This window comes from Arachis ipaensis, chromosome B9 (genome assembly GCF_059453495.1).
Source record: "Arachis ipaensis isolate K30076 ecotype BB chromosome B9, ASM5945349v1, whole genome shotgun sequence".
In the NCBI taxonomy this organism is placed as follows: domain Eukaryota; kingdom Viridiplantae; phylum Streptophyta; class Magnoliopsida; order Fabales; family Fabaceae; genus Arachis; species Arachis ipaensis.
In genome coordinates, this window is record NC_142444.1 from 28054257 (window position 1) to 28126345 (window position 72089).

General features: G+C 36.4%; 2 protein-coding genes and 1 pseudogene across 4 annotated transcripts; 2 read left to right on the top strand and 1 right to left on the bottom strand.

Annotated features, from left to right (window-relative positions):
* Window positions 1-13018: 13018 nt before the first annotated feature.
* On the bottom strand, window positions 13019-14865 carry LOC148544109 (uncharacterized). Its single transcript, XM_088498431.1, has 2 exons — window positions 14067-14865; window positions 13019-13977 (listed from the first exon to the last, which is right to left on the bottom strand). The coding sequence occupies exons 1-2, from the start codon at window positions 14863-14865 to the stop codon at window positions 13019-13021; spliced, it is 1758 nt and encodes a 585-aa protein (XP_088354557.1).
* A 5053-nt stretch (window positions 14866-19918) lies between these two features.
* Window positions 19919-30215, top strand: LOC107618101 (protein kinase family protein / protein phosphatase 2C (PP2C) family protein). 2 transcript variants are annotated; one of them, XR_001615150.3, is made up of 12 exons: window positions 19919-20321; window positions 20882-20999; window positions 21188-21354; window positions 21689-21756; window positions 21884-22107; window positions 23421-23472; window positions 25295-25835; window positions 26921-26990; window positions 27078-27297; window positions 27397-27510; window positions 29460-29555; window positions 29916-30215. XR_001615150.3 is itself a non-coding variant. In XM_016320037.3 (12 exons), the coding sequence occupies exons 1-12, from the start codon at window positions 20207-20209 to the stop codon at window positions 30108-30110; spliced, it is 1971 nt and encodes a 656-aa protein (XP_016175523.1). In that variant the 5' UTR covers window positions 19919-20206; the 3' UTR covers window positions 30111-30215. The 2 variants fall into 2 exon arrangements, 1 of the variants encoding a protein (XP_016175523.1); XM_016320037.3 differs by having other exon boundaries at window positions 27406-27510.
* Window positions 30216-34391: 4176 nt separating this feature from the next.
* Window positions 34392-35296, top strand: LOC107616604 (OVARIAN TUMOR DOMAIN-containing deubiquitinating enzyme 2 pseudogene; annotated as a pseudogene). Its single transcript, XR_015899982.1, has one exon. The product of XR_015899982.1 is annotated as an OVARIAN TUMOR DOMAIN-containing deubiquitinating enzyme 2 pseudogene (transcript).
* The last annotated feature ends 36793 nt before the right edge of the window (window positions 35297-72089 follow it).

Consider the following 72089-nt stretch of genomic DNA (forward strand, 5'->3'; position numbering starts at 1 on the left):
AAAAATGAAACTCTAATTTAATTTGTACAAAGAGTAAAATTGTAATTAATTAATTAAAATGAAGATATTTTAAGTATAAAATGTTATTAAAGTTTCAGTCTCCATCTCTAAATTTTAATCTCCTGTATCCCTACTTTTTAGAAATACTGAAATAGTGAAATTTTAGGAACAAAAATAAAAATTTTAGTATCAATCTCTGAACAAATAAATATAATACTAAATTTTGATTTTTCAGTCTTTGTCTCAATACTTCAAAACAAACGTTACCTTTTAAAGCACAAAATTTTTTGTACCTCTTTACGAACTTACTTTCTTACGGTAGAGGACATCATATAATTTTTAGCCTTAAACTACTTGACAACTTTTCTTTTCATCCTTAGATAAGAATATAATTACATATTGTTACGTAAGTAAAAGTAATTATTTGGATTAACTACGATTCTGGCCTTTAAAGTTTAGGTCAAAAATTTTATTTGTCTTTAACTTATTTTTTCATTTAAATTCATCTTTAAGGTTTAACTTGATTTTAAGATCGTGTTTCGAACCAAAAGATTATATAAAATTAAAGTTATATAAAACTTTTTACACTATTAAGGGTAAAAAACGGAATTAAGCTAAGGGAGGAAAGAATTTACACAAATCAGCCAAATTGAAAATTGCTTTACGAATGAGCCAAAGCACATTACTATATAATTCGAACTAGCATGGTTCGAACTACAATAACACATAATTCGAACCAGGGTAGCTCGAATTAGGATGTAACACGTGATGAATGTAATTCGAACCAATATGGTTCGAACTAGATTTGAGAGTAATTCGAACTAACATACTTGGACGCTTCACCAAGTAATTCAAACCTACGTGGTTCGAAAGTTTAAGTTTGCCTCGAGTAGTAATTCGAACTGGGCTGGTTCGAATTACACATTTCAGGCTATATAAGGAGTTCGAATCAGCCTCACTCGAATCACTTTTCCATCCTCATACCCCACCAAATCCCAGAGAAAACGACATGGATTCGATCCGACAAAGATTTGAACGGAATACTCAGCCGATGAGGGACGATCCGGCAAGGTTATATCGGTTGGACGGAGTTGCTCATATAGCCGGAGTCATCAACGACGAGGTTAGTAGATAAAAAACTTTGTGCTAGCGGTATATCTAAGTTAGTGATTTTGCATGCGATTTTAGTGGCGGTTTATGTTAGCGGTTAATCGTAGTGGTATTGCAAGTGGTTTACTTGAGAGGTTTTACATGCGGGTTAGTTGGTGGTTTAGTTTGTGGTTTATGTTAGTTGTTTTATGTTAGTAGTTTTGTATGCGATTTCGTTGCTGGATTATGTGGGTGGTTTATTTTGGTGGTATTGGAAGTGGTTTATTATCTGATTATGTGTGTGGTTTATGATAGTTGTTTTGCATGTGGTTTTCTTTAGTGGATTTTTATGCGGTTTATATTAGTGGTTTATGCATGTGCTTTTGTTGGCGGTTTAGGTTAGGTGTTTTTAGTATTGGTTTTGTTAGTACTTTTGTATGCGGTTTTGTTGATGATTTACTTTGGCGGTTTATTTTGGTGGTATTGGAAGTGGTTGACCATGTGCTTTTGTAAGCGGTTCGTGATAGTGGTTTTGCATGTGTTTGACATAAGTGGATTTCTTTGTGGTTTATCTTAGCGGTTTGAGCATCTGGTTTTTCAATTGGTTTGATATATTGGTTTTGCATGTAGATTCTGTTAGCGGTTTTTTTTAGTGGTTTATGGTGTTGGTTATTTTTGTCATTGGTTATCAAGTTGATTCTAATAATGCGGTGCATGTAATGCGCAGCCACAGCGATGCATCAGGAGCATGCGGCGGCAGCAGGGCATGCGACTCGATGAGAGATATGTTCCGTACTTGCAGATGGCCGGATTATACCATCTTGCGAGACTGAACGATAGATGGTTCCGGTTAGATGAGGCCATTGTCAGTGCCTTCGTCGAGCGCTGACGTCCGGAGACGCACACCTTCCATATGCCGTTTGGGGAGTGCACGATCACACTTCAGGACGTGGCGTATCAGTTGGGGTTACCAGTGGACGGGCGTTATGTCAGCGGCTGCTTTACAGATTTCCAGATATACATCCAGGGTGGCCGTCCAGCTTGGGTGTGGTTCCAGGAGTTGCTTGGAGTGATTCCTCCTCCGAGCCAGGTTCAAAAGTACGCAGTAAACTGCAGCTGGTTCCAGGAGACTTTTGGAGAGTGCCCCGAGGGAGCCAATGAGGAGACTGTGCGGCGATTTGCTCGTGCTTACATCATGATGTTGTTGAGCACGCAGCTCTTTACCGACAAGTCTGGCAACCGCATTCACATCAGATAGCTTCCCTACGTAGCTAGGCTTGAGGAGATGGGTACCTACAGCTGGGGGTCTGCAGCACTAGCATGGTTGTACCGGTGCATGTGCCGAGTGGCGAACAGACATGTAGTCAAGTTAGCAGGCCCACTACAGCTACTTCAGTCCTGGATCTTCTGGCGCTTTTCTAGGTTTAGGCCTGCAGGGTATGATACGTTCAGCTGGCCGTTCAGCCGGCGACAATGAAACATGACTTGCAAGTCCTCATCACTCCCGATTGTGAAACAATCATACTTCACGGTTTCCTGGAGCACCGTGATTGGAATGCAATAGAAAAACTTCTTAACCCGCTTCGCACCTTCCAGACCAAGTTTTATTAGTATAGACCTAACAAGGTCATCATAGCTCGTCGTAGGCCTCACGATAATACAGAGAGGATCCTTATCGGTGAACTTCACACCGGAACGAGTTTTCCTCTTAGTCGATCCTCTGTGGTGAACCAACACTACAAAACTCTCCTCACTAGCCATCTTACCCCCTCTAATGAGAGCAACTCACATTTACAACCATATATATATACAGGTTTGGTGCTCACTAATTCGAACCAGCCTAGTTCGAAATATGGTTTGTGTAATTCGAACCAACCTGGTTCGAATTACTTTGGGAAGCTTCTCCGTGTATAATTTGAACTCACCTAGTTCGAATTATGTATGTTTTTTAGTTCGAACCAGCTTGGTTCGAATTAGTGTGAATTTTTCCTAAGCAATTCGAGCTGACTCGGTTCGAATTATGTGCAACTGCAATTCGAACCAAGCTGGTTCGAATTGCATAATAATGTGCTTTGGCTCATTCGTGAAGCATTTTCCAATTTGGATGATTTGTGTAAATTTTTCCCCTTGACTTATTTCTATTTTTTGCCTTTTAAATTATTTGAAACTATAAAATTAGGATTAATTGAATTCTAAAATTTCGTTAATTTAAAAGGATATTTTTGTCTAATCAAATAAAATAATGATGTTTAAGGCTTTTTATAAAATTAAATAAAAATTATTTTTTATTTTTATTTAATTAAATGTGTATATTAGTAAAAGTGGTGATATAATATATATTTAAAAAAAACAAAAATTAAATACTGATGTGGAAAATAAATTTCACGTGACTTGTTATTACTTGTCCATATTTTAAACATATCGGTACGTATGAATTTATCATCGTACTATAGCAAATACCTATTTTTTTTGGCTAGAAAATTAAAGAGAAGAGAGACTGCTATATATATATTAACATATTATCTTTTAGTATGTCGATTCCTTCTATTCTAAATGGTTTTTGGAATCCCCCATCTATTGGTACTTTTAAGATTAATTGTGATGCTAGTTATTTTGGTTCGGGTGATAGTGTTAGTTTTGCTTGTATTATTAGAGATTGTAATGGGAGTTGGCAAATGAGTATTTGGGAATGATTGAGAGTAATAGTATTCTTCAAGGAGAATTGTTTGCTATTTGGAGAGGATATCTCTTAGCTTGGGATGTGGGTCAACGAGATGTTATTTGCGAGACGGATTGTGTGGAAGCATTTAATCTTGTTACTCAATATGATTTTGGGTTTATTGATCCATTGGTGCTCAAAATAAGAGATATCATGCGTTGGAATTGGCATGTTGACTTAAACACGGTGACAGATAGTATGACAAAGATGGCGATAAAGTTACAACTTTTGCATGTGGAGCTTCTTTCACCTTGGGAGGAGTTTAAGAGTAGTCTTAAACGAGACTGTCCCTCTATTTAAACAGTTCCTTGTTTTGTTTGTTTTGTTTTTCTTTATTAATTTATTTCAGTCACCAAAAAAATATTATCTTTTAGTAACATAACGTCATTCTCATCTAGTTATAAATAATATAACTGTTACGATATGCGTGTGTCCATTGTCCTAACACTGGAAGATCACTCTTCTCCTGTTCATGCCAAGTACGAATTCGTATGTGAGAAATGTGGGGACAAATTCGAGTGCGTCTCAGACACAACACAAGTGGGAGGTAACCGTTATCATTTTCTTTTCTTTGGTTCTGGTTTTAGGTCAAGGCGTAGGAATCAGTTTTCATGGTTTGATTATTTCAAATAACTAATAGTTGCATCTACCAGTGCGTTCACTGGGTGGGTTTTCTGCAGGGACCGCAAAGGAAGGCCAAGAAACAGAATGCCAAGAAACAGACGACCAAAAAAGAGAAAGCCAAGAAACAGAAGGCCAAGAAATAGACCCACTCTAGCGGTTAATACTGTTGCTCTTGTGAAAAGAAAGGGGTATCCTCTCTTTCGTTGCTTTCTTTTTTCTCTTCTGTTGTTACCGCCCTGTTTTGAACTAGAAATTTTTGCTCCGAAGTGTCAAATTCTCTTTTATGATTTTAGGGTATTGGCTGCTTCTGCCTTTTTTATTACAGGCTCAATGCAGAATTCACTCATTGATGGTTTTCTGAGTCCCCATCTACCCCACAGCAGCAACAACAGTAGCAGCCGCAGCAACATTATTAAGTGCAAATAGCTTCATGCAACAAAACCTGTCACAGGGATCCCAAGGAAATCAAACTCTACAGCAGATGATCCAGCAACTGCTAACAATGAGAGAGTACAATCACAATCTCTAAGTGGACCCAATGTAAATGGGAGTATAGCAAAGAATGGGTTGGGTTTTGGAGGTCATTCTCCTTCTCCTTCCATAACCGGAGGATCTGTCAATGTTTCAGCATGATTTCTCTCTTGCATAAATTGATCAAGTTGATCTATAGGCAAAGTTTGCATTATTGTATGTTTATCCTGGTTAAAAATAATTCTCCATTTGAAATATTTGATACTATTGAACTAGAAAGCTAGTTGAATGTTGGTATGAAATTTTCTTAGAATTTAAAGTTTTTTTTTGAATTTGAAATTGCCCTGAAAATGGTTTTCTTGTTTTGTAGATATTTATAGTTTTACTTTCGAAAAGTAGCTTATGAAAGCTTGTCTTTTAAAAATAGTTTTTAATAAGTATAAGTACTACAATTATGTTTGGTAAAACAACTTTTAAAAATTAAAAAAATTATAATAAACATATTTATAACGAAGATTAATTTTTTTTTTCAAATTTTAGAGACTAATAATTTAAATATTTATTTGATTTACTCTCTATATTGATATAAATAGAGTTATCATTAGTCAATAATAAAATTTGTATATAATCCAATGTTAGTATTGATACGTCCATTACCTATCTATATGTGGACTTACTTTTACAAATCACAGAAAATGAGACACATCTCAAGTAAAATCATATATATCTATATTTACATATGTATATATATGTTGTTATTATAATTTTGACTAATGTTCATGAAGTTGGTGTATGAAAATTTTATGATTGATTTTCATAAATCTGGTCTCCTTCTTCACGTTTTAAAGAACAGAGAAAAACAAACATCTACAAAAAAATACAAAAACAACGCACAAAAAATAATATAAATAGATAGAAGTTCATACCTAATACGTGATAGAGATGTATTTGTGTTGAAATTGTGAAGATTAGGTTGAAAAATAAAAAATATATGAAGATTGTGTTAGAATTTGTGAAGGTTAGATTGAGAAATTAGAAATATATAAGTATTTCAATGGTAATATAATAGCGGAAAATATGTGTGGAAAAATAAATAAAATTTGGTGTTAATAATTAATAACAGTAATTTTGAATATTTATTATATTATATTTTTTTTATTTTAATAAGCACAAGTCAACTTTGAAAAGCTCTCTCTTAAGGCTTAGTTTGGTAAAGCTTTTACTTTTCAAAAGTAGTTTATAAAAGCTAATTTTTAAAAGATGGCTTTTTAAAAGTTGTAGCATTTATGTTTGGTAAATCAAATTAAAAATTGCTTTTAATAAATATAAGCAACAACAATTGCATTTGGTAAAATAACTTTTAAAATTTAAAAATACTATAATAGACATAAATGCAAGTATTAAATTTGAAAATTAGTTAACATGTGAGGTTATATTAGACTTTTAAATTTTGAAAAGCACAAGCCAATTTTGAAAAGCTCTATCTTAGGTGCTTTCAAAAATACCCGATCTTTTAAAAGCTGCAAGCACAAGCAGATGATCTTTTTTATTTACCAAACAGAAAATAAGGTGCTCGAGCTTTTAAAAAACACAAATACCTCTTCGAAAAATTTTACCAAACCAAGCCTAAGTGTTTTTAAAAGTACCCCCTAACTTTTAAAAACCGCAAGCACAAGCACTTGAATTTTTTAATTTACCAAACGCAAAATGAGATACTTGTGCTTTTAAAAAGCACAAACACCTCTTTAAAAAACTTTACCAAATCCAGCCTAAATGTTATCTATTAAGTGTTAGAATTTTAGGTTTAATTTTGTTACGGCCTGGCCCAAACTCGCGCGGGTCAACCCGACCCGAGTTCCCGCCGGCCCAGTAATGCGCCCTCCACCCGACCCGGACACGCGTCCCGTACGGCTTGCGCACAGCCGAAGGACAGCGCCCTTGAGGGTATGGGCCTGACCATTGAAGGGGCCCACTACTGACATGTATATAAGGGGGAGACTGGCTCTCCCCCCAAGGTACGTCACATTCACACACCATTTCCTCTCCGCCTGCACATATTCTGACAAGGGCGTCGGAGTGTCTTTGCAGGTGGCACCTCCCTCTCCATCCGAAGTGCTCGGGATCTCGCTCACCCGGGACCAGGAAACCACGACCAGACGAGCTTCTCCACCATCCGAAGTGTTGACCTCAGGGTCCTAACCCGAACCGTCCGGTACCCGACCTACCGAACATTGGCGCCGTCTGTGGGAACTGCTCGTCCATGGATTTCGTGCTGGTCCAGACTGGGACAGGTTCCGAGGTAGCGCCTCCCGTGCTCGGGGGAGGCGCCGTCGCGACGGAATCCCGGCAACAGCAACGGTCGCCCCCGAGGGATGCGACGCAGACTCACGAGAGACGCCCCTTCGGGGGGACGGGTGATAACCACGCCAGGATAATGCAAGAACTACGCCACAGAATGCAGGACTTAGAGCGCAGGCTAGCAGAAAGAGAGCGCGACCAACGCTCCCCAGAGCGGAGCCCCACCCGTTCCCGTTCAAGGATCCGCTCGAGGCGCACGCCGAGCCCCCAATACGAGTCGGAGAGCACTGGGGGACGGGTACGCCCCAGAAGAAGAAGTCGCGACCCCATTATCTACGCCCGACACGAAAGGCGGCGCGCGTCGAACAGAGGCGACGAGGAAGCCCACCGCGAGAACAATGAGTCGAGAAGAACTGCCCGAGGACCCGTCATAATAGGAGCGACCCCTTTCCACCGCTCTGTACTCGAGGTCCGACTACCAAAACACTTCGACAAGCCGACAGACATGAAGTATGACGGAACGCAAGACCCCCTGGAACACTTGACGGCCTTTGAGGCCAGGATGAACCTAGAAGGGGTGGGAGACGAGGTCAGATGTCGCGCTTTCCCGGTCACCTTAGCGGGTCCGGCAATACGGTGGTTTAACAACCTCCCGCAAGGCTCGGTGACCCAATTCTCCGACATCAGCCACGCCTTCTTGGCTCAGTTCACAACTAGGATTGTCAAAGCCAAACACCCAATCAATTTGCTGGGGGTGACACAGAGACCCGGAGAGCCGACCAGGAAGTACCTGGACCGTTTTAATGACGAGTGCTTGGAAATTGACGGTCTGACGGACTCAGTGGCAAGTTTGTGCTTAACGAACGGGCTCTCGAATGAGGACTTCAGGAAACACCTCACCACAAAGCCCGTCTGGACAATGCAAGAGATCCAGTGCGTGGCCAAAGAATACATTAATGACGAGGAAGTCAGCCGGGTTGTGGCTGCCAATAAACGGCAGCCCGCCTACAACCAATCCCGGCACTTCGAAGCCAGAGAAAGACCAAAGGAACATGCCAGGGACGGCGGTCCGAGTAAACCACCCAAACCGTTCCCCCGAGTTGGGAAGTTCACCAACTACACCCCCCTCACGGCATCGATCACTGAAGTTTACCAACAGATAGCAGAAAAGGGGATACTGTCGAAGCCCCGACCACTGAAGGACAGGACGGGAGGAAACAAGAACCTCTACTGCGAGTATCACAAGGGTTATGGGCACAAGACCCAAGACTGCTTTGACCTAAAGGATGCCCTCGAGCAAGCTATCAGGGACGGCAAACTCGCCGACTTCTCCCACCTTATAAGGGAACCAAGGAGACGCAACCGGGACAACGACAACGAAGACAGATCCCGACCAACAAGACGACGACAGGAACCAGAGGGTGACGACCACGGTCTCACGGTGGTAAACGTGGTGACGGCCAGGAATACCGCCCCGAGGTCGAAATCGGCGCAGAAGAAAGATGCCAAGGTCCTAGCGGTCTCCACCCCACCTGTTAGAAGTCTTAAGGGTCTCCCACCTATCTCTTTCGGTCCGGAGGACCAATGGTTTGACGAGGTGCCGGAAAGTCCGCCCATGGTCATCACGGCTAGGGTCGGAACTGGCCTCGTCAAACGAATCCTGGTAGACACGGGGGCAGACTCAAACATCATGTTCCGAAACGTTTTCGATGCCCTGGGATTGAGAGATTCCGACCTGACGACCCACCAGCACGGTGTGGTAGGGTTAGGAGACCACTTCATCAAGCCAGACGGAATCATCACACTCCCGACCTCTGTGGGACAAGGGCAAAGACGGAGGACAATCATGGCAGACTTTGTAATATTACGAGATTCGACGGCTTATAACATTATCCTGGGGAGAAAGACCATTAACGACCTGGGGGCAGCTATCAGTACGAAACTACTGGTGATGAAGTTCATCACCGATGACGGATCCGTGGGATCCCTCCGGGGCGACTTGGAAACGGCGGTCGCTTGCGACCATGCCAGCCTTTCTCTCAGAAAAAAATCCAAGGAAGCGTCAGGGGTTTTCCTGGCCGACCTGGACGCTAGGGTAGACGACAAACCCAGACCAGAGCCAGAAGGAGACTTGGAAAAGTTCAGAGTCGGCAAGGAGCACGATAAATTCACATTCATAAACAGAAACCTCCCGCACGAAATAAAGGAGCCTTTGATGGAAATGATCAGGGCTAACGCCGACCTCTTCGCCTGGACACCTGCCGACATGCCAGGGATAGACCCCCAGCTCATGTCGCATCACCTGGCCGTAAAGGCAGGAGCCAAACCAGTGGCCCAGAGAAGGAGGAAAATGTCGTAGGAAAGGGCGGACGAGGTAGCCAAGCAAACGGCCAGCCTCTTAGAAGCGGGATTCATCTGGGAATTGGATTACTCGACTTGGTTGTCGAATGTGGTTCTGGTTAAAAAACACAACGGGAGGTGGAGAATGTGCGTAGACTACTCTGACCTCAACAAGGCTTGTCCCAAGGACTGCTACCCCCTATCTAATATTGATACACTCGTCGACGCAGCGGCAGGGTACAGATATCTGAGTTTCATGGACGCCTACTCAGGGTACAATCAGATACCGATGCACCGGCTCGACGAGGAAAAAACAGCGTTCATAACGCCAGGGGGCATCTATTGTTACAAGGTAATGCCATTTGGTCTAAAAAATGCAGGAGCCACATACCAAAGGTTGATGAATAAGATATTCAGCAAACTCCTGGGCAAAACAGTGGAAGTCTATGTAGATGACATACTCGCAAAGACCGCCCGACCTGACGATCTCCTGAGCGACCTTAACGACGTTTTCTCGTCCCTACGACAACATGGCATGAGGCTTAATCCGCTCAAATGCGCGTTCGCCATGGAGGCCGGAAAGTTCCTGGGCTTCATGATCACTCAAAGAGGAGTGGAAGCCAATCCCGAAAAATGCCAAGCGGTCCTTCAAATTAAGAGTCCGGGTTGCATCAAAGACGTCCAGAGACTTGCTGGGAGATTGACAGCTTTGTCCCGTTTCCCTGGCGCATCGGCAACAAGGGCCATACCTTTCTTCAATTTAATGAGAAAGGGAATGACGTTCGAATGGACACCAGCGTGCGAAGAGGCATTCAACCACTTCAAGCAAATCTTGGCGGCACCACCAGTCCTCGGGAAACCCAGAGCCGAAGAACCGCTCTACCTCTACCTATCAGTAACCGAGGAAGCGCTTGCCGCGGTCCTCGTTACAGAAGAAGCAAGGACACAACAGCCCGTCTACTTCGTGAGCAGGGCACTCCAGGGACCAGAGCTGAGGTACAGCAAACTGGAAAGACTGGCGCTGGCGCTCCTAGTATCCTCCCGAAGGTTAAGACAATACTTCCAGAGTCACCGTATAGTTGTGAGGACAGATCAGGCGATTCGGCAAATACTACAAAAACCTGATTTGGCTGGTAGGATGATGACCTGGGCCATCGAGCTCTCACAATATGACATACAGTATGAGCCTCGACACGCAATCAAGGCCCAAGCAATGGCAGACTTCTTGGTGGAGGTAACGGGCGACCCTCCCGAGGAAACGGGCACACGGTGGAGGCTTCATGTGGACGGAGCCTCCAACCAAACGTCCGGAGGAGCAGGGGTCATCTTGGAAAGCCCAGCAGGGGTCATCTATGAGCAATTGACCAAGTTCGAGTTCCCCGTGTCGAACAACCAAGCAGAATATGAGGCTCTCCTAGGCGGACTAATCCTGGCTCGGGAAGTCGGGGCGACGAGGGTCGAAGTATGCAGCGACTCCCAAGTCGTCACCTCGCAGATAAACAGAAGCTACCAAGCCCGGGACCCCCTCCTCCAAAAGTACTTGGAAAAGGTTAAGCAAATGACAAGCCAGTTCCAGGAGGTCATTATCCAGCACGTTCCAAGAGAAAAGAACACACGAGCAGACCTTTTGTCGAAGCTTGCGAGCACAAAGCCAGGATCGGGTAACCGGTCGCTCATCCAGGGCATGGTGAAGGAACCAACGGTCGCCCTCCACCTGATGGAGTCGAGCCCCTCATGGCTGGACCCCATTACCAACTTCCTGGAACTCGGCAAGTTGCCTGAAGATGAGAAGGCGGCCAAAGCTTTAAGAAGGGAGGCGGCCAGATACGCAATCATACAGGGACAACTATTCAAAAAGGGACTCAGCCAGCCCCTATTGAAGTGTTTGCACCCCGACCAAACGGACTACGTGCTTAGAGAAGTCCACGAAGGGTGTTGCGGACATCACATCGGGGGCAAAGCCCTGGTAAGGAAGCTCATCCGAGCAGGATACTACTGGCCAACAATGATGAAGGACTCGAAGGAATTTGTCAGAAAATGCACGAAGTGTCAACAAAACGCCAACTTCCACAAGGCACCAGCCTCCGAGCTAAGCTCGCTAACGACTACACGTCCTTTTGCACAATGGGGAGTCGACCTCCTGGGACCCTTCCCGGTCGGCCCAGGACAAGTCAAATACCTCATTGTAGCCATTGACTACTATACCAAATGGGTAGAGGCTGAACCACTAGCCACGATATCGTCCTCCAACTGCCGGAAGTTCATGTGGAGGCAGGTGATAACCCGTTTCGGCATCCCATAGGTCGTTATCTCGAACAATGGGACCCAGTTCACCGACAAGAAGTTCATGGAATTCCTCTCTGGCCTGGGGATAAAGCAAAAGTTCTCCTCAATAGAACACCCCCAAACAAACGGGCAGGTAGAGGCCGCAAACAAAGTCATCCTTCTTGGTCTAAAGAAGCGCCTAGACAGTAAGAAGGGAAACTGGGCCGACGAACTCCCCTCCGTCTTATGGTCCTACCGGACAACCGAGCAAAGCGCCACGGGGGAAACCCCCTTTCGCCTAACATACGGGATCGACGCGGTAATACCAGTCGAAATCGGCGAACCAAGCCCCCGACTACTACTCGCGGGCATGAGCGAAGCGGTTGAGAAAGACCTGATCGAGGAAACAAGGGAGATGGCTCACCTAACAGAAACGGCGCTGAAACAAAGAATAGCCCTGCGTTACAACGCAAAAGTCCTCAAACGAGACTTCGAAGAAAGGGACCTCGTCCTGCGACGCAACGACATAGGCGTCCCGACCCCAGGGGAAGGCAAGCTGGCGGTAAATTGGGAAGGTCCCTACAGGGTAAGGGAGGTACTCGGCAAGGGCGCTTACAAACTCGAAAAACTTGACGGCAAGGAAATACCCAGAACATGGAACGCAGGTAACCTAAAGAGGTTCTACTCCTGACCCACCGGCTCACCGACCAGGGAGCCTAGCCAGATAGTTAGTATTTGCCCCATCCACATGTTAATTCATCTTGTTTACTTACTTTGTCAAATACTTACCCAACTGACGAGTAATTTTCACTTGTTCAAATTTTTTACTTGTTAAAACTTTCTTACTTCATATCTGTTCCTCGTGACCAAAACCTAAAACGGCACCCCGGGACTGATCACCCCAGGAGCCAGACGGCTCATAGGCCTCAACCAATTCGACGACTACGCGACCGAATCGGTCCGAACTACTACCAAATGTGAAAACGGCGAGACGAGCACAAGAAATAAGCCCGCCCAGAATAAACGGTAACACGATAACGGCAACACCACAAAATAATGAAACAAGCAAAAATCATAGCAATCAAACGACGATAACTTATAAAGCGTCAAAATACGGAACGGACAAGTAAAATTGTTCAAGGCAAACAAAACGACAAAGTATCAACAGGTTGTTCAACAAAAGCATTACAAAATATCCTAAGTTACGAGACTTCACTTCCTCGGCATATCAACAATTTTCCCGTCCTGGATAGTCTTGAAAACACCAATTGACGACGTCTCGAAATCAGGAGCAGCAATCTTCAGCTGGGCCTTCAGGGCATCTTCGGTCATCAAGATGGCATTCTTCCCTTGCTCCTTGGCCACCTTAAGCTTCTTCTTAAGATCAACGGCCTCTGCCTTAGCGGCCTTCGCCTCCGAGACGGCCTGCTCCCGCTCCTTTTCTAAAGCGACAACCCGACCCTGAGCGGCGTTCAGTTGACCTTCCAATGTCATCTCACGCTCAAGAAGCCGGGCCACGGTCTCATCGGACGCCTTCAGCCTCTCCGCAACAAACGACGACTTCTCCTCAGCAGCATTAAGCTTTCCCCCCATCTCGGATAGCTGACCCTGGAGGAGCTCAACTTGAGCCTTAAAGTCATTATTCGCCTTAACAGAAGACTTAAGCTTCCTCCGAAGCGCCTCCATACCGGATAACTCAAACTCGGCCTTCCGAGCTATCACGGCCCCACGAAGCAAGGTGCGATACATCCACCTCGCCTGCCCGGACAGCTCGGTTGCATGAAAATGCTCTTCTGTCCCGGGTATCAGTTGGGAGTCAATGAACTTGGAAGCATCAAAATTCCTCTCCATTACGGTAAGGGCCCCTTCCGGGCTGGAAGACATCTTTCGCTTCTTAGGAGTGTGGATAAGCTCCACGTCGCTATCCGGATGAGGGGAGAGAGTCGCCTGCCCGTCAGCAGGTCCCTCCTCATGGGTAGGGGAAGCCTGACCCCCTAAGCCCTGCTTTCCCGACGTTTCGGTATCCTGGGCAGGGGAAGCCTGGCCCTCCTTTTCCCCTGAAGGACCCTCCGACTTGCCGACGTCCTTCTCTTCGGCATTCTCATCATCACTAGCCTCAAAAAAGGTCTTCATCAGATTCTCAAGACCGGTCACGGTGGCAGACATTTCCACTGCGACAAACAACAAGAACGTTAGTCGTCAAACCGGAAATAAGAAGAACAACGACAAAGAAACATAGGCAAACAAGAAAACAACTCACGAATATAGCTCCGGGCGGCCTCCCGTTCACCCATGAGAAGGTGGGGGTTCACGGGATTCTTTTCAAAGATAGCAAGGAGAACGTTCGCTATCTGCTTATCTACAGCCGACAATCTTTTGTACGACACTTTCACAAAAGGATTCGACCCCGCGCCAAAGCTCCAGTAAGTCTGGATAAGGCGCTCCCCCTCTAACGACAACCAGAAGGGGTGGCGACCCTTGACGGGACGAACCTTGAAATACTTATCCTTAAAACCATGGTAGGAATCCTCAAAAAGGCTAAAAATCTTCCTACCCTGGGCAGCACGGAAAGAAAGAAACCCTTTTCTTGCTTTCCCCTGTTTGGAAGGGTTGGTAAGATTGAAATAAAAGAGAAAAACGTCCACCGACGCCGGTAGCTCCAAGTACTCGCAGACCATCTCGAAGCAGCGGATCGAAGCCCAGCTGTTCGGATGAAGTTGAGACGGGGGGACGGATATCCGGTTCAGCAGCGCCATTTGAAAATCGGAGAACAGTATCCGTACACCAACTTGTGTGAACATGGACTTATAAAACCAGATCCAATCGGGGACGCGGGGAGAATGAAAATTGAGCTCATAAATACGCTCATGAGGAAGGGGGACAATGGCCTCGTAGTTGGCCTCCTCGTCAGTACCCCCGCACAAGTAGCCGGCTTGCCGGAACTCCGTCAATTCCTCCAAGTCCATCTGGTTGGGTGAACTCCTTATATCGTCAGTCACCCAAGCATACGGGTCGTAAGCCGCAGCAGATCCGGAAGACCGGGAGACAACGCGAGGCATACCTACAGCGGGGTACCACTCCGTTAGTCTATGAGGTCGGGAGCCCGAAAAAACTCAGAAACTACACATTCTCAACTCAATCATGACCAGATACGACTAAAAACTACGCCTACCTCACAAACCACCCAAAAAAGCCTATCCTGGAATGGTACCCCTTCCCTAACTCACCTATCCCAACACTGGAAAAACCTCTCAACAAAAATAGACCAGCCATGCAACAAATGCAAACAGCAATCACACAACAGCAGAACATAACACAGATACCAGAGGAAAGAAACCAGAAAATTACCTGGAACGATGAAGAAAATCTGGACTGAAAGTTGGAGCAAGAGGGAGTTCGCGCAGAAAGCTTTGGATGTTAGGGAGAAAAAGAGTTGGAAATAGTGAGAGTGAGAGGTGGATAGGGAGAAAAACTGTTTAAAAACCACCCCCAAAAGCGCGAAAGGAAGCAGGGGCAAGATAGTCTTTGCGCACGGATTTTTTCAAATCATTATGAGCATTAAATGCCCAGCGCGGAGAACGAAACGGCAAACAGATGCCACAGCAGATCAAGAGACACGCGCGCAAGAGACGCGTCCCTCCCACGATCAGCCGACCCGACGACAACGCACGAGTGTAAACATCACGCACCACCAATGGCCCCCACGGCCATCGCTGACGCGTCGGGGGCACTGTTACGGCCTGGCCCAAACTCGCGCGGGTCAACCCGACCCGAGTTCCCGCCGGCCCAGTAATGCGCCCTCCACCCGACAAAAACTGGTAAGTCGTTATCTATTGTTAGTGCCTTAAATCTGAATTATACAGTGTGTGAAAAATTCAAGTCATTTTCCTGATTGAAAGATGTTGTCTTGTGTTATATATTTTAAAAGACGATTTTTTTAACATAGTCTTCATTTTTTATTCATAAGAACATTATTCTCCAATTGCCATCATATACCGTGAATCTGAAACAAAATTGTTTGTTATATTTTTTCTAAATTCCTTTGTCGGTATAGAATTTAATTTGTCTTTTTCTTTTTTCACTTTGGAGTCAGTTAAGTATTACTGTTCAAGTTAAGTAGTTGATGATTGAGATATGTGATATCTGATAATTTACAGAATTTATTTTTTCTCCTCCAAGCCTTTTGCATTTGAATTGATCTTTGTCTATAAATAGACTTTTAAAAGATTTGTTTAGTGCATCACTTCTATCTCCTCTTCTAACTTGTTTATTGTTAATTATTACTTCTTTTTTGGCACAGGATTCGGTGGTCTAGGAACTTTTGGACCACTTAATGGTCCAAGTAAAAAATATGTTTTTAGAGTTTTTTTTATCAATTACTACGTAGTCCTTGAATTAATTTTAATTACAAATTAATCCCATATATTTTATTTAATTATAAAAATAATTTTTTATTTTATAAATTATTATTTTATCAATTATCTATTATATTTATTAACAATCAAATACAAAAATAACAACCAATTATATCCTCCATTCATCCTAATAAGATAATAAATAAATAATTCTACAGATAAAAAATATAAAATAGTTTATAATGGCACTCTTCGAGTCTTTAGTGACTTGAAATCTTCAATAATTAAATCAAAACTAAACTTTTCAACAATTTCTTTCTCAATGTAAATAACCAAACTATCCGCAAGAAAGTCGTCCTCCATCTTGTTTCTTAACCTTGTCTTCATTATTTTCATTGCTGAAAATGATCGTTCTGTAGTAGTTGTAGAAACTGAAAGAGTTAATATCAGACGAATCAATCTATCAATCAAGTAATATACTTTTGACTTTTTTGTTTCTGCTAAACATCTACACAGTTCATGAATAGTTGACAAATTCTTCATTTCTGGATGCTGACGAGCATCAAGAATAAAATGCTAAAGCTGAAAAGGCAAATTAATCAACAAGAGTAGAAATCTTAGCAATGTCAAACTTTTTATAAGCATCCTTAGGTATGAAAGTAGAGCTTAGACTTAGTAGATCCATTGCTTGATCATTAAATCTGTTATTTAACTCTTGTAATTGCTTATCAATTGTGACTAAAAATATCTCCACTCTAAAATAATGTTCAACTCTAATATGATCTTTTTGGTGACGCGAGCGTCCTTGCCTTGCAACATAAGAAGCAGTTAAATCAGAAATTAGAATATCATGTTGCTCACAAAATGATTTCACATTTTTTAATAATTCCTCCCATCTGTCATCTCTCATGCTTTGGATAAGTGCTTTTATAGAATGAACTAGTTGCACAACATTAACTATGTCTTGAGATTGCTTTTGTAAAGCTTGATAAAGAATATCAATTATTCCCATAAAATCTTTCATCAAATGCAAGATCAATACAAACTCAAATGAGGTCAGGGTATTATAAGCACTATCTGCATCACCACACTGAGAATAAGTTAATCCATCAACAATAATCTTTTGTCAAATAGTCAACGTTGTACCATATATATTTATCAAACTGCAAACAGAAGAGAAATGAGAATTCCATCGAGTATCACCTGCTCGTTTCAAAATACCAATTTGATTTGTCCCTTTGCCAGTTTCAAGTTCATCAATCTCTAATAAAAAGATAATTTTATCTGTCTTGGCAGCATGTAACTCATCATGTCGCTTACTAGAAGAACAAATGATATTGATGATGAAAGTCAATTTTGAAAAAACTGATGCACATAAATAACTTCTCTTAATGCAGCAACTAATGCAAGTTGTAATCGATGAGCAAAACAGTAGATATAGAAAGCATAAGGAAAATCTTTTAAGAATAATATTTGTAACCCATTCCATTCCTCTCTCATGTTGCTAGCGCCATCATATCCTTGACCACGAATATTAGAGACATCAAGACTATGTTGAGAAAAAATACCGCACAATTTTTGTTTCAGAGTTAATGATGTAGCATCTTTGATATGTACAAGATCAAGAAAACGGTCTTGAATAAAACCATGTATATCAACAAATCTCAAAACAAGTACCATTTGTTCTCTTTTGGATTCATCACGAGTTTCATCTACTACAATGCAAAACTTGAAATCTCCAATTTCATCACAAATATGCTTTCTCACCTTATTTGAGAGAATATGCAAAATTTCTTTTTGAATTTGATGTGAAGTATATTTAGCATTATATGTAGTATTTTCTAACACAATTTTTGCAACTTCATCATTGTAAGATGCTATGAGTTTTATCATTTCAAGAAAATTACCTCGATTTTTTTTTATATTCTGGAGTCTCATCATGGCCTCTGAAAGCACAAGGTTGAAATGTAAGCCAACAAGTTGCATCAATGGAGGATTTTTGACGCAATCGATTCTTTTGAATTTCTTCAGAAATATGATCCTCAATTACATTTTGGATGTGACTTGCCTGATTCAGTAAATCTAGACATGCTCCAACTGTATTATTGTGTAGTGAGTAAGGATCTACAATATGTTTAAATGAAAGCACAAGGTTGAAATGTAAGCCAACAAGTTGCATCAATAAAGGATTTTAGATGCAATCAATTCTTTTGAATTTCTTCAGAAGTATGATCCTCAATTACATTTTGGATGTGACTTGCCTGATTCAGTAAATTTAGACATGCTTCAACTGTATTATTGTGTAGTGAGTAAGGATCTACAATATGTTTAAGAAAAGCACAATACTTTCCATCATTAACCTTTTTCCAATTTCTAAATCCTTTACTAATAAAAACATCTGACCTATTACGGCGGTTTTTCGCTAACCAAATAACAAAATAAACAATATGCAGCATCTTCAGAAGGTGGATACTCTAACCATGAAGGAAAAATACCAAATCAAGCATATTGAAATCGTCTTGGATGCTTCGTACTAGATAGAGAATAATTGTCAAGATGCTTTTGATATGGATCCCATTTAAGATAAACTCGTCTAACCTCATTTCTTTGGTTTAGATGATATTGCCAAATTTGGAGCCGTTTTTCAGGGTCTCGTTCCAAATAATTAAGGTCAAACTTATCGGATGCAACTCTTTGAACCTTTGAAAGTTGTATCTCACTTTCTTCGTGATTCATTAAAAGTAGAAGAACTATATACAGGTCAGATATTGTAGAAGTTATATGTTCTCCTTCTTGAATATTAGCCTTCCTCTTAAAAAATGCATCAATTCTTTGATTTTTTATCATTATTTTGTATAAAAATTTGAATATATGTATTGTAAAATATGTAAAAAAAAAGTTAGAAAGATAAATATTAAAATTTATAATATTTATTGAATTTTTTATTAATTTATACAAATACAATAATATCAATACTTATTGAATATTCTAATATTTTTTTATCATATAAAAAATTAAATTAAATAAATAATAAAAAATATAAAATAATATTAAATTAAATAAATAAAAAATATCTAATTTTTTATATTTGAATTCAAAGACAGAGAAAGTGTTGCTTGTTGAATAGAGAGATGCAAATAGAGAAGCAAAGCAGCCTGTTTTTATAATGATTTTTATCTTTTGTTTGGTTAGATGATTTTTTTTATTTTTATCTTTTTTTTATTAGATAACTTTTTTTATTTGATTTGATTGTTAGATGATTTTTTTTATTCTTATATTTTTTGTTAGATAATTTTTTTATTTAATTTAATTTTATCTTTTAATTTTGATTTGTTGTGAAGTTAACAAAGACCCACCGAGTTCAGTCTAAATTCAACATGTTTTTAATGTTTAAAAATAATAATTTTTATCTTTTATTTTGTTAAATAATTTTTTTTATTTTTATCTTTTTTTGTTAGATAACTTTTTTAATTTGATTTAATTATTAAATAAACTTTTTTTAATTTTAATTTTTTTTGTTAGATAACTTTTTTGATTTGATTTGATTTTATCTTTTAATTTTAATGTATTGTGAAATCAATAAAAGCTTATTTAATTTAGTCTAAATTCAACATATTTTTAATATTTAAAATTATAAATTATTATATAATAAAAACAAAAAATAAAGATTAAACTTAAATATTTTAAATCATTATAAAATATTTAAATTAATTAAATTATTATTTATTTTTTAAAAAATACTACTAATTCTTTTATAAAAAATTTGGAGGGCATAGTTGCATTACCTCGCTTAAGCTCCGCCACTGCTTATCCCACTTTGTATAGTCATTCTCCTCATCTTACTCAATGTTCTTTTATGAAAAAAGAGAAAAAAAAAAAAAAAAACGGCGCGATTATGCAAGTAATTGTTTCCCGGAAATAACACCAAATAACTCCAAACGCCACGAAATTTCCATGAGAACACACCATATGTATCGTACAGTATTCGGTGCTTAAATTCTCCTATTCTTGGTTCTCGAAAGGCCACTGCAGCGACGGTAGAGGAATGGGGATTGAAATCGTGGAGCCTAACACATGCTTCAGGGGTTGCTGTACCAGCGATTCTATTCCTCTGCATCTCCCTCCTTCCTCTTACGCTATACTCTCACCCATTGCACGAGGTAATCTCAAACCCTTCTCTATTGTTTTTTCACTACTTTTACTTTTGGTTTTCAAATTTGCTCTCTTATTTCGTTTTAACTTCTCTCCAAGTAAGCTGCTGAAAAGATGTACGGCTTCTTTGCAAAGAAAATGTTAACTGAATATGTATGATAAAGTTCTGTTTGTCAGTATTTTCTTAGCAGAAAATTCAGTTAAAACAATGGTGCATTGTTTACCTTAATAATGTTCCTTTTTTTGGAAGCCAAATAAATCCCAAGGGTATGTTTCTGAGTTAGAATTTTGGAGTGGCAGCCATGGAATTGTAGAAGGGAATGGGATTTTAGAGGGAAGGGGAGAGGAAGGAAGGGTTTATAGTATAAAGGGCAGCCTAGGAAAGCATTCCGTGTTATTCAGGGTTTGGGGATTCACACCGTTGCTCCAAGGGTCCGAAGTATAAAAATTTAAAATTTAACACTAAGAGTTGACGGTTTAGGTGATTGTTGACAGTTATTTCTGCTATTATATTTCGATAAAAGATGAAGATTAGTATTATTTCTTGTGTTGGTGATGGCAACCATAGGGGCAGAAAGTATTGTATATGAAGGGAATTTGGATGGCAAGAAGGTTGCTGTGAAGAAACCCATCTTATCAATTTCAGAGGACATTGATAAGTTTCATAAAGAATTGCAACTGCTGTGGTATGTATATTATGTTTATCTGTCTAACTCTACTACCCTTCAGCATTTATGTAGCTCTAAGCATGCTTTTTAGCATTTCAGCTAGTGAATTTACTATTTTCCCTAGTGTTTTGACATGCTACATGATGAATGTGAAGTTTTGTGAATTTTTGGTTCACCATTTTTTTGTTTCTCCTAAACAAATGTAGCACGCTAGATCACCCGGGAATAGCGACATTAATTGCAGCCCATGCAAAACCACCTAATTACCTGTTTTTCTTCGAATTCTATGAATCTTTGAATCTTGCCCAGAAGTTACATGTGGAAGAATGGACCCCAACTATCAATCATGCACTCGTATTAACAATGCAACTAGGTATAATTGCAGTCCTGTAATTTTAGAATTCTCTATTGCTTAAATGTTTTTTACCCCCATATAAACATTTCAACTGCTAGCTTCCTTAACTAGTGCCTTTAGATAGACCCTAATTTATATATAAGGATTAGGAATGCTTTAAAACAAGCCTGTACTACTGCTTTCCTTTTAATTGGTTATTTTGCTTTACGGCCTCCTTTCATTTAACTTTTTTGAACCATTGATCTTTAACAACTTCAAATCTTTCATCATGTATCCGAGTAATTAAAATTATCAAGTGCTTGACAGACTTTTTAACTGTTTCCTTCTACTTCCTTTTTCCCCCCCTTTCTAGCAAAGGCGTTGCAATACCTGCATAATCTCGGGGTTCTACATAGAGATATAAAACCAGCGAATATCCTTGTAATTCTTTCCTATTTCTCTCTTCTTCTTTCTTTATTTGGTTGTGCTGTCTTTCTATCATAATATCTGATTTTTGATATGTTGTACATTTATGCACTTCACTAATACTATTTTATCTGTGGTACAGCTTGACAAAAGTCTTTGTCCACACCTCACAGATTTTGGTTTAGCAGAATACAAGAATAATCTTAAGGGAGTTTCTCTAGAGAACTGGAAGTCTTCTGGAAAACCCACGGGTGGTTTTCACAAAAGAAACATGGTTGGCACACTAATTTATATGGCACCTGAAATATTAAGAAAGGAGTTACATACAGAAAAATCAGATGTATACAGTTTTGGTGTATCAATCAAGTAAGAATTTGATATCATTTACTTTCTTCTACTTACCCTTTTCTTGGTGATGTAAGAAAAGGTGACTGGACTGAAAATTGATGTCACCATATGCATGGCATCGTTCATGCATCATATTGGTGACTTGTATTAATTGTTTTGGTTTTAGTTTATTAGCTTTATTTTGAGGATTTATTCTAGTACATCAATAGAAGTTTGTTGCATTGGGGCATCAATATCTTAGAAGAAAGCTTGCTTTAATTATTCGTTTGGACTGATACTTCAACATGTATGCTGGTCATTATTTTGTGAAATTTAGTCCTAGCCTTTCCTTGCCTTTATCATCTATCTTGCATAATTCTCCTATTTAATCCTTTTACATTACACAGGATTCCTCTTTCTCTTGGGACTTCCATTTCTTTCATAACATTAACGATAGAGAATCCTCCGAAATTTTGACTCTCTTAGGTCTACTTGATTTTTTTTTTGTTTCTAACCATGACAAAAGGATACGGTCTCTTGACTCCTGGTAGTTTTAGTTGGGAATCCATCTTCCAATTTCTTACTCATTTCTCTAGAAAACTTCTCTCCATGCAGACAAACCCATCTAGAAGTCCAAAGCTCCTTCTAAAGTTAAATCTTTTATATGGATAGCTGTGCTTAACAGAATTAATATCAATGACTTGTTGCAAGTTTGAAGGCCACATAAGGCTATCTCCCTTATATGCATGTGTTATGTGTGGGGAAAATTCAGAGTCATATTCACATCTGTTTTTGCACTGCCCAATAGCTGTTTTCTTATGGAACAATTTGTTTAGCATCTTTGATGAATGTTGGATGTGCCTGATAACCCTGGACCAATTTCTATTGATCAGGTTTGTTGGGTTTGATAGTAGAAAATAGACAAAATCTTTGTGGCAATATGCGGTTTCCACAACTATTTGGACTATTTGGGAGTGTAATGTACGCACCTTCAATGACAGATTTTCTGACAAGCAGGTTTTATGAGATAGAATTAGACGCGTAGCATCTAGTTGGTGTAAAGATCATAATCTTTATAGGGACTTTCCCTCTCAGATATATTGAGAGATTTGAAAGCAATGTTTTATAGATAAATCTTGTGTTTTTTGCTTTTGCTTTTGTATAGGGAAACACTTATCCCTCAAATTCTGTTATGCTTCTCCGCATCTTAATGATTTTTTTTATTTTATAAAAGAAAATTATTTTGTGCATTGAGTAGGTGTTGCAGTGCCATTGTAATATATATAAAATCGTATATTGATTAAGAACATGTATTAATTCTTTACCCTTGAATTCAAACGTTTTTGCTGTAGTGAACTCCTAACTGGTGTTGTGCCGTATACTGATCTTCGAGCAGAAGCACAGGTCAGCATATCTATCTTGTATGCAAGTTTGAATTTATTGGTTTAATGTAGAATGTTATTTATCACTGGTTATATTCCTCGAGTATTCTATGTTTTGGGCATTAAGCTTATGATTATACTCCTTTACTATGATTGTATTCTAGATGACACATCTAACCAGGGGTGGAGCTAGATTAACTTTCAGGGAGGGGCCAAAAAATTTTTTTACAGTTAACAAAGAATAAAATAAAAATTTTAAGGGGGCTAAACTAAAATTTATGCACAACTTGTAAGGAAAACTTGTTGGTTAGGGGAGGCCATTTCCCCCCTTGTATTGTATGAGGGTCCACCTCTGCATTAACTCATTCTGTTGAGGAATATCTCACGAAATTATGGCAGCCATAAACGCTTATCAATGTAAATATGCTATGTCCAATGAACCTCTCTATCTGTATTTTTATAAATAAGACATCTAAGGTACACAGAGATCAGTTCTGGTGACTGGATATTTTATCTCTCTATCCCTATTGCTATCTCTCTCTCTGTGTATATATATACATATACCCTGTAAGTCTTGTTGACTTACACGGTAACAACTTATGCCATATTATCGTGTAATCAAGCTTACCAACTTTCAGAAAATTCAAACATCAATAGATATGTAATCTAATAGTCGTATTATCTTGTATTTTTTTAAGTATAATGTACATAAAAGGTGACATATCAAATCAATTCCAAATTTATGAAATTTTCTTATATTGATCTATATAGTGAAATATTCAAATTCAACGATTGGATTGATGAAATTCATCACCCGTAACAAGTTATTCAACGGTATAAGGCAACAAGACTTACAGTTTCGGTAGACAGATCTCTCGTCTATATATAGTTAGGATCAAATGACACCAGTGTCAATTTAAGTAAATGTTACATCATTAAATAATCTTTTGCTTGTGTAAATTTAAAAAAAAAAAACAACTGTTGGATTAGAAACTTATATATTATAAATCTCTAAAAAATTTCATGTCAATCCAAATTTGTTTACTATATTTTTTATATACTTGAAAATCAAATTAATATATTTGTTAAAAATATACATAAAGGGTTCTTCAATTATATGCTTATTGATGTCTAATTTCAGTTAAATTTGGTGTAGATGATCTTCATTATATTAAATTTTGATTCAATGGTAGGATCAATAAAATATACATCCTATAAAAAGATGAGACTGAGACGGTGTCATTTGATTCTATATGTATATATTGACAAGAAGACGGAAAATATGAATGAACAACTTGTGCAAAGTGAAAGTAGGATTTGGTGGGATTGTCGGTTGGAAAATCTAATGCATTGGGGAAGTGGGAGTTAGGAATATTGGAATGCAATAGGGTAAATTGTGAGGGTCTCAGCTCCTCAAATTGCCTGGGATATTTTCTTATTTTGCTACTTCCAACTCATTTCCTGGGATATGTTTTGTTTTTGCATCCAAATATCAACTTTCTGCTTGGACTATTATTAATTATTATGAGGCTCTTCTTTTGCATATTGGAAGCTTTAGGAAATAAAGATTGTTTGCCATGTTAAAAATGTTTTGGATTTTTGGCTTCCTTCTGGTTCTCAACACATTGTCTGTTCAAGGGAGTTTCTTTAATTGACATTCAAAAGGATTGAGATGCTACTCACGGGCTGTTTCGCTAGGTCCTAGCCTTTTGTTGTATCTATGCGATGATGTCTCATCCTCTTCTATACATTCTACTCTTTCTTAATAAAGTTTCTTTTTTCTATCCAAAAAATAGATTCAAATATTTGCTGAAGTGACATTTATCCCTGGTTACTGATGATAGGCTCACACAGTGCTTGAGATGAACTATACTGAGCAGCAACTGACTGCAGCTGTTAATGATGGATTACGGCCATCCCTTGCTACTGAGGAATTGGGTATACCAGCAAGATTATTATCAATGATACAGAAGTGCTGGGATGCAAATCCTGAAAGCAGACCTTCCTTTGATGATCTTGTTGAGGAACTTGATCTCATTTTGGAAGATAGGAAGATAAAGAAGGCTGAAGATATGCATATTAGACCTTGTCAGTTTCATGCTGATCAACTTGTAGACAAGGCCAATCCTCAGGTTTATCAGGAGTGTTTCAACTGGTCCACTCAAGGCGAAATTTCGGCTCAGCATGCCTCTATTGCAACAGATTTTGGTTTGAGAACCTTGAATGAATCTTATGATGAACGCATGGTATACCAACCAATACTTTCTTGGGGTTCTTATGCTACATGTGGAAGAAGGGAGACGATGGAGGACACACATTTCATTCTGCCCCATATTTGCAATGTAAAGGATCTCTATGCTTTTGGTATCTTTGATGGCCATAGAGGTATTCAATAGCAATCCATGATCAATCTATATTTTGTTTGATCTAAATTCCAGAATAAATTATTACTATTTGAGCATGCAAATGCTTCATTTTAATTACTGTGAGACTTCCTTTATGATTTACATTGGGAACCTTGTTGAAGTAAGAAAAATGCAGTGTCATGGGTGTTGAGAAGTTGTAGAAAATTGAAAAGAATTTCCAATAGTAATATAACAAGTAACTAATGAAACCTTTCTTTTTTTATTAATCCATACCCTTATCCTTTGCACATTAAAAAAAATTTAAACTTTGCAATAGAATATGCTTCTGAACTAATGGCAATTGATGCACTTCTTTTATTGTGCAGCATGGTTGGGAGCCCTTCGATGTTATCTCTATTCATAGGAACTTGCATTATATGCAAAGACAAGTTACTGGAGTAGAGTTCTGTTGTCATTTTCTTGATTCAGTTCATCTCAAAGACCTCTCATTGTGTTAGGGACTTGGGTATTATGGGGTGTCCAAAGTTCCACATCGAGTAGTATGGGATACTCGATGTTGTATTTAAACTTTAAAGAGAGTGGTTCTTCTCTTTTAATAGCTGGCTTTTAAGGTGTGGTTCTTCTCAAGGCCCTTGCTATTTGGTTCTAGCAATCTTAGTTAAATTAAGATTGAAACAATAGCAACAACAACAACAAATCCTTATCTCACCAAGTGTAGTCAGTTTCATGATCAAATGATGTCATTGTATTATGTCATGAATCATGCCTGAACTCATCCTATTTATACTTAAATCTGTTTTGACCAGCTCATTCAGACAGTCTTTTTAGGTTACCAACTACTCCAAGCCACTGGGCTACCTTCTTCAATATAATCCACCATCCTAACCGAATGTTTTTGTCTGTTACCTCTTGTTATGCTGTCCATTCTGGTATGGCATCTCATCCATTGAAATGTCCTCATTTCTGCCATACTAAGTTTGTGATCATGTTTGCTCTTTGTCGCTCAATACGTTACTTCATCCCACATAACATATTTGGTCTAATAGTAGTGTGATAAATAGAAAATTAGATACTCATTCTATGGTAAATTGTTAAAATATGCAGGTGCTGCAGCAGCCGAGTTTTCCTCTAGAGCTGTACCATCATTTTTGCGATCTTTAGTTTTTATGGGCAGGTATGTTTCATTCTAGATGCTCACTTTCTTTTTCTCACTCTTTCTCATTAGTTCATCATTGAAAGACTATTCATTGTATAAATGCAGTCCTGCTAATGCACTAGCTGAAGCGTTTCTTAGGACAGATTCTGCCTTTAGAAAAGAACTTGATAGCTATCGCAAATCCAACAGATGTGTTCAGAAGGACTGGCATCCTGGTTGTACAGCAATTACTGCACTTGTAGTCAGGAACAAATTATTTGTTTCCAACATAGGTGATTGTAGGGCAATATTATGTCGTGCTGGTAATCCCATTGCTCTAAGTAAGGTGAGCTGATTATTAATGTTAACTTTAGCTTCTGTCTACAACTATAAAAGCTTCTTTACTGTATTCCCTTACATAATATTCACACTAATCCCATATTAGCAATACTAGGATCATGTTGCAAGCTGTCTGCAAGAGCGAGAGCGTGTTATTCGTCATGGTGGCCATGTTCATTGGCAAGTTGATACATGGAGGGTTGGTCCTCCTGCGCTTCAGGTTTGTTCAAATTGTCAAGAAATACCTGCTTTGTTTCTTTTCTACTGCATGCATGCTGTGAAATGCAACCTTGTGCTTGTGTGTAAAAGGTGGTAATAGTATTAATGTTTAATCTAATCGGTAGATATTGGAAGTGGTGAATGTCATTTTCGTTGGAAATTGAGCAATTCCTCATTGGAAAGATTAATGCCAGAAGATAGTGTAGTTCTACTTTTAAATGTAACTAGTATTAAGAAAAGCTAAGAGTTTCTCACTCAAGAAAATTCACGTAACTCTTTCATCTACTTCCCAGTCCCTCCTCCTTCAGTCCTTCTCACGTTTTTGAAGTTGGTATTGGAGTTTCAGCAAAAATTACCTTGGGACATTTTGCTATGATGACCTGTAGTCACCATCACCATCTATTCCTTCAAATAGATATGCTTCTCTTTGTTGAACTTGAAGAAGCTTGGACAGAGCAATCATGTAGCTTTGTTGATTTGGGGGAGCGTCGAGTCTTGACTGCCTTTTGCAAACTGCAAAGCATAGTTGTTAATCCTTGATAGTGGCATAGAGTGTTTGACTTCAATAACACTATTAAGGTGACAGGTAATAGAAGATCTGCAAAGCATCCAGTTAAGAAGGTGGATTAGATGGAAGATAGATAAATGGTGAAAGGTAGAGGAAGATCTAAAAAGACCATACGAGAGGTAGTCAAAGGAGATATATGTGTAAATGGTTTCATTGTAACATGATATATGATAGGACACGATGGCCTCATTTGATCCATGTAGTTGACCTCACCCAATGAAATAAGATTTTTTTGTTGTTTTGTTATTGTTGTTGTTGTTGTTGTTGTTTGAGACCGTGTCATGATTTTGTTAGTTACAAGAGTTAATCCACTAAAAATAAGGGGATGAAGCAAATATTTATGGGTATTTAGCATATGTAGCTCTATCCTCTCTACCCTTGACAAAAGATTTTGTTCTCTTGGTTCATCAGGTCAGTATACCTCTAAATCTTATTCAGTCTCTATCCCAATCCTCCACTAGAACACCTTTTCTCCTCGATAAACCAATATGGAAATCAAAAGCTCCCTCTAAATTCAAATCTTTTATTTGGCCTACTGTGCTTATTCAGAATTAACACCAATGATAATTTACAAGTCAAAAGACCACATAAGGCTATATCTCCAAACGTGTGTATTATGTCTCGGGGAGATTCAGAAATGGTATCACCTTTGTTCTTATGCTGGCCTATGGGTGATTCTTTGTGGAGTTCTTTGTTTGGCATGTTTGGAGAATCTTGGGTGTGCCTCCCATCTCTAGATCAGTTTCTTTTGATGAGGTTTGCAGGTTTTGGGAGAAAGAAAGAAGGGCTAAATATTTGTTGCAATGTGCAATATATTCCACTATTTGGAGTATTTGTCTAGAAGCAATCTATGCACTTTTACTTTATTTTATTATTAAAAACTACATAGACATTTAACAAAAGTAGATAACATTCTAGTAGCAAAGATATTATTTAGCATATATATTCATGAGGACAAGCCAAAAGGAATCATTCAGTAGGGAGCACAGAGCACTCAGGGAGGAGAGAGGTCCCAAATATGACAGGGTGGCTCCATGAACTGTCTTGGTGCTGCGCACCTCGAAGGCAGATGCTCCTTCATTTGAGTCGTGAGTAGTGAAAGAGTTAATTATGAGAGAAGTGTTAGGTTCTTGTTAGTTTATAATTCAGGAGATGGGAGTTGGTGGTCTTTGGCATTTCTAAGAGTCTCAGAAGAGCTGAGGGGTTCCTTGAATATCATATCTATCTTGTGTTCCATTAATGAACACTCACTAGTATTTTGATCCAGTTCTAACACCCTGTTCCGGATTTTATTATTTATTCTATTTATGCCTATTTGCTTGTTATTGTATACTTATTTGTTACAAGCTTCTCTAACAAAGTCAACTCTTTTTCTAACATAGGTTACTCGTTCTATTGGTGATGATGATCTGAAGCCTGCTGTGACTGCAGAACCCGAGATAACTGAGAGCATCTTATCTGTAGAGGATGAGTTTCTGGTAAGCCCTTTGCTATCGAAATATACTGTTTTTCGCAGTTTGGTAATTCGTTGGATCTTTGGAAAGTGTATCCAAGAATAAGTTGTTTGATAAATGATAATTAAGTGGTAATAATAAGGAATTCACAATGCTACAAAATTATTAATTCCACATGAAGGGTATTGTTAATTGCTGAAACTTACAGAAAATCGAAACTTGCTAGGAGAACCAGTAAAATTGCGCTCTCATTTATTAAAGTACACTTTAGGAATGATGTTTTTGCAGTTCTATGATATGTGCAGCATCCTCCTATTACCCTAGTTCATTTTAGGCAGCACAATTTGTTCCTCTTGTACTAAGCTAGCAATAAATTTTTATCAGGTCATGGCTAGTGATGGGCTATGGGATGTTTTGAGCGGTGAGGAAGTAATAAAAATAATAAAAGACACTGTAAAAGAGCCTGGAATGTGTTCTAAGAGGTTGGCTACTGAAGCAGTTGAACGTGGCAGCAGAGATAACATTACTGTCATTGTCGTATTTTTACGACCTGTAACTACAGCAGAAAGAATTTATTAGCATGCCTTCCTTTTGCATGTTTGTTGAGACTAGTCATGGTTGGCATGTAAGTTATACCAATTTATTGAATAAATACAAATCTATTGTAGTGTTATTGTTTCGTATGATTGATTCTGTTTATTTATTCTAATTTTTATTTTTATTTAAATAAATAAAAAATAAATTAGGTCGAAAAATAAAGCTGTGTTTTTTTTTTTTGGTCAAGTGGATTAGACCGTCTCTAATCCTAGGCATTTTCCATACACTACACATTCACACACACTACATGTTTATTTTTGGGTTCATCAAGAAGTTTGAAAACAAAATTTTATACAACTACTCATTTTGCATGAGCATGAGGGTAGTGAGAAACGCTTTTTTTTTTTGAAAGAAAAAAAAGCTAAACTCTCATAAGACACATACAAAATGAGATTACCCGAGTTCTAAAAAAAAAAAAAACGGTGTTCCTAGGTATTAACCGAGTTGTTGGAGGAGGTTGGGTTTCAGCCAGTATGGTCCAAAACTTTCAGACGGTTGGAGGTATTTGCAATGACTCTGATGCCAAAGTTAACAAATATTTTAGTAAAATGTGTGTAATTTAGAATGAAAAATTACTTGAGAGGGTATTTATAGATTGGTAAAAAAGAGTTGTTAATCGTTAATGGGATCTATGAAGTAGGTTGCCTGTTAGCATGATTCTTCCTATAGTAAGTAGGTGGTTATTTTCCACTCAGTGTGTGACACAAACCTAGCAACTACACTAGGATTCAAACCTGGTGTGGCTTCATTTGAGACAAATATCTTTGCCACTACATCACATGCCTCAGCCACAATTTAGAACCTGTTTGAGTTGCTCTTAGGCCAGGTCGCTTATGTGCAGTTCTAGGACCTAAATTGGGACTTTTCAACTTTTACTTTTTGGTTAGTAAAGTTTTGGGCTAGTAATGCGTGGGCCCATATCAGAACACAAGACATTTTCCACTAGGGGTATTCTTAGCCTGATTTGACTCGAAGACATGATTTGGATTCAATAGTTTGGATCAAACTTAGTCAGATTTTATTTGGACTTGGCCAAACTAAAAAAAAAAAAGTTTGATCAAACTAAACACTCCATCTGATTAGGGTTAAGACTCGGATCTTTAATCCATTTCAGAAAGCCATTCAACATTAACTAATTCTTCCAAGAGTTTATTGATGATCATAATTGGAAAGCAGTCTTTCATGAGTTAATACGTTGACTCCCGAAATTTATATTCAACCTGGCCCTTAAAATTTCAACGTCAATGCGTTTTCTTTTGACCTAATTTTTTTTTTCCTTATCACTCAAGAAAGACAAGAAGAATTCGGAATAGCAAATATTCTCTAGAATTTCGTTTAAATTCAAACCCATCAAGAGAGTTTTATAAAATTCTTGGACTCACGAATTTGGAGTATCCTACTTTCACGCAATTCACAGGATTCAACAAGCAATCGATATTTCACGATCAGAATTTTAATTTTGTAACTCACTTTATCCCTTTAAATAATTTCCATTAATGTTTTGCTAACATGACATACTAAAATAAAGAATTTGGATCTTCTAAATTTTAAATTTGTATTTTAGAGGGTAAAGTGTAATCTTCTATCTTTAAATGGTTTCTCTCTCATTTATTTTGTCCCACCTATAAAATAAATGGTAAAAGATCACACTTTACTCTCTAAAGTGAAATTCAAATTTTAGAGAATCCAAATCCAAAAATAAATAGTTAGTGTGGTACTAACTTGACCTTAACTGTTTACATCAGTATGCCACGTCAACACGACATTTTAATTTGAGAGACTAACGTGAATTACAAATTAAAATTCAAAATCTAAAGTAAGGCAATTAAAATTTTAAAGATCAATTGGATGCTCAAAAGAATTTTCAAAGATTAATTTGAGTATTAACTTGTTTTTCATAGTAAGAGTTCAAGGTTCCATAATCCACATCGAAACGCCAAGACTAGAGAGGAGAAGGCGTTGGAACTACTTTGCATGACTACATTCTTTGCTAAACCATCTCTCTAATTTTGCCTACCGCATTGTGGTAGGACTTCAAATTAATATTCAATTTAGTTCTTAAAATTTGAAGTTAGACACAAATTGATTCCTAAAATTATAATTAACTCAATTTAGTCCCAAAAATTATAATAGTAACACACGTTAGCTTTTGAACTGATTTCTGTAAATGGTGTGTTGATTTTGTGCGTTAACTTGTTAGAATTTAAATTCTTTGTCTAGATTTTATATGACTAAGATCTACTAGACCTCTTAGAAATTTGATTGGGCTCCTAACATTCTCACGAAGACAGCAATAATAAGTTTAATTTAAAAATTTTGCAACTTTGAGAGCAACAATCAAGCATTTAGAACTCTAATAAATCTTGAATACATGGAATTTGGACGAGAAATCAAAATCGTAACAAATTAATATACCAAATCAACACGTCGTTAAGGAAAATTAGTTCAAAAATTAATGTAAATTACGATTATAAATTTTGAAATCCAATTTAAGTTCATTAAAATTTTAAAGATAAAATTAAATCTAATTTTAAACTTTATAGACCAAATTGAGTATTAACCCGTAGGTCATAAAATTGACGGGCGTAGCTTTAAAACCATATGTATAATTCTACTAGTTTAAATGTTTAATGACCCAGAGTTCAAATCACATAATAATTCAAAGGTATAATTTATTTTAATGAATATTGCTTAATTTTTTGTAAAATGAAGTTTCGACAATGCAACTTCGATGATTTCTAAAACATAAAGCAAAATAATTGGAGATAGTCACACTTTCATTAACTATTGAACGAAAGGTAAAGGCTAATATAATAAACTCAAGAATGTAAATCTAAAGAAAAATTGAAAAAATAATGGGTTGAAATTAAGCCAAAATCCTTAAATAAAAAAATAACATTAATAAACTAAGTAATGAAAAATATATTTAGATAAAGAATAACAAATTTATGAGTCAAAGTCATTCATTGGAATATAAAAAAAATATTCTTAAAAACATAATTGAAGGCTAAACTTTTCAATACCAAAAAAAAAAAATTTAAGAACCAAATTTTCATTTAAACGAAAACTAAAATGTTATAGATATCATAATTCAAAATAAAAATAAAAAAACAATGTATTTTAATTATTAAGAAAAAAAATTTCATAACCAAGATTTTATACACAAAAAAAATTTATATATTATATAAACTTGGTCAAGATATTTACAATAAAATAAGGAAAGCCATAAAGAATAAAGCTTAAGAGACAAATATATATTTTAGTAGAAAATTAAAATGAAGAAAAATTTTGACCACCAGAACAATTATATTCAATGGTAAAAAAAAATCTACAAAACAGATGATAAGAGCAAAAAAGTTCAAATACTATGAAATATTCAAAGAGTTAGATTAGTTAAAAATATAATTTTAATTCTTTAACATAAAAATAAATAAATAACAAAGAAACTCATATTTGACAACTAATAATAATAATTTAAAAGTACAATCCTAATTAAAAAATAAAAAACGATTATCACAAAACAATTAAACCAATATCACAATTAAAATAAAAACAAAAAACTCAAAAGCACAAAAGGCTATAACCAAGAACACTAAATGTGAGCTTAAAGACCATAAATCATAAAATAAAAATTTCAAACCATAAAGACTAAACCTAAAATCATGAAGACAAACCTAAACCACGAACATTAAACCACAAACACTAAAGACTCGACTAAAAAACAAGAATCATAAAAAAAAATTCATAAAGATTAATAAGTCAAACATAAACTGAAAAAGAATCCTTAAGTCATAAAGAAATTATGCCTCAACAATAAATAAATTAAATAAAATAATCAAAAAATATTTCTTTTGTTTTAGTTTAGTTTAATTTTATTTAATACGTAATCATTTCTTTCTTTTCGATCTTGGTTTTAATATAATGACATAATTAATTATTTATGATCAATTTTTTCTTTTAGATTTTATTTATTACGTAATTAATTGCTTAAATAAAATTGTCTTATTAAACTATTCTTCCACTTTATTTCATGACAATAATAAAGAAGTTTCGTAGTCTATAAATCCAGCTCAATAGAATATATAAATTCAATTACAATTTTAGATTTTATTATCTTATCTTTAGTTGTTTTTATCTTAACTTTATTTGCTTTTATCTTTCTTAAGTCAATGCTCTATATATATTTAATTTTACCTTCATAATTTACAATTTAATTCAATCAATCAACAATCAATAGAAGTTCTTCATCTAAAGACGAAAGCAGATACCACCCGAGAAAGACGGTGGCATCCCCAAAAGGGTTGATATTTATTTACAATCTAGAGCATGGAAGGTATTGTTGTGAGAAGGGTCATTCCCTCGGATAACAGTTGCCTTTTTAATGCAGTTGGATATGTGATGGATCGTGATCAAACGAAAGCAGCTGAGCTGAGACAGGTTATAGCTGCAACAGTAGCAAGTGATCCGCAGAAATATTCTGAAGCATTTCTTGGGAAGCCGAATGCAGAGTACTGTAACTGGATTCTTGACACAGAGAAATGGGGAGGTGCGATTGAACTTTCAATATTGGCGGATTATTATGGACGGGAGATTGCTGCATATGATATCCAAACATCAAGATGTGACTTGTATGGTCAGGAAAAGGGTTATTCAGAAAGGGTGATGCTTATTTATGATGGTCTCCACTATGATGCTTTAGCTGTGTCGCCCTTTGAGGGTGCTCCCGAGGACTTCGATCAGACGATATTTACCGTACAGAAAGACAGAAGCATTGGACCTGTTGAGGGGCTTGCTCTTAATTTTGTTATGGACCAACAGAGGAAGAGGAGATTCACCGACACCGCCAACTTCACCTTGCGCTGTGGTGTATGTCAAATCGGAGTTGTTGGTCAGAAGGAAGCTGTGGAGCATGCACAAGCAACCGGTCATGTTAACTTCCAAGAGTATAGATGATCATCTAAGAAGAAGAAACTCACATGTGAATTTGTATCAAGAACAATGTTTAATTGGTGCAAACTTCTTTTTCATTTTTATTATGAACTGATTAAAGTAAAAGATAAATTGTTTATGCCTTGAAAATATTGTAGCAAGTTGTGTTGTAACTTGTAACAATAATTATTTATAGCGACAGTTTCAATCCATTGTTAATTTATTGTAACAAAAACAATATTAGTTAGTATTTCTTCAGCAGCATAATAGAAAAAAAAAATCTGTTTTAGCCATAAAAAAAAATGATAAAATTGTGAAAGAATAAGAAAAGAAAAGAATATGAATTTTTATTGATTATTGATTGATTGAATTGATTGTAAATTATAAAGATAAAATTAAATATATATAGAACATTGACTTAAGAAAGATAAAAACAAATAAAGATAAGATAAGAATAACTAAAAATAAGATAAAGAAAAGATAAGATAAGATAATAAACCCTAAAATTGTAATTGAATTTATGTATTCTGTTGGGCTGAATTTGTGGGTCACGAGATTTTTTTATTATTGTCATGAGTTAAGGTGGAAGAGTAGTTTAATATGTCTTTTTATACAATATAAAAATTTTTGTTTAATTATGCAATTGTTAACTTTTTGTCGAGTTTAATTTGTAAGCATTCATTATAAATTAATTAAGTTTCATTTATTATTATCTTACCTTTATTTGTTGACTAATTAAATCTTTTCATAAAGTTGCATTTTTTTTCACAATGTAGACAATCCTTAAATTGTATAAATAATAATATTGATCTAAACATGATTTCAATCTAAACAAGTAATTTCTTTTACAAAACAAAAATAACTAAATATTTTAACAAAGCTAAGTATTAATACAGAAATTCAAAATATATTAACTAAAGCACAATAATGGAATAATGTACACTACTTTTTAGAATACAAACCAAATAAGTTTTTCTAATAAGAGTTGAAAATTTAAAACAAGGGTAAGTATGATTTTGGTCCTAAAGTTGAGCGCCAGAATCGAAACCGTCTCTCGTCTAATTTTTTATTTAGAATCGTCCTTAACGTTTTTTTTTCGTATTAAAATCGTCATTTTTAATAAAATTTTTTATATTATTCCTAAACTACCCCTATTTTAATAAAAAAGTTATAAAATTTAAAAAAATAAAAGAAAACGTGTGGGGGGAGGGGGAAAGAAAACGCGTCGGGGGGAGGGAAAAGGTATACGAAGGGGGGGGGGGGGGAAGGGGGACGGTGCCGGGAGACCTCGGGAGACCACGCTGCTGCCGTTGGGGGAAGAGGGAAAGAAAACACATTGGGGGGACGGCTCTGGGAGACCACGCCGCTGCCGTCGCCGCCGATTCGACCACGCCGCTGCTTCGGTGGTTCTGCTTCTTCTTCTGCATCTGCTTCTTCTTATATTTCATTCCCCAAGCAATCTTTGCAAGCACTGCAATTTCATAAAGAAATTACTCAGCACAGCACTGTATGCTCCAATATGAATCATTCTCTAGCACTGCAAGATGGAGAGGGTGTTTTAATTTGTTGTTTTCTAATTTTATTGTTGTTGTGTGTTAATTTGGTTGTTGAATTTGTGTTGATTTATTGAATTTGGGTTGATTTCATTGATGATGTTATTATTGGTGGTGGATGTGCTGGTGTTGGTGGTGGAGGAAGTGCTAGTAGGGGTGGTGGTGGAAGAAAAGGTGCTGATAGAGGTGGAGGGTATTTTTGTCCAAAAAAAAGTTAAAAGGACGATTTTAATACGAAAAAAACGTTAAGGACGATTCTAAATAAAAAATTAGATGAGGGACGGTTTCGATTCTGGCACTCAACTTTAGAGACCAAAACCATACTTACCCCTTTAAAATACTATTAAATATAAAGAGGTTTAAATTTATGATAAAAGACAAAATAATAGAAAATTAGAGATTTCATCGATTAACATAAAACAAAATAAATAATTGATAAACACGTGTTTCATAAGAAATTAAAAAAGATCAATGTAAATCAATTTAATAAGGGATAAGTATTGTTTTGGTCCCTAACGTTGAGGGTCAGAATCGAAACCGTCCTTGATGTAATTTTTGATTTAGAATCATTCTTAATGTTACATTTTATTTTAAAATCGTCCTTTCTAATGAAATTTTTTTATAAATGAAAAAACTACCATTTTTTATAAATATTTTTTTAAATAAAAAATATATAAAATTAAAAAAAAAAGAAGTAAAGACACTAGGGGGGAGGGGAGACACGAGGGGGAAAGGGGAAAGGGAAGGGAAGGGAAAGGGGGGAGGGGGACGGTGCTGGCGAAGCTTGGAGCTGCCGTCCCCGTCGCGAGCCAGGGAGAGAGCCTCGGCTTCTGCACCGCTGCTCCTCACCGCCGCGTTCTCGCCACTGCTTCTCGCCGCCTCATTGCTGCTCCTCGCCGCTTCTGCTTCTTGCTTCGATCTCTATTTCTGCTTCGTCTTCTGCTTTTTTTGGATCTGCTTCAGTGCTTCTGCTTCTGCATCTTCTGCTTCGTCTTCTACTTTCTACTTCTGCTTGAGTGCTTCTGCTTCTGCATCATCTGCTTCTTCATCTTCTGTTTTGTGTATTTTCTGCTTCTGCTTGAGTGCTTCTGATTTTATCATTGTTGTATGTTGATTTGTTGAATCTGGATTTAAATAATGGATTTGTTCATCATAATCCCTAATTTCCTAATTTTTATTGTTGGTTTTGTTCTTGTTTTAATTTCTGAATTGCTGTTGCTTTTTTTTTGTTTTTGGATTTATTGTTGATTTGTTTTTGGATTTCTTGAATATCTGATTTTGAGTTGTGTGTTCTATTTTTTGTTGAATCTGTATTTTTAATTTGTTAATGGAAGAAGAATTTGTTCTTCTGGAAGAAGAAGAACAAGAAGAATGAAATGGTGAAAAAAAGGGTATTTTTGTCATTTAGAAAAAAATTTATTAGAAAGGACGATTTTAAAATGAAATGCAACATTAAGGACGATTTTTTAAATAAAAAATTACATCAGAAACGGTTTCAATTCTGACCCTCAACGTTAGGGACCAAAATAATACTTATCCCATTTAATAACTAATCAAATAGAATATACATGAAAAAAATTGTTTTAAAGTATAAAAAACTTTCTGTAATATATATATATATATTCACAATATAAATCAATTGGGGTTTTCATTATTGATGAATTATAAATAACAGTGTAATAATAAAACACTAAAAACACAAACACTAAACCGTAAACCTTAATTAAAAAAATTTGGAAGAATTAAACATTTGTACACCAAATATAAAAAAAAAATTTAAATAAACCTAAAAAAAATTATAAAATACAAATATTAATAACTATATAAAATAAAAATACTGAGTCACTGAAAATTGTACTTTGGATGAATAATAATATTTTTCATATAAACATGATTTGAATGTAAAAAGTAAATTATTTCATACAATGAAAAATAACTGCATATTTTAAACCTGTTGAAAATATTAATTAAAGTATAACATATATGATATATCTCTTTTACGATATAAATCAATTGATTTTTTTTAATAAAAATAAAGTTAAAGAAAACAAAGTTATAATAATAAAAATAAACACATAAAATACACAATAAATCCAAGATAATAAACCCTAAAAAATTAATACTAAATTATAACAATGAAACCTAAAACATAAACCAAAATTCTTAAATCTTAAACCACCATAAACCATCAACAATAAAAAATAATTACTTAACCCTAAATCCTAAACCTAAACACAAAAATTTAAACCCTAAATTAAAAAATTATTGAAAAATAATTATATATTTTATTATATAAATTTGTAGATCATAAATCCTAAATTATAAACAATAAGCTATAAATTTTAAACACTAAATTATAACTATGAGAAAGCAAAACCTCACATCCTCACCAATAAAAACTAATCCTAAATTCCAAATAAACTCTAAACATTAAACTCTAGACACTAAACCTTGAGTATAAAATCTAAACCCTAATTTATAGACCCTAAGACAAAAACAAAAAAAATTTTAAACACTAAATCCTAAACTCTAAACCTTAATTAAATCCCAAACCATGGTTAGTTAAACACTCAAATCTGCTCTTTTTTTTTTCCCCTTTTAGATTATGCTTCTCATTCTATTTATGTAATTCTTAGTCATTTTGGTGGCAGCCTAAAAAATTTACATTTCTAGGAATATAACAAAAGTCATTTTGAGACAGTAATCAAGAATTCGTATGACAATGAGCTATAGAAAACAACATTTACCGTACTAAGATGTGTCTAGCAGCATCCATTATGTTATTTGCGGTCTTGAAATGAAGAAGGAACATGAAGGAAAAAGACTTAGGTAACTACATTTCACACCAGTGTGCAAAATGAATTCCAGACAATGAACCTATAGTTGAGCTCCTTTAAAAAAATGAATGAATGAAACAAAAACCTTTAAGAGAATCAGAAATTGAAGTGAACAACAGATCTGTTACGGTGGGTAACTGGAGATTAATGGGCTGGACGGCGTTGGTTGGCCCAAACGTATGAAGGAGGAGGCTTTCAAGTGGGTCTGTACGTGTGAAAGAATGGGGGTGGTACCTGCAAAGACACTCCGATGCCTAAGTTAGCAAGGGTGTTAGCAGGTCTAGAGAGTATTGGGACTTAGAGATACCTGAGGGGTGTCAGTGTATTTATAGTGGTGAACCAATAACCACCGTTGGAGTAGTGCCACTTTTCTAGGGTGTTAACCATCCCTTTATCTTAGGGAAGTTAAGATATGGCTCGTGGAAGTGGTTAGAGAGATTCTAGGGGCAGTTACTCATTCAAATGAGTGCTTATCTGCCAGCTAACCCTCGTTCCCGACTTCTTTAGAGCAAGTCGTGACGAGTACCGACTTCGTAGTGGCTGATCTGGTGAAAGGTGAGGTCAACCCTTTGGGTTGGGCCTTTTTACTTGGACCCTGGGCCTTAATCGTTGGGCCAGGGTATGAACAGTGCCCCTACTCGAGCCCAATTTCTCTTTAAGATTTGGGTTCGAGTATACTACTCGGGGTTGTAACCGACTTGTTGGAGGACCGACGTGATGTTCTGAAACCGACGTGACTTTTTGTGACCTTTTGGTTCTGACAGTTACGTCTAATCAAGCGTCGTGTCCGTTAGGGATGTGCGTAGGGATTGATGGTCTTGGTAACGGTGCATTTTCATTAATGACTGCCCCGTTTTTACCATAGTGCCCCTAGCATGTTTATAAATGCTTTCCCTCTCTTTCGTTGTTTCGTTTCTGCGATTTTTAAACTTCTTCCTCATTTGTTCGTGCTGCACCCTCGTGTTTTCGAAGGCTTTCGCTTCCTCCAACCCCCATTTTCAGATAAAGGTTAGTTCTTTCTGTAACATGCCTTTCTATTTACATGTCTTTATTTTGTAGATAGGTTGGTTTGTAGACTTTAGTTCCGTATTCCCTCCTTTAGAGACCGTGTTTTTGATTTTCCTTTTCTTTTTCCCTTGTAGGTTTTTGTTACCTTTTTAAGAAAAAAGAAATGGCTTCCGTAGATATCCTTTCTCAGTGGGTTGATGTCACGGTCCTAGGGGAGGAACCTTCGGTCGATACTGAGTTTATCACCAACCTTTGCATTCACCACAGAATTTGTACTTCTGAGGAGGACGAGCCGAAGTATGAGTTGGTAGTCCCGGGTCCTGAAGACCGGGTTTGCTTTGGGAGGGTTAATGAGGCGGCCCCTCATTTTTTTTTATGTATGAGTGTATGATCACCCGTTTGGGTGTTTTTCTTCCTTTTTCAAACTTTGAGATATCTGTTTTGCATCACTGCCGAGTTGCTCCTACCCAGCTTCACCCCAACTCTTGGAGTTTTTTGAAAATTTATCAATTTATTAGTCAGGCTTTGGAGTTTCCGACTTCTTTGAAGATTTTTTTCTATCTCTTCCATATGACTAAACCCTTCAGTGGGCTAAACAATAAGCAACAGTGGGTGTCTTTCCGAGCCATACAGGGTCGGAGAATTTTTACCCTTTTTGACGAATCCTTCCATGACTTTAAAAATTATTTTTTCAAAGTTCAAGCTGTAGAGGGTCACCACCCCTTTTTTCTGGATGATAATTCTTCTCCCCGCTTTCCTTTGTACTGGCTGGAGGCCTCCCCCTGCGAGAAATATGGTCTGGATGACCTGAATGAGGTAGAAGCAGCCATTGTGGGGTTCCTCCGAGAAGTGTGGGGGAGGGCCCCATACTTGGACACAAAAAAGTTTCTCCAGGGGTCTCCGACCTTTGTCCAGGCACAGCTAGGTAGCTTTTATTTGTTTGTTTGATTTTCGACTTGTCTGACTGACCTTTCCGACTTGTCTAATCTATTAGTTATTGTCTTTTCAGAGATGGCGAAGACAAACGCTCAGGAGTCTTACCAGAGAGTTCAGGAGGCTAAAGCGAGGTCTCGCGCCAGGACTGGTGGCGCCAGGGCGGTTATCCCTCCTCCTCCTCCTCCTCGGAACGTTGGGACTCCCTCTCAGCCCATTGTGATTTCTTCTTCAGCTTTCTCTCAGCCGCCCCCCTCCGCCCGATCTTCTCTTGAGCCAGAGAAGAAGAAGCGCAAGGCTTTAGAGTCTGGCTCTTCTGGTGAGGTTAAGGCGGATGCTCTTGCATTCGTCCGAAAGAACATCTATCCCCATGCTCGTATAAGCATGGATGATGTTTCTGTTCGGCGCCACCTTACCACTCTGGTTGAGGAGAGCCTCAAGGCGGCGGGGGTTTGTGGCAAACTCTTAGATATTTTTGAGAAGGCTCCTCTCAGCTCTTTAGGGATGACCTCGAGGGTCGAGAAGCTGGAAGGAAGGCTTCTTTTATATCAAGAGCAGGAGAGGGAGTTGAAGGAGGAAGTCGCCAAGTTGAAGGAGGAGAGGGATAGCCTCCGGGAGAAGGAGAGGAAATTGCAAGCCCAATGCAACATGGAGGTGGGCTTGAGGAAGACAGCACAAGACAGCTACCAAAGTTTATTTAACGATCTTGTGTCTGTGAAAAATGAGCTGCTGAATTCTCAGAGGGCCTATACCGAGTTGGAGGACTCTATTGCTGATGGGGCTGAGGAGGCTTGGAGGATCTTTAGGGAGCAGGTCGGAGTCATTGCTCCTGGCCTGGACCTTTCCCCTTTAGATCCTGATAAAGTTGTCATTGATGGTGCCATTGTGGATTCCCCTGTCCCCGAGATTATTTCCGAGTTAGAATTGAAGACTAGGGGGCAAAGAATTATAGAGTCCCCTCCTTGCCCTAAGGACGCTCCGAGTTCTTCTATAGTTCCTCCGACTTCCTCTTCGTCTCCCCTGGATGCCTCTCTTCCCGGTCCTGGTGGCGCTCCTTCTGCCTCTGGTGGTGGTGATCTGTCTACTCCTCTTGCAAAAAAGTAATTTGTTGGCTATTTGGGGGCCCGGCCTGTGGGTCCCCTCTTTTTAAAACTCTTTATTTATTTTTGGTAGTGTTTGAACAATTTTTTGGCCTTTTAAGGCCGTAAACAAAACACTTTATAATACCCTTTTTAATAGGGGTTTAAGTTAAAAAATAAGTACCCCTTTTTTGGATAAGGGTTTAAGTTACCTTATACGTGCATGCTTTTCTGGTTTGCGATTTTTTCGAATTCCCCTTGATCTTTTCTAAAAAACCTTTTCTTTGGCTCGTCTGCCTTTCTGAACCTTTTTGTTTTAAGGATCTTTAGGACAGCCTTTTAGTCTTTTCTTGGATTTTTTCTATCTCTCTTTTGTTATTCCTAGTACTCAATTTCGCTTCATTGAGCTTTTCTGACTTAGGCTACTTTCGTGATTCATTTTTGTGTTACTCGGTTTCCCGTTCTGGCTTATGAGTCGGGATATTTCCGAGTTTATTATGATCAACTTCTATAACCTCTTTACACCGACTTGTACCTCGTCGTTTTATCCTGACGACCATCTAGGTCGGTTCATGGGATTTTCACGTTTTGTCGAGCTTAAGTCGGCGCGTTTCGTCGAAAGGAAGAGAAAACAACAAAAAAGGAATTTATAAGAGATATTTGTAAGATGAAAAGATCTTTATTAATTGGGGAGGTACTTCATTGCTACTAAGGGTTTTGACAGTCTATTTCCCTTAGCCCCTACTATGATGCCTCGTTAAAAACCCTTCTCCAGAAAAAACCCTTTGGTTTTGGGAAAAAATCATGAAGTTGGGAAAAGAGTACATCAGGGAGTAGAGTTCACTTTTAGCTATAGTAACTTTTCATATTACAAGCATGCCACGACCTTGGTAACTCAGTGCCATCCAGGTCGGTCATTTTATAATAGCCTTTTCCTAAGACCTCCTTGATTTTGTATGGTCCTTTCCAATTTGCAGCGAGCTTTCCTTCCCCTGATTTGTTGACTCCAATGTCGTTTCTGATCAAGACCAAGTCACTTGGGGTGAATGCTCTTCGAATGACTTTTTTGTTGTATCTTGTAGTTATCCTTTGTTTCAATGCTGCTTCTCTTATCTGGGCTTCTTCTCGGACCTCGGGAAGCAAGTCGAGCTCCTCTTTATGCCCCTGTATATTTCCGATCTCGTCATGGAGAATCACTCTTGGGCTTTGTTCGTTGACTTCTATTGGGATCGTGGCTTCTACGCCATAAACTAGTCGGAAGGGTGTTTCTCCAGTGGCGGATTGGGGGGTTGTCCTGTAAGCCCATAGCACTTGTGGGAGCTCTTCGGCCCAGGCTCCTTTTGCATCTTGTAATCTTTTTTTCAGCCCTGCCAGTATGACTTTGTTGGCTGCCTCGGCTTGCCCATTGGCTTGCAGGTGTTCCACCAAGGTGAACTGGTGTTTGATCTTCATACTGGCTACTAGGCTTCTAAAGGTAGAGTCGGTGAATTGGGTTCCATTATCTGTAGTAATGGAATGAGGTATCCCATACCTTGTGATGATATTTTTGTAGAGGAACCTCCGACTTCTTTGTGCGGTGATGGTGGCCAATGGTTCTGCTTCTATCCACTTTGTGAAATAATCTATTCCCACGATCAGGTATCTGACTTGTCCTGGTGCCTGGGAAAAAGGTCCTAACAAATCCATTCCCCATTTTGCAAAAGGCCATGGAGAAGTGATACTGATGAGCTCCTCCGGGGGAGCCACATGGAAATTTGCATGCATCTGGCATGGTTGGCACTTTTTCACAAATTCCGTGGCATCTTTCTGCAAGGTCGGCCAGTAGAATCCAGCTCGGATCACTTTCCTGGCTAGTGACCTTGCTCCGAGATGATTTCCGCAGATCCCACTGTGGACTTCTTCCAACACTTCGGTGGTTCTTGAGGTCGGTACACACTTTAATAATGGTGTTGATATCCCCTTCTGTAGAGGATATTTCTCACCAAAGTGTAATGTTGTGCTTCCCTTCGGATCTTCTTAGCCTCTTTCTCCTCCTTGGGGAGGATGTCGAATTTCATGTATTCGACCAAGGGGTTCATCCAACCGAGGTTTAATCCGACTACCTCAAGGACCTCTTGTTTGTCTTTTTCTTTTACTACGGAGGGTTTCTGGAGAGTTTCTTGGATCAGGCTTCTGTTATTCCCTCCTGGCTTGGTACTTGCCAACTTGGATAGGGCGTTTGCTCTGCTATTTAGATCCCGAGTTATGTGTTTGACCTCGGTTTCTGCAAAGCGCCCAAGATGTTCCAGAGTTTTTTCCGAGTACCTTTTCATATTTGGGTCCTTTGCCTGATACTCTCCACTTATTTGGGAGGTCACCACTTGTGAGTCGCTGTATATCATCACTTTTGTAGCCCGACTTCTTCCGCCAGCTTCAATCCAGCAATCAAGGCTTCATACTCTGCCTGATTATTTGAAGCTGGGAATTCAAATTTGAGGGAGACCTCTATCTGGGTTCCTCTTTCATCCACCAGTATTATGCCTGCACTGCTTCCTGTTTTGTTTGAGGATCCATCTACATAGAGTTCCCATGTAGTTGGTTTCTCCTCTTGGTCTCCTGCATATTCTGCGATGAAGTCGGTGAGGCACTGGCCTTTAATCGCCGTCCGAGCTTCATACTTCAAGTCAAACTCGGAGAGCTCTATTGCCCATTGAACCATTCTCCCTGCAACATCCGTCTTTTGGAGGATTTGCTTCATGGGTTGGTTCGTGCGGACTCTTATTGTGTGAGCTTGAAAGTAAGGTCGTAGCCTTCGTGAGGCTACCACTAAGGAGTAGGCGAACTTCTCTAGTTTGTGGTACCTTAGCTCAGGGCCTTGTAGAACTTTACTGATGAAATATACTGGGTGCTGTCCGACCTCGTCTTCTCTTATCAGGGCCGACGAGACGGCCTTGTCTGCTACAGATAAGTATAGGACGAGGTCTTTCCCAGCTGTAGGACGGGTCAGAATAGGAGGTTGGCTCAAGAATTTTTTAAACTCCTGGAACGCCTCCTCGCATTCAGGAGTCCGTTCGAATTGACATCCCTTTCTCAATAAAGAGAACAGTGGAAGGGATTTTAGTGCTGATCCTGCCAAGAATCTGGAGAGGGCTGCAAGTCGGCCATTCAGCTGCTGGACCTCTCTTAAGCAAGTCGGGCTTTTCATCTCCAGGATAGCTCTACACTTGTCGGGGTTAGCTTCAATCCCTCTTTGTGTTAGCATGAACCCTAGGAATTTTCCTGCCTCTACCGCGAAGGCACACTTTGCGGGATTTAGTCTCATCCCGTGTAACCTTATGGTGTCGAAGACTTGTGAGAGGTCTGCCAAGAGGTTGACTTCTTTCTTGGTCTTTACCAGCATGTCGTCGACGTATACTTCCATTAGGCTCCCAAGGTGAGAGGCAAACACCTTATTCATCAGCCTCTGGTATGTGGCCCCTGCGTTCTTCAATCCAAACGGCATGACCACGTAGCAAAAATTAGCTCTGGCGTGATGAATGATGTTTTCTCCTGATCTGGCTCATACATCGGGATTTGGTTATACTCCGAGTAGGCGTCCATGAATGACAAGTATTGATACCCCGAGCTGGAGTCTACCAGGGTATCAATACTTGGCAGTGGATAAGGGTCCTTGGGACAGGCCTTATTTAAGTCGGTATAGTCGACACACATTCTCCATTTACCATTTTGTTTTTTTGACTAGCACTACATTGGCTAGCCATGTTGGGTACTTGTCTTCTCTGATAAAGCTGGCTTCTAGGAGCGCTTGTACTTGCTCTTCTACTATTAGGGCTCGTTCTGGGCCGAGCTTGCGTCTTCTTTGTTGTACAGGTCGGGACCCCGGGTAAACCGAGAGCTTATGGGACATGAGCTCGGTGTCTATCCCAGGCATGTCGGAGGCCTTCCAGGCGAAGAGATCGGAGTTATCTCTTAGGAGCTTAGTCAACCCTTGTTTTAGGGTTTCCCCTAGGTTGGCCCCTATTTGAGTATTTTTTCCCTCCTCTTCGCCGACCTGTATCTCCTCGGTTTTTCCTCCCGGTTGTGGACGCAGCTCCTCTTTAGCCCTTGCGCCTCCGAGCTCTACTGTGTGAACTTCTTTGCCTTTTTCTCTCAGGTTTATGCTTTCATTGTAGCATTTCCTTGCCAATTTCTAATCTCCCCTTACCGTTGCTATCCCCGCTAAGGTCGAGAATTTCATACAAAGGTGAGGAGTGGATACCACCGCTCCAAGTCGATTAAGGGTAGCTCTGCCAATTAAAGCATTATATGCTGACCCTACATCGATGACTATGAAGTCTACGCTCAGAGTTTTTGATTTTTCCCCTTTTCCAAAAGTGGTGTGGAGGGGCAAAAATCCTAGTGGCTTTATTGGCGTGTCGCCTAGTCCGTATAAGGTGTCGGGGTAGGCTCTTAATTCTTTCTCATCCAACCCTAGTTTGTCGAAAGCGGGCTTAAAAAGAATGTCCGCTGAGCTTCCTTGGTCTACTAGGGTTCTGTGGAGGTGAGCATTTGCTAGGATCATAGTTATTACCACTGGATCATCGTGTCCAGGGATTATTCCTTGCCCATCTTCTTTTGTGAATGAAATGGTGGGGAGGTCGGACGACTCTCCTCCGACCTGGTAGACTCTCTTGAGATGCCTTTTGCGAGTGGATTTGGTGAGTCCCCCTCCCGCGAACCCTCCTGAGATCATGTGGATATGTCTCTTCTATCCACATCATCTCGCTTTCTCTTCCCATGGCTATCCGACCTTTCTATGAGATATCTGTCGAGCCGACCTTCCCTAGCCAGCTTTTCTATCACATTTTTAAGGTCGTAGCAGTCGTTTGTGGAGTGACCATATATCTTATGGTACTTACAGTAGTCGTTGCGGCTCCCCCCTTTTTTATTTTTAATGGGTCTGGGGGGTGGCAGCCTTTCCGTATTACAAATCTCTCTGTATACATCCACTATGGAGACTTTTAGAGGAGTATAAGAGTGATATTTTCTTGGTCTATCGAGACCGAGTTCTTCCTTCTTCTTGGTTTCCCTCTCCCTTTCTTTTGTTGAGGGAGGGTGCCCAGGTCACCAGCTCAGGTCTCTCAACTTAGCATTTTCCTCCATGTTGATGTACTTTTCAGCTCTTTCCTGTACATCACTTAGAGAGGTGGAGTGTCTTTTGGATATGGACTGTGAGAAGGGACCTTCTCTAAGCCCATTGACTAATCCCATTATGACTGCCTCTGTGGGCAGGTCTTGAATCTCTAAACATGCTTTGTTGAACCTTTCCATATAGGCTCGTAAGGATTCTCCGACCTCCTGCTTTATTCCCAGGAGGCTTGGTGCATGTTTTACTTTGTCTTTCTGGATAGAGAACCTCATCAAGAACTTCCTTGAGAGGTCTTCAAAACTGGTAACCGACCTCGGGGGGAGGCTGTCGAACCACTTCATCGCCGCTTTCGACAAGGTTGTCGGGAAAGCTTTGCATCGCGTAGCATCAGAAGCATCAGCCAGGTACATCCGACTTTTAAAATTGCTCAAATGATGCTTCGGATCAGTGGTTCCGTCGTAGAGGTCCATATCGGGGCTTCTAAAGTTTCTCAGAACTTTTGCCCTCATTATGTCCTCACTAAAAGGATCTTCCCCCCTAGGGGTGACTCTTCTCTACCGTCACGGGAGTTCTGACCTTTGAGGGAGGATTCTAACTTTAAGAGTTTTCTTTCTAACTCTTTTCGTCGCTCCATCTCCTCTTTTAGGTTCTTTTCAGTTTCCTTTTGTCGCTCCCGTTCCTGTTCTAACTGCTCGAGGCAACTGTGGACTAATCCCATGAGCTCAGTTGCATGGGATGGTCCCTCTTTCTCTGATTCGCGCCCTTCTGAAGAATTCACCTTCGAATTTTTTATTCCGGAGGTGCCTTCCTTGTGTTGGTCATTGGCTTCCTGGTGAAGGGTCATGTCTGCCTCATTGTTTCCGGTGTTCAGATTCTCTTGTTCAGAATCTGCCTCTACATGACCCTCTTCAGGGGATCTATCCGCCATCTCTGGTTGATCTCTCGGGTCCCCGGCAACGGCGCCAATGTTACGGTGGGTAACCGGAGATTAATGGGCTGGACGGCGTTGGTTGGCCCAAACGTATGAAGGAGGAGGCTTTCAAGTGGGTCTGCAACTCGGTGCCCTCCGTCCGACCTGTACGTGTGAAAGAATGGGGGGGTGGTACCTGCAAAGACACTCCGATGCCTAAGTCAGCAAGGGTGTTAGCAGGTCTAGAGAGTATTGGGACTTAGAGATACCTGAGGGGTGTCAGTGTATTTATAGTAGTGAACCAATAACCACCGTTGGAGTAGTGCCACTTTTCTAGGGTGTTAACCGTCCCTTTATCTTAGGGAAGTTAAGATATGGCTCGTGGAAGTAGTTAGAGAGATTCTAGGGGCAGTTACTCATTCAAATGAGTGCTTATCTGCCAGCTAACCCTCGTTCCCGACTTCTTTAGAGCAAGTCGTGACGAGTACCGACTTCGTAGTGGCTGATCTGGTGAAAGGTGAGGTCAACCCTTTGGGTTGGGCCTTTTTACTTGAACCCTGGGCCTTAATCGTTGGGCTAGGGTATGAACAAGATGATTTTGACAAAACAAAACATTATGGCAACAACAAAAAGTAAATAGTAAATCATCTAAAAACTCAACATACATATTCCTATATCACAATGAACAAAAATTTATATCAACATTAGAAATCCAAACTAAAACAGAAAAAAGAGGACTCTAATTAAAACAATAGAAAATTGCTTCTATAGACAATTTCGACAACAAATAGGACTCTAATTTTGACAATAAACAATAGGGTAATCTTCTTTCAAAAATAAAACAGCCATGCTTTTATTAAATAAAAATTAATTCTAAGTCCTAAACTCTAAATCCTAAGCACAGTACATAAAATCTAAACCTTAATCCATAGATTCTAAAACCAAAACAAAAATTCTAAACACTAAATTCTAAATTTTAAACTCTAAATCTAAACACTAAAACATAAATCCTAAAGCCTAATGCTTATAACCCTTAACTTGAAAATGCAAAAACTACAATTCTAAACCCTAAATATAAAAATCCCAAACCAAAATTCGGATCTATAACCCTATAAATAATAAATGATAAAACATAAAATCAAACTCCAAAATCAAAAACCATATGATTAAAACCCAAAAACAATAAATCATTAAACCCAAAACCCTAAACACTAAACCATAAAATCAAAAACTATAAACTATAAATTCAGACCCCAAAATCCTAAAACCTAAACCATACACATAAACACTAAACCTTTAATACTCAATTACTAAAGTAACAAGTTTATATAAAATAAAAAAGATGAATTTAAATTCCAATAATATAATTAAAAGGAAAAAAAAATTCAAACTATTTTAATTTATTTCAATTTTAGCTATTGAATTTTAATTGTTTAAGTTTTCAAAATTTGATACTTGACTATGATTTTAATTCTGTCTCTAAATATAGATGACATAAAAATTTAAAACCGATTAACATAAAAAATCAAGATAATTAACCGATTAACGTAATGGAAAATTGATTTTTATGAATAATGAAAACATTTGTATGAACAGTTGAACACTATTATTAAAAATATATAGAATATAATTTAAATTTAAATACAGATGAAGAATTTAATAATAACTATCTAATATGAGATAATAATAACAAAAAAAATTTATATTACATTTAATTTTAGCTAATTTACTTAAAAAATTGTTGAAAAATAATTATATAATTTATCACATCAATTTTAGATTGTAAACCTTAAACTATAAACAGTTAAACACTAAGTTCTAAACTCTAAATCCTAACTTTATAAAAATAAAACCTCAAATCCTCACCAATAAAAACTAACTCCAAATTCTAAACTATAAATACTAAATCCTGAACCTAAAATCTAAACTCTAATCCACAGACCTTAAAATCTAAATAAAAAAAAAATCTTAAATATTAAATTCTAACCCTAAACTCTAAACTCTAAATCTTAATAGTAAACCATAAATACTAAAACCTAAACACTTAAACCAAATCCTAAACACTCATAAACATTAAACAATAATTCCTTAATATTCATACAGCATTATTATTAATCTAAAATAAAAGTTATAAACAAATATAAAATATGAGCAAACTAAAGTAACTGATTTGTGTATTAATTTAGTAATTCTAACCATTATCTTTTATTTTTCAAACATGAAGGTTACAATGATTTTTTTTTGTGTAATTTAATATAAATCATTCATCTCAGTTAGTGAACCCTAAACTTTATATGATTAAGATAAACACCCTAAACACTAACCCCAAGGTGACTCTTATTTTTTTATTATTAAGCTTCTTATGCCTAAATATCGCTAATCTATTTTAAGTTTTAACTTCTAACCTTAGTGGCATCACCTGTTGAACGTTTGGAAAATGCAAGCTCAACCTGGTCCAACATGGAGGGATACACACAGGTAAGTGCAATTTTATCAAAATGATAATTACTTTGAACTAATTTAAGATTATTCCTTATAGACTAAAAAATTAGAAACAAAAAAATCCAACATATTCATAATCAAAAGTTAGTTCATCATAAGAAAATTAAATTTCCATAGCATTTTCATAATTTAGTGTATTGATCAAGTAAAGTTTGTTAATTAATAGTTTTCATTTAGACGTTCTTACCCAATCCATCAAATCTATCAGACGGTACGGATGTGAACTTGCATTGCTTAAGACAACTTTCATGTTTATGTTTGTTTATGGAAGTAGTTCAGTGGACATCCATTTAAGTTTCACAAACATGGAAAAACAGAATTTGGAGATACATATATATTACATACAAAACTCCGTATCATATAAGGTTATTAGCTCCATTGAGTTTCACCATGTTAAAACATCTTGTTCTTGTTCATTTTATCTATAGTCAAAACTAAACTTTAAAAAACCATAAATATATTTTCTTAGACCTACCTCTTTTCTTTTATTTTGTTACTATATATTCATATACTCACAATGCAAACATATCTCTGCAAAGAGTTTTGCTAGATAGACAATGATTTTTCTAAACAATATGAACAATGGGCTCTAAAATTGACCCAATAAAATAAAAAAGCACTCCACTCCCAAATTACCTTCTAAACCTTAACATTAGGATAATCATTCGCATACCTAGTGAATTGAACATTTGACATATTCATTGTTCACATTATTTAATATTTTTATTATCTACCTATATTTTTCCATATATTAAAACGCTAAAGAGAAAAATACTAAACCATAAATTTACAAAGTCACTTTTATTGTTTTCTTCGTGCATCCAAATTTAAAATAATTAGATATATTCTCTAAATCAAAGAAAATATTTAAAAGGCATAATTGAGCATAATAATCACATTTAATTTTCATTAGCTCCTCCATAGCTTAAAGGTCTTAATCTAGCATAATTTTCTTGGAAAACATATTGCAAGAAAACAATTATTGAAAGATATAATGCATGACACAGTTATGTAAATCTCGTGTTTTGTAAGTTCTAAATAAAATGGCTATTTAATTTCGTGCAATTGCAACCATGAAATACTAGAACAATAAACAATTATAAATAATAAACAAGTAACCCAGAGAGAGTGAATGAAGAAATCTCTTCATACCAAGTTTCATCAATCACCAAATCCAACAGAAGTATTGATTACAATTTAACCAAGCCAGTTAATACCTCTTTTTTCATTTTTAAAACAGCGAAACGGCCCGACCTTCCTGCATAATACAAAGAAAAGCGTTAAACATCACATGCAATCACCATAATAACAACGGAAAATGTTTGGTAACCAAAGAAAATCAGCAAAAAATAGCCATAATTTACCTTATTTAACATTCATTAATTATTGCGATAATACCTCTTTTTTTTAATACCTCTTTTTGTTAATACCTCTTTTTTCATTTTTAAAACAGCGAAACGGCCCGACCTTCCTGCATAATACAAAGAAAAGCGTTAAACATCACATGCAATCACCATAATAACAACGGAAAATGTTTGGTAACCAAAGAAAATCAGCAAAAAATAGCCATAATTTACCTTATTTAACATTCATTAATTATTGCGATAATACCTCTTTTTTTTAATACCTCTTTTTGTTAATACCTCTTTTTTCATTTTTAAAACAGCGAAACGGCCCGACCTTCCTGCATAATACAAAGAAAAGCGTTAAACATCACATGCAATCACCATAATAACAACGGAAAATGTTTGGTAACCAAAGAAAATCAGCAAAAAATAGCCATAATTTACCTTATTTAACATTCATTAATTATTGCGATAATACCTCTTTTTTTTAATACCTCTTTTTGTTAATACCTCTTTTTTCATTTTTAAAACAGCGAAACGGCCCGACCTTCCTGCATAATACAAAGAAAAGCGTTAAACATCACATGCAATCACCATAATAACAACGGAAAATGTTTGGTAACCAAAGAAAATCAGCAAAAAATAGCCATAATTTACCTTATTTAACATTCATTAATTATTGCGATAATACCTCTTTTTTTTAATACCTCTTTTTGTTAATACCTCTTTTTTCATTTTTAAAACAGCGAAACGGCCCGACCTTCCTGCATAATACAAAGAAAAGCGTTAAACATCACATGCAATCACCATAATAACAACGGAAAATGTTTGGTAACCAAAGAAAATCAGCAAAAAATAGCCATAATTTACCTTATTTAACATTCATTAATTATTGCGATAATAATAAATACTAAATAAGACAAGTTCTGACTGTTTTTTTTTTCTAGTATTATCAAATAACAACATAAAACTGTGATAACAACATATAACGTTAAAGTAGTAGAGGATTCAAATAGCAAAAACACCTAATGTTAAAGCAATATAAGAAATATAAGAAATATAAGAAAATTAAAATGTTAAGTAGCTGTGTAATATTTAGATATCAATAGCTGAAATTGAAATATCAGAGAAACTAAAGAAGGACTAAATAATGAAGTATAAATTGAGGAAGATAATTATCTTTGTCAGTCCAAAATCACCCAGGTTGACAGATCCATTTGCATCCACCAATAAATTTGAATATTTAATATCCCTTTAGATTAGGGAAAACATAATTAGAATATAGTTAGAGAGATTGCTTCATGATCATTAAATAACTAAAATAGAGAGAATGAATGTAAAATTTAAAGTGAGATCAACCTTGCTTATATGTAAAAAGAGAATTGATAGACAATTTCTAATGTAACCCCTGCAATAATGAAGAAACTTAAAATAATAAATATAATTATTTTAGAAATATAATATTCCAAGATAAAATGAAAAATCATTCTCCAAAATATACTAAGGTCATGAAATATTTAAAAAAATATATTTAAACAAAAATTAATTTAAAAATACAAATATAAAGTTTTATTTCCCAACTTAATAAATTGTTTTGGAAACCAGCAACTTAAGTAGTACTTTTTTGCCATGCGCTAAGCGGTATAACAACTTCATAATATTTTTGTTGGACATTAGTTCCTAGTGCAAAAAACAGATATATATCTATATAATAAATTAAATAAATACCTATATACAGTACCTCATTTAAAACAGATGTGTTGTATAAAAAAATATTTAAAAATTATATTTTGTTTATTAATTATTGTATATGAACGATAATAATCTTATATATTTTATTAAATATTTAAAAGGGTAAAACACACGGATAATATATATAAATGCAGCTCAATATTATAAAATTATCCTAAATAAAGAATGGTTATATAGTGTAAATTAAATTAGGTAAATTCAATTTACATAGAATTAAATTTGACATTGAACATATATGTAATTATTCTTTATTTAAGATAATTGTGTAATATTGAGCTGTATTTATTTTATCTATGTATTTTATCCTATTTGAACTATAATGTTAAGATACTATTGATATAAATTGAATTATTAGATTAATGTATTAAGATGGTTGGATAAATTTTTTTTGATATAATTAGTTTTTAATATCATCAGAAGTTATTTAACAAAAAAAATGGTATCAAAAGTTTTAAATTTATATTTATTATAAAATCTAAATAAGTAACTATTTTTGTGTGTTCATCCTAGGTTTATTTCATAAAAAATAAATAGTTAAATAAAATATTTTAATCACAAATTTTGAAATACCAACAAAAATTTTTAAAGTTCACATCCCTAATCAAATCATATTTTTTTAAAATAGTCTGAAATACTACTTATATGTTTGATATTAAATAAAAAAGTAATATATATTTAAACTGAAACCTAAATATTTTACTATTTGAAACTCTAAAACTATTCATTAAATGTAAGTAGATTATACTAAAAATATAATAATATCTTTTTGGCACCTTATTCTAATAGTACTATATATTTATTTAAATAAATATCTATTAACTATTTAAATTTCTAATTAAGTATACAATAATAAATTTTATTAACAAAAAATAGTATTAAATTAATTTAAATTTTAATGTTATTCACAACATGTTTAAAATCTTAAAAATTAGATTATATAGTTAAATTGAATACTATTATCAGAAAATTAAATTTTTTAAAAGTATTAAATTTATCTATCATTTTTATAATAGATAATTTTTTAAATGACTAAATATACTGACATTGGAGTACAAATAAAATTAACTTTTTGCAAATACTACAGATACTAAAAGCAGCTTGATTTAGGGGTTCTAAGATAATGCAATCTAGCTAAATTTCATGGTCTAATTTCATTACCTATTACAAATACTACCAACTCAGGTAACTAAACACATAATAATAACCTCTCTTCGTGTTCTTTTAAATACGTGAAGTTAACACGTCTTTAAGAAGTCATTCTATTGTACTCTACTGTACTTTTTCTTTCTTTACACTTGTAGTACTCTTAATTATAGAGAAATTGATTAGGAATTTCTGAGTTAAAATTTTATTCTAAACCAATAATAAACCTCATACTAACTCTCTTAGTTGTAGTTTCATTCTTGAGATTGGTCAGAAATTTAATAAAATACAATAGTCAAATAAACAAAATAAACATCAAGTGATAATATATTGCACTTATAGGAAGCTAAGGAATTATACTAAGGTGACAGTACTGCACTGTGATGTTAGAAACTAAAGAGAGGGGAATGCATGCCCGAAGGCGTCACTCTTAAAAAGCATTATAAAAGGAGGGCGGGAACCTTGCGCGCCTTTATTATATACATGTATTTTCACTCTTTATGTTTTCAATTTATTGTTTTTACTATAAATAAAATTTTAGTTTTTGTAATTTTGTGACAAAGAACTGATTTTAAAACTTTAACAATGAGTAGATATATAATGTCACACACAAAAGAGAATAATATGATTGAAGATTGTATAAAAGCTTTCCACCAATCTTTCCAAAAAATTTTTTTGCAAACTATTATATCTCGTCTCTGAGAGTACCATTTTGCACAATAAAAATATCTAAAGGTCTTTCACATTTATCAAGACCTGCCTTCATGACCATTCTTTTTATGCTTCTATTGGGATTTTCTTTCAGCTCCTTACAACTAAATAAGTGATAGTTAGGGTCAATATGAAATGCATCTTGATGACCATTCTCTTTATGCTTTCATTGAGATTTTCTTTCACCTCTTACAACTAAATAAGTGATGGTTAGGGTTAGGGTCAATATGAATCGCTTGTAAAAGAAATTCGCACCAAATACTATCAATTAGTCAATAGACAATAGAGAAACAACATCTATGCATCCTACATAGTAAAAGCATTTATAAAACGACATTTATGCATCCTGTACAGAAAAAATATTTACGAAACATGTTTACTAATCACCACACACCCCATCAGAATATCTTTGAGTACCTAGTGCCTTTATTTGTTCTGCTTGTTTATATAAATAAAAATATGATAAACATCAAGAAAAGTTCCACTTGTACATAAAAGTAGAACAACACAATAAAAGTAAGGGAAATAGAAAAAATAAAAAATAAAAAAAATTGTCAAAAGTTTTCAACAACAACCAAGTCTGAATCTATGTTGATTTCCCAAGTTACTTACAAGTTACAACTGAATTGCTAGAATAAATTAAGTGATTAAACAAGCTAATTGATTTTTAAATAAAGAACTTAATCACAAAATCCTCAAAGATCTTCGTTAATAGTCTACAAAGTAGTATAATCATATGTTAGGTTGATTGAAATAACCTGTTTCAGAGTTTTTCCTAAAACAATGAGAGGATATATAATGTTGATTATAAAAGAGAACAATATAAATTTAAAAAATATATTGGAAGTATATATAAATTTCAATTTAATTAAACCAAAACCCTTTCTAGTTCTTATCAACGGTTTTAAATGATAGAGTATATATTCTCCTAATTTATCGAATGATAAAAAAATATCAGCAATTGACATTTTAATCAAAAGGAATGTATTAGACTTAAAAAATTCTAAAACCCAAAAAGAGTATAGGTAAGAATTACATGCATTTTACTGTTACGAAAATTGTATGAACACACTAGAACTTCACAGCAGCAGAAACTCTAGTGGGAAAAGCTCAGATCAATAGGGAATAGTTTTTCGTTAACAATACACTGTGAGGAAGAAAATAGTTTTGTTTTTGATATTGAATTGATTTATTTTCATATATCTAATCTAATGGAGTAGATGCACATTATATATATATATATATATACTCCTAGAGTAAAGGAGTTAGTTATGCTGCTGAGGTGGAGAAACAGAATTACCAGACTTCCCACTTTTAGTAACTAACTAACAAGTACCAGCTAATCTAACTACTCTAACAAACTAGCTTCTATTTGTGTGTTTACTCCCAACACCCCCCCTCAAACTTAGAGAGGGATGACTGGATGAGTCCCTATCTGAAATTTGCTCTTAAACCTAGTGAACAGGGTGATTGAGAGCGGTTTGGTTAAAAAGTCCGCCACTTGGTCAAGAAACGAGATATGGACCACATAAATCTTTTTGGAATTGACCAAGTCCCGGATAAAATGTAGATCCATCTCCAAATGCTTGCACCTGCTGTGCAGAACAGGGTTGGCAGCAAGCATACAGGTATTATGATTGTCATAATAAATTGTTGGAGGTATTAGTTGTTAGACTCCCAATTCTACCAAAAGTTGTTGGATGCTCATGATCTCCATTTGAGCAGAGGCTATCGCCCTATATTCTGTTTCTGTGGTAGATCTACTAATCTTTGATTGCTTGCTACTCTTCCAAGCTATTAAGTTGGTGCCAAGATAGATACAGTAGCCAGAAGTTGACCTCCGATCATCCAAGTCTGAAGCCCAGTCCGAATCTGCAAAGGAGAGAATACGATAATCAGTGCATTTGGAAAAAACTAAACCCTCTTGGAGTGTACCTTGAAGGTATCGAAGGATCCTCTTGACTGCTTTCCAATGTTGAATGGTTGGTGAGTGCATAAACTGCGAGACTTTATTCATGGCAAAGGCTAGATCTGGTCTTGTAATTGTGAGGTACTGCAGAGCTCCTACTATGGACCTGTAACCCTTAGGATCTTCATAAGGGTCTGAGTCACTTTTACTAAGCTTCGAAGATGTCATCATAGGTGTAGGCATAGGACGATTGGAATTACTCATTCCTGCACGATGTAGCAGATCCTTTGCATACTTTGTTTGAGTAAGTAACAATTTCTGCTCAGGCAAATAATGTGCCTCAAGGCCTAAAAAGAAATGAAACAAACCAAGATCCTTTAAGGAAAAATACAATTCAACTGTTTAATTAAGTTATCAATTGCAGCAGAATTGGACCCTGTAACAATAATATCATCCACATATATCAACATGTAAGTGACATCAGAATTTGTTTTTCTTATAAACAATGCCACATCAGAAGTTGTATTTAGAAATCCAAGGGTTCTTAAGGTAGAGGCAAGAGTATGATACCAAGCACTTGGGGCTTGCTTAAGACCATATATGGCCTTGTGCAGCTTACAAACTTTGAGTGGCTACCTCTCATTGTATGCAAATGGCTGTTGTATATATACATTTTTAGATAATGCTCCATTTAAGAACGCATTATCAAAGTCAAACTGTCTTAAGCACCAATTATTGGTGAGTGCAATAGTGATGATGATTCGCACTGACATTGGCTTACTACAGGGCTAAAATTTCTTCAAAGTCAATTCCCTCCACTTGGTGAAAACCTTTGGCAACTAATCTTGCCTTATACCTCAGAATCTTACCATCTGCATTCTTTTTGATGGTATATACCCACTTGCACCCAACAATGGTTGCATTGGGTGGAGGATCAACCAGGGACCATGTCCTACACTTGGCCAGAGCTGCAAATTCATTGTCCATAGCCTGCTTCCAATGAGGACAACTGAGGGCTTGTTTAGCATTTTTTGGAACTTGAGTGATTAGATTAGGGGATATTCAGCAATGGCTACAAGGTTTTTTAGCTGTATAGCACCTGAGTTTAGTCTAGTGGTCATGGGATGAATGGTGGTAAAAAGGGGTGGAGGTGTAATAGGAGGGAGCTGAATCTCTATCCCAGAGATAAGGATAGTATTGGGTGCAGTAGGTAGGCTAGAGAAGGAGGAACCTGAACAAGCCTCATGTTCTGGTGTAGGTTCAGTGGTGGTTGAGGGAGAGGAAAATAAGGTATGAGTGGAAAGGTTTGGAGGGCTGGCAGTGTGAGATGAGTGTGTAGCAGGTGAAGGAGAAGGTTGGCTAATAAGGCAGAAGCAGATCAGATGGGCCAGGGTGAATGATCAAAGGAATGACTCCAGCTGGTGCATTACGAGGAGAAGAGGGTGAGTACAGTTTAGAGGGAAGTGAAGCTTTCTATCGCTGAAAGGGAAAAATAAGTTCATCAAGTAGTACATTCCTAGAGATAAAAATCTTGCCATCTTGATTGAGACATTTGTAGCTTTTATGATTCAAATCATAGCCTAAAAACACACACATTTTAGATTTAAAATTGAACTTCCTTTTATTGTATGGTCGTAGTAAGGGACAGCAAGCACAACCAAAAATCCTTAAAGACATATAATATGGTGGTTTATGAAAGAGTGCTTCATAAGGACTACGAAAATTCAATTTTGCTATAGGTAACCTATTTATAAGAAAACAGACAGTAGTAAAGGTAGCATCCCAATATTCTAAGGGCATGGATGCAGTAGCCAAAAGAGATAAACCAGTCTCAGTTATATGTCTATACTTCCTCTCTACACTCCCTTGTTGTTGGTGAGTGTAGGGGCATGATAGACGATGTGAAATACCATGTTCTTGAAGGAATGATGTAAAGAATTTTGATAGAAACTCCATGCCATGATCATTTTGAATGCTTTTTAGTTTCATGTTGGTTTGATTTTTCATGTGTGTTTTGTAATTTTGAAGAGCAAAAAGGGCCTGTGATTTGTTAACAAGAAGAGAAATAGATGAGAATTTTGTACATGCATCAACAAAGCACATATAGTATCTAAAACCAGATTTTGAAATAAAGGGAGCTGGCCCTCAAATGTCAATATAAACCAGCTCCAAAGGATTCTTGTAAACAGAATCAAAATCCTTAAAGGGTAATTGATGCATTTTGGCCATAGTGCAAAATTCACAGACTTGGTATGATAAGTCAGACTTGGAAAAAGGAAGATTTTATTGGAACATGACTTTTTGAACCGTTCCTAGATTGCTATGTCCAAGTCTCTTATGCCAGAGTTCAGTAGGCAAAATAGGACTAATTTGAGACTTAAATGCAATAGGATTATAAGTAGTTTGCAGATATCTAGAAGTCTCGTTTGTGTTAATGAGACTATCATTATTCATTATCAGGATGGTGAGTATTAAGGGCACAATTCATAGTCAAGGATGCAGATTTAGGAAAATAAGTATACAATGCAGCATCAGAAATAATAGGATTGAAAATAGTAGAAGAGGAAGCATGCTTTGCAGACAAGGAATCAAAATTAAAGCCAGAACATTGAGGAAGATTAAGAGAAGGATTAAGATCATTTTTATTCATCATGATGTCTTTATTAAGATCATTACAATTATGATTATTACATGCAGCAACATAATTGAAAGAAAGCACAGATTTTTGTGGAACTTCTGAATGAGCTAAGGCTTTAGAATTATCAGCAGTAGTTTTAAGCATTCTATTTCTTGGAACAACTAATTGATCAAAATAATAGAGTCCTCCTTTAGCCATTCCTTGAAGGAGATGATCCTGAGTAACCTGATCACGAATCACACAAAAGTCAGGCCAGAACTCAAAGAAGACATGATTATCCTTTGCAAATTGAAAAAAACTTAATAAATTTTGAGAGATATGAGGAACATGTAAAAGAGTGTTTAATTTAAAACATATATTGCGATATTTATCATATAGAAGAGATGAGCCATGGTGCAAAATAGGAATCCCATGGCCATCACCAACAAAGACTTGTTCTGGACAATTTGAAGTATCTGATGTATTGAGAAGGTTATCATGATTAGTAGTTAGGTGGTGGATAGCTCCTGAATTTGGGTACCATGCAGTGTCTGGGAGAGCTGAATTGGTAGAAAAATAAGCTCTTGGTTGGTGGAAAGATGAGGAGGGTGGTGGTGGGAACGAATTACTGTAAGGAACTTGTGGTGGAGGTGGTGTAATGGACTGTGCTAAGGTAGTTGAATTCTGGTGTTAAGGAGTAGAGGGTGTAGAGTTGTTTGAATTTTGGTATTGAGGATCATATCTAAAGAAGCAGTTCTGCACCATATGACCATGTTTGCCACATAATTGGTACTGTGGTCGCTGAGTACCAAACCTTCCACCACGGCCAAGCCTGCCTCCACGCCCTCTTCTTCCACCAGTCCCTCTAGTGAAATTAAATCAAGGAATTGAAGGAGTTTGTGCTAGATTGGCCAAAGCAATTCCCTGGTCAGGCTTCTTGTATCTTTAAAGTAAATCCTCATAGCCAAGTAAAAAGGACTCAGCCTCTTGAACCGTAAAATTTGACATTCGTGACATTACCAAAGTGACATATCCATGATATTCTTCTATGAGGCCATCTAAGATAGCTTGAATGTGATCATCCTCGGTAAGAGAATATCCAATGGCTAGAAGAGAATCCACCAGTTTTCGAATGATAGCACAATATTCAGTCACACTTGAGGTTTTCTTGACAGATCGGAGTTGTGTCTTGAGGCTTTGAATTCGGGTTCTTGAGGATGTAGTGAAATACGAATGAATTACACTCCATACATGATAAAATTGTTTGCAATTTACCACCTTATGCTTGAATGTGACTGACATGGAAGCCAGAATCCAGTTCATGAGAGCTTTGTCATTCTGCCTCCATTCTTTGAACTTGCTTGATTCTTTTTTGCTTGAGGGAGTAGCTGGTGGTTTTGTAGTGGTGGTTTGTTTTGTTGGATCCGAAGTTTCCTTTTCTTGAATAGGTTCTTCTAAATCGAATTCAGGAGGAATTTTTGAAGGATCTAGATGATTTTCAAGTTCAAGAGTTTCAAGATGAGAAGAACAGCTTGCTGCCGTGTGAAGAAATTATTTTCTTCAAGCTTGTCTTGAATTGGAACCAAGGCATTCTTGATAGTAGAGGTTGAATTTGGGAGAAGAAATGCCATAGATCTTCACAACCTTGCTCTTGATACCATGTTACGAGAAATGTATAAACACACTTGAACTTTACGGCAGCAGAAACTCTAGCTGAAAGAGCTCAGATCAATAGGGAATAGTTTTCTATTAACAATACACTGTGAGGAAGAAAACAATTCTGTTTTTGATATTGAGTTGATTCACACACACACACACCTTTAGTAACTAACAGACTTCCCACCTTTAGTAACTAACTAACAAATACCAGCTAATCTAACTACTCTAACAAACTAGCTTCTATTTGTGCTCTTACTCCCAATACTTACTCAAATCACTACTATACCAACTTATTATTTATAAAGTCTAAGAAAATTTATAAAAAAAAATTATAAAAGACAAAAGTCCTTGTCATTTAAAAAAATTATGATCTCTGTGTAACACCCTAACTAACAAAGCTCACGCTTCCGGCTGCGCTACTCTGATAGTTCGGACATTACGACAACTCTTATACTATTTAATACTAAAATATGAACCTGTTTAAAATTTTAAACCGCAATATCGCTCCCAAAATACTTTCGTTCGGTAACGTACATCCATACATACCATACAACTTACAAAAAATCACAGAGTATATATATATATATATATATATATATATATATATATATATATATATATATAACATTACAGGCATTAACCAATACAATTCCTATCCCTCTTACAAATGTATAAAGATAAAGGCGAGGGAACAGTAAACAATAACTAAAGCAATACAAAGCATCGCGACAACAACTAGATAATCTCTTCGTGACTTCTGCGTCCAATCCTAAAAGGGGAAATTGTAGGGGGTGAGAACATCATCCTCGAAAGGGTTCCCAACATAGGGTTGCAGAATTACTATGATAGGATACGCGAGATAAAATCGTTACAGTGATTGATAACCGCCTTATGCATCTTTTCAAAAGCAACGGTTCACTATAAAAGAGAAATATGAAATCTTTTCTGAAGGAGGAACTGTTCAATTCTAAAAAAAACTCAAAAGCTTTTCAAAAGGTTTATCTATAGTGAACCAAATAGCCTTTCATACTTTTCCAAACCAGAGCCATAAAACCGAAACCAACCATCGGTCCATTTTATTTCAACCACGGCCCTAGACCCAAACAATCCAACAGCAGCCAATCCACCACAATCCAACAGAGTTTCAGTCGCAAACACAAGTAGGAAAGTTCAAACACAAACAAACAAGTACAGCAAGTAGAACAATTAGCAGTTAATCACAAGTAATCACAAAGGCAAACCAAGTACAATATGTACACCCAAACAATGTCACATAGATGCATATGATGCATGCCTGTCCTAGTGGCTGATGATATCATCTGTTGGTTATATAGCCAACCCGACAAGTCCTGGTAGCTAACCATTGGACTGTCCTTCTGTCGTGCATCCCCAACTCGAGTTATTTCTCGATCATCATCGTGTTCAGGTTTCAAGAACACAAAATCAAGTTCAAATCAATTCTTAACAGAATAAACCCGATTTCAAGCTTTTAAAAATTAACTTTAAAGAAACATTTCAAGAACGGTCCGTTTCACAAAAACCGAACCATAACCCAGCCAATCAAACATTCATATGCGTTCAAGATAGTCAACAATCACATAAGACTTATACAATCACTCTCAAATACATTTTCTCATATCAATATCCATATATAGTAATTTTAATTCATAAAATATGGTTTTTTGAAAGAGCCCCTACCTCAAAACGCATAACCATAACCCAAACGCGTCACAGGAACACTCTCTCTCTCTCTCTCTCAACCCGAAATCACCGGCAGCTTGCATCCCAGCTTTGTTCACTTTCGCAGTAGCAGAAACAACCCTTACGCGCAACATGTGGCTCCGATAACTTAATCCTAGAAAACATTATTATTACGAAAGCCTTAAAACACATAACGAGATATGAACGGGAATGTTTCAAGGCAGAGATACTTACTGTACTAAGGGATACTGACTGAACCCAAGGACAAAAGTTTCAACAGTGGTCCCGACAGCCACAGAACCGTCCTCGGCAGCCAGAATCACTGTGACTCAGCCTGCTCTGTTAGTAGTTTCCAGGACCTGTTCCCATGGCAGCAACCGTGACAAGGTTAAACAGCCTCCACTCCTTTCTGATTTGGGATTCCAGTAGCAGCAGAAATCTCCAAATGGAGCCAGCAACTACCTCCAGTAATGGCAGCGACAATGTAACTTACTACAACCACTTTATTAAACACAAACAGTTTCAGTGACAGCTTCAAAGTAAAAGTGAATTGGCAGAACTAGGAAGAACCAGAAACAGAGCAGAGCTCACCAACACAGTTGCGATTCTAATGGCGGTTTTCCAACGGCAGTGGCGGCCGCGGCAGCGACGGCAGTCACAGTGGCTCCTCTACCCCGCGGTTCTGCCTCCCTTCCTCCACGCCTTCCTCCCTGTGTCTGCCCCCTTTGTGCGTTCCCAGCGCCGGAAGAGATAGGGAATGCGACAGCAACAACCAAACATGGCGGCGTCTTTTCCTCAGCAACAGCAAAACCCACGGCGGCGACCATGGCGAGGCGGCCTGACCGGTCAGTGACGGCGGCACAGGGGCAATTTCTCCCTCTCCCGTGCGCATCACTCTCTTCTGTCAGTCTCCCTTTGTGGGCTCAAGCACGACAGCGATGTGTGAGGATAACAGCAGTAACAGCAGCGCCGTCCTCCACCCCCGCGCGTGTGCTTTCTGTTTGTGAATCTCCAAGGGCGGCGGCGAAGAAGGCCTTGATGGCGACAATGACGCGGCCACACGGAACGGCGATGGGGCGCAGCGGGTTCGGCGGACTCGTGAGTGCGATGGCGACGGTGAGCTCCCTCCTCCTCTCCTCCGCCGCGACTCAGTCTCCCTTTCCCTCTCTGTTTCGTTCTTTTCTTTCGTTCAAGAAGGGAGGCTGTGTGTGTGCTATTGCTGCTGGGTGAGGGAAGCTGTGTGTGTGCTGCGCGTTTGTTGGGAAGGAAAGGCTGCAGATGCTGGGTCGTGGGGGAAACGGGCCGGGTTAGGGTTTTCAGGGTTAGGGTTTCATTTAGGGGTGCACATGGGCCGGGTGAAGCCGGATTTGATGTGACACAGACCCGACCCGAAATATACACCGGGTCTATTTATTAGACCCGAACCCGACCCTAGACCCGATGAAACCAATACACTTTCGGGCCACAATTATACCGGGTAAAAACCAGGTGAAAACCGGGCCGTTAACATTACATTACGTTGATACCTTCTTGTAAGCTAGCATATAAAAATATCCAAATTTCCAAGACTCCAACCATTATTTAACATGGTAAATTTCACTTACAAAAATATAATAAGAACCAACCCTTTTTTAAAATTAAAGTATAATCACAATCAATACTAAAGAAAAACCACAATCAATACTAATATTGTCTAATAATACCAAATATTTAAATCAATACAAATAACACAATATTATGCATTAGTCTAAAGTCTTATGCATTCTAAACATAAAACATTAACTTATAGTTTTATAATGACTAATAACACAAAATATTAAGGTTTACAATACTTAAATTCCACATAAGAATAGTCATGATCCATCACTAATAACACAAAATATTAATTGTGTATGATGACCGGGCCACCGGGCCGACTTCGGGTGACCCGAGCTATGGCCCGGACCCGACCCGAAATAATGACCGGGTCTATTTTTTGAGACCCTTACCCGGCCCTAAACCCGATGAAATCACACCAAATTAGCCCCTAAAGTGTTCGGGACCGGGTCGGGCCGGGTCTGTGCACCCCTAGTTTCATTTTTAAAAAATTAGGGTTAGGGGCATTTTAGTAATTTTAAATAAAATTGGAAAAAAAATATAGTAATTGAAACACAAATTAAATCCAACACTAATTGTATAAAGAAAAATACTATTTGCTCATCAATTTTACAAATTATTTTCAATAAAATGTCGAAATCTAAAAATTAGAAATAATATAATTAATTTTTCTATTTTCCAAAACAGCAGTATTAACATATTAAAAATATTAATTATTTAGTCCACATCATATAAAATCTTTATTATTTCACAACTACCAACTTTATAATTTAAATATAGAAAATAATCCAATAATTATAAAATTGGATAATAATCTTAATTTATTTCAAATTCAATTAATCAAAACTTGCTCTAATTTTCTTTAATAAAGAAATTTCTGAAATTAAAGCTACAGAAACACTGAATTTGAAATTGATTCATGATAGCCTTTTTTCAAAAGTTCTGGGTCTTACACTCCGTGTGTATATATATATATATATATATATATATATATATATATATATATATATATATATATATATATATATATATAAGAAGTATTTTAAGTATTCTTCCCGTACTCAATTAAGAGGTTGCGAGTTCGAGTCTCATATCTTTGGTAAAAAAAAAAGTATTCGAGTGTTTCAACAACTTTCAAGTATATATATATATATATATATATATATATATATATATATAAAAGAAGTATTTTAAGTATTCTAGTGTTTCAACAACTTTCAAGTATATTGTTGGTTCTAACTATTAATTTTAAATATAAAATTTATATATAATTGAAAATAATGACTAAAATTATAGAAACAGTTGAAATGCTATAATACTTAAAATATTTTCTATACCCTGATATCTTTTATATAGAAGTATCACCCCTCTTAACTCATTGAATGGTCCCTCATCTAGATTTGAGGCCATTATCGAAGTAGAAATCTCGCCCCTCCAAAGCTCACGAGACAAAAGAGAGAATAATACATCAAAATAAACAAAACATAGATGAGGAAGTGAAAAACTAGATTATTGATAGTTTCACAATATTTGTAGGTTGATTTTTTTTTATGACTGATAAGTCTAAATATAATTTAATAATTTTATTAAAATTAATTGTTGTTTAACATTTGCTTAAGTATGTAATATATTAAGAAATGTTATCTTGAGTAATGTGAATAAATTAGGTAAAATCTAAATTTAATAACGTGTTAAAATAATATAAAAAATTATATTTGAGTAAATAGATTATCTTAAAACAGCGTTTATGTGATAGCATATTTTAGATGTAAGGTCTATATGTTTTGTATGCGAAAAAATTTAACGCCACAAAAATGATCATTTCAAAAAACCGACAAAGTAAAACATACATTTTAACGTTGTTTTAAGACATGCATGTCTAACAAGTATTTGGTTTCAGACTTTCAGCTAAGGAAAAAAAATTCCAACTTACCTTAATAAGATAAAAGTTAGTTGTTGACTTGTTGTACGTTCATCTAATTAATAACTAACTTTTGTGTTATCAAGGGAGTTCCGCAATAAATGATGCCTTGATGCCCTATAAACTATAATCATAAATGAAAAAGATTGGAATAAACTTTTTCCAATCAATAATCAATCAATATTTATTTTTATTATTACAAAAATATTTAAAAGAGAAAAGAAAAGTAGTCCAAAACTGAAGTTTTTTTTTATCATCCTTAATTATCGATTACATTATTTGTATTTATTTATTACTGTTAAAAAAATCAAGTAATATTAGATTTAGGAAGTATAAAATTAAAAATATTATTATATGTATAAAATTATATATAGATATTAAGTTAAGTAAGATAATTTTAATTTATTGTCTTATTGTATTGTTATAATACATCTTTTTTCAAAAATTTAAACTGATAGAAGGAAGCAACATGAATGGTTAACGATCAAACTCTAGATCTTTTGGACATAAAGTTCTGATACTATATCATAAAACCACTCATATTAAAAGCTTAATATGATAAAAAGGGACAACATGAATGGTTATTATATCTCTAATATATCCCAATTTATTGGTTGATTTTTGTTAAAGAAAAGATAATTCTCTAATAAAATTGTATGATAAATTAAATCTAATATATCATTAGAATTTTAAAAAAAATATATTTTGAGAATAGAACTCATTTATTTGTGCAACTATTATTTATTTGTTAATAGAGTGTAATTTAGGCTTTGAAAAATCACTACTAAAAAAATTAATTTTAGCGGCCATTTATTTTGCTTTTAGTGGCAATAAAAATAATCGCTAATACATTTACCAGCAATTAAACATTAGTCGTCTTATGCTTTGCCGGTAAAGACCTTTTTAATGGCCGCAAAAAGTATATAACTTTTAGCGGCTATTTCTTGGCAATTTATATGGCCACCAAAAGTAATTCTAAGATTGCAATGTTATTCACTTTTAGTGGCTATAAATATTGCCGCCAAAACCCATTTTACCGGCAATTTATATGGCCACTAAAAATATTATAATATTATTCACCTTTAGTTGCCATTATTATTGCCACTAAAACCTTAATAATTTTTTAGTTATATTATATTCATTTTCTTAGAAGTAATGAACTATCTTTTTTCTAGAATTTCAAAATTATTTTTGCCAATAATTATTATTATTGTGCATAATATAAATATATTGAAATTAATTACTACAAAATAAAATATTTTATTAAATTTAAAATATTGATACACAAATTTTTCTTGAAAAGTAATAAATCATACAAATCTAAACAACAAAAAATACTACTAGCCTATAACTATATTACATCAATGCAGCAATACAAGTGTATGTTAGCAATGATCTAAAGTTATAACTTTAAAAGTAGCCTAGTTTTCGGTTTTAACAATTGATCTAATTATCTAAGAATTTAAAAGTAGCCTAGTTTTCGGTTTTATTTTGTAATCTTTGTGCATATTAGAGTCAATTCTGCTAAGATATTATAATAATCTATGTAAATGAATTGAAGGATTCATATTAAAAAGGTAAATAAATAAAATTAGGATAGTCAAGGTGAAAATATTGTTTGAAATTTGGAATTGATTCTTCATTACTAGTCTCTTCCAATCAGAAGTTTCTTATGTGCAATTCCTAGATAGAGTGCATGTTTCTGAGAAACAGTTAAGATAAAAGGGATTATGGGAAGTTCCACACCCTTGGCTCAACCTTCTAATAATCCCAAGGACTCACATTCATGACTTTGCTCAAGAGGTCTTTGGCAATATCCTCAAAGACACACGCAATAGCCCCATACTCAGGTAACCTGTCAACCAAGCATGGTACCAATTAATTATATTCTCCCCTTTTATTATGACCAATCCAAATGTAATGAAATGTAATATTTGATGTAGGTGGAACATGAAAACTTCTTCGGTAATGCCAAAGGAGGATATATTTTACCTAGTGGCATTTTTATCTTCAGCAATTCCATTATCAAGAGGCTCAGAGAGCTTAGAACACATCCTAACACAAAACAAAAGGATACTAGAATTTTGCACAAATGTCAAATTTGGAGTGAAGCCGTATTTCTCACATTACACCACACAGGAAGAGTGGGAAGCACACTTTGGGTCAAAATGGGAAGCATTTGTGCAAAGAAAAACAGCATATGGCCCACTCGCACTGCTTGCTCCTGGTCAGAGTAGGTAAAAATAGAGTAGTTAATTATTACTAACCTTAAAGCTGGCATAAATATGAATTGTGACCGCTCAATTTTAGCATAAGTGGTAGGAATCAGCGTGTGATGGATGCTGTGGAATTAGCGCCTGAGTATAGCATGAAAAAGTTAACAAACCGAAAATAATCATTGCTAAAATCCAACAATTCAGAATTAAAAACTACACTTTGATATAGGATTCAAAACCAATTCAAGAGGCCAAAAACAGAAGCAGAACTTTTTATTTTCTATTCAGAATCATTTTTCAGAAGAACTACCAAAATCATTTTCAGAGGAACTACCAAACAAAAATTTTATAAAATCAAAACCAAACACATGCTAAAAAGATACTAATGCGACAATAAAAAGCATGGATTTACTAAGACTAGCAGGACTAAATTTGGTGTATACATCAATAAAGAGAAGACAGAAGATTATTTTTGAAAAAAACATTTACCTTCAAATGAATATTTAAAGAAGGGAAAACATATGCTATCTTCAAATCTAATGATTATGCAACAAAAGAGGCTTCGTTATTTCTTTGAAAACAAAAAGAAGAAAATATTGTTTGATATGTAGAGGTACTTATTTACATTCTTTCTTTGTTTGTGATGCATTTCAAATCTGTTTACTTCAAACCTCATGCTCCTCTGTGTTTCATGCTTGTACCTCTTAATATTTATTACATATAAAAGAAAATGGAATGTCACAGTATGCATGCAACTCCTTCTTCTCTAAATTTCCAAGACTACAAAAATGTATTACTTAATAGTACCACACATCTCTTTGTTGTTTATTTGTTATATTTACATGATAAATTATATTTTAAACTGATTTAATGTGATTGAAATTTATGTTTTTGAAATTAAATATAAAGATGAAATTGGAAAATAAAAGGAGAGACCAAAAGCAGTTATTTATTCTATCTCAAAAGCTAATATTAGAAAATTATAAAGATTAATTGTTTTGAACAAAACTATATTTTATATGCAAGTACAAGTGCTATAATAAAATAACTCATCTGAGAGGAACTCAACGAAAATCTTAAAAAATAAAAGACTTCACAAGTAATTTAACACTAAACTAGAATAATAACTACTACTTTTCAAACTAAGGAACATAGGAAGTTAACAGGCAAACTGGAGGAGCACTAGGTGAATTTGAGCTAGGAAAAAGTTGATAGAAGGCAGAATCAATTAGGCAAATTTAAAATACAATATGTGAATAAAAGAAACAAAAAATAGAGAAACAATAAATGCTTAAGTAGATGGCAATACTAAGTGAAGAACTATTACCACATTTTCTTGGCCATTTTCTTTTGAACTAAATTGAACAGCATCTGCTTTCATATTTGAAAGGTACTGAACAAATAGAGAAACAGAAGTTTGAGGTGGATTAATACATAAAATGAGTGGAAACTTTAAAGCTTATTGATTCATTAACATAATTAGAACATGGCAATGTTTGGCATAATTACAGTTATGCACATCACAAGATGTGCCGAGCCTTTATGAACTCGATGTGCTCAACACTGATAGTGGATACCAGGACTGTGACGAATTTCAAAGAAGTTTGAAATATCGAAGGGAAAAATGATATCGCCAAAAAAAAATCAAATTACCAAAATCTGAAACCGATAATGTCATTGGGCGAAGAAAACCCTCGAAACTTTGATTCTAAATCAATGAATTACGAGTTCAACCTGCAATAAGTGCATGCGATAGGAATCGGAACTAAGAAAAGCGGAATCCAATGTGGGAGAAAAATTAACTCAGATAAAACTAAAAATTGATAAGAGATATGGGAAAAGGATGCAATAGAACACACATTGGGAGCACAAAAATTAGAATTGAGAGAATTAACTCATACCTGATTACTAGAGCGCGATTGAGTTCAATCGAAATCAGCACAACCTTGTCCGAGAAAAAGGATTTAGAGCGCGATTAAGATTGAGATGAAAACTGGAAAGAGATTTGAGCGATGAAGAACCTGGAATGATGGAAATGTGAGAGCGAGAGCGAAACCGAGAAGGAAGAGAAGATTGGTGTGCGATTCTCACTTCTCATTGAGAATAAGGCACTGAGAGTGGTTTTGTGTGAGGACAGTGGCGAGGCAGAGAGTCTCAGAGTCATGTTTTTGAGTTTCACGGTTTAGGGTCCTTTTGTTTTTTTTGTTTTTTTTGTTTTAAATTTTAACTTTCTTTTAGTGGCAATAGCTGAAATGGCCATTATAATTTATAGTATTAATGATAAATATATAATTACCACTAAATAATAGTTTTAAAAAGAGAAATTATGGCAATAATATTATTGTCACTAAAAATTTGTCGCTAAAAATCTTTTTTCTTGTAGTGAATAATAATGCTGTATGAACAATCATGCTTGTACAATTATTCTTGGCAGGAGAAAGAAACACAGATCATGAGGTTGGTTCTTCCCTTGGTTGGCAGAGGGTATTCAATTCTTAAACTTATAATAAAATGGGAAAAAAAAGTGAGAGA

Excerpts from the sequence above, each read along its gene's own strand:
- LOC148544109 (XM_088498431.1), bottom strand. The coding sequence starts at position 14,865 with ATGCCTCGCGTTGTCTCCCGGTCTTCCGGATCTGCTGCGGCTTACGAC. Across the intron at positions 13,978-14,066 it reads GGCCGCCCGGAGCTATATTC|TGGAAATGTCTGCCACCGTG; the intron begins GTGAGTTGTTTT and ends TGTTTGTCGCAG.
- LOC107618101 (XM_016320037.3), top strand. The coding sequence starts at position 20,207 with ATGGGGATTGAAATCGTGGAGCCTAACACATGCTTCAGGGGTTGCTGT. Across the intron at positions 21,355-21,688 it reads CGTATTAACAATGCAACTAG|CAAAGGCGTTGCAATACCTG; the intron begins GTATAATTGCAG and ends CCCCCTTTCTAG. Across the intron at positions 26,991-27,077 it reads TCTTTAGTTTTTATGGGCAG|TCCTGCTAATGCACTAGCTG; the intron begins GTATGTTTCATT and ends GTATAAATGCAG.